We start from the raw sequence: 72,089 nt of genomic DNA, 5'->3' as shown, positions 1-72,089 counted from the left end.
ACTAAACACTTTACAGCCCTTGCTCTATTTTAATGTTTCAGCTTTTATTTTTATTTCGTATAGTAAAAAACTGATCATTAAATAATTGATAATATAATAAAATGTTGAAGTAATCTAAAAATTGGTTGTACTGAAACTAATATTATTTTCTCATTATACTCGTACTAGTAGGTACGAGTAGAAACCATGCGCACATGCTCCACAGAAAGTATAGGTTTGAAAGTAAAAATTTAAAATTACAGTTTCTTTTTTTTGTAATTTTTCACACTTTCGCCTCACAGTATCTAGAAGCTGTACTCCTACTGTGTTTCTGTGGCTTCTTCGATCGCTGCTTGCTGGGTTTTGGGTCGATGCGTTTTACTTTCTGCTTTAATTTAATAATTTGAGTGTTCTCGTTCATTCTCTGCGGAAACACTGGCGGTGGTTTTCATTGAACATTAACATTGTCGCATGTTTTCATTGTGTTGGTGCGCGTGTTGAATTTGGCTATAAAGTATTTGGTGCATTCCATTCCAAAAAGAAGCAGTTATAAGTAATTCTCTGGCAGTTATAAATATACTAGGCTAAGGTGCGCTGAATTCATTTTCTGAAATGGGAAAAGTGAAATGTATCGATACTCACTTAGAGAAAAGTGAATAAAAAATAATTAGTAACTCGCACCAGGAAATTGTAATTAAATTCCCCGGGTAAATGACATTTAAAAAAATGTGTGTTTGCTAAGGTAGTAGGACTGTTCTTAATAACTATGCCAATTATGAGCGCGATCCAAAAACCACTTTGCTTACAGCACCTGCTTAAGGCGGTAGACCTCAGTAGTGTGTTGCAATTTTTACATATCGAATAAATAATTGGTCTCAAATTTTGTATTGCTAACCAAATTTCGTGTGAGAAATCGTTGCCAATGTTGAAAAACGGTGATTCAGTTTTATTAAAAACACAAGCCTACGAAGGTACAGAGCCTTTAAAAATGGTCGAGAAATCGTTGAAGACATGCCTTGTTCTGGGCGACCTTCGACCTCTTCAACTGATGGTGTGAATGATATGGCGCTTGAAAATCGTCAAGAAAGTGTTTGAGTGATGCCAAGAGAGCTCGACATCTCTCGCGAGTCCGTTCAAATAATTTTGATGGTCCCGATAAAGCTGATTTTTTTTCAAAATGAGTACAATAAACAGGTTTCTTTGGACATGTTTGATAGTGCGGATTTTGACCGCACATGCATAGAGAGCATTATAACTGCCAATGATATGGATTTATGAGTTGGACAGGCAAACTAGTCAACAATCATCGGAATGGAGGGGAAAAACGAGCTGAAAACAAAAAAAACACGCTAAATCTGCTTAGAATATCAAGGTGTTGCTCATTGTTTTTTCGATTTTCGTGGTTTAGTGCATCATGAATTTGTTTCGGAGGGACATACGGTCAATAAGTAGTTCTATTTGGTCGTATTGAAACGTTTGCATGAGAACATCCGTCCAGAACAGTCGGAATTCTGGAAAAACAATTCATGGATTTTACACGATGATAATGTATCATCGCATCGAGCCACAATTGTGACCGAATACCATCAATCAACCACCTTAGTCACCAGATTTGGCACCGTATAAATTTCACAGTTCTCGGTCAACTGCTTCATGGGTTATACTATTTTGAGGAACCTTACTTTTGGAAAAAAACTCTATAAAACTTAACTTCGTATATTAATAAAACATTACTATTCATGAAAAAATGCTATGCATATCAAAAATAGACTAATGAATGTTATTCGGGCTCTACGATATTTCTAAATTTCACATAGGTTACGTATACGTATATTTAAAATAGAATGCTAAGGACGAAAATATTGAAATTGCAAGAGGAGGCCCCCATAACTTTTTAGCAGAAACGTATTTTCGACTAAATCCAATCGTATGTCATGAGTAGCACGTTCAATATTGACTTCTATCTTTAATATTGACTTCTAAGGTTTGAAAGGAGTCTGGTTTATTGCCAAAAGCCAATGATTGAAATGGAGTTAAATCACAATTTCTTGGAGGCCATTCAATGTCAAAATTTCTTACAAAAATCGATTCTCCAAACATTTATCGCAATGATTCGGTTGTTGCACGTGCTGTGTGGCACGTAGCGCCATCTTGTTGTAGCCAGATGTCGTCAAGATCAACTTCCTTCAATTGCGGTCATAAAAAGTTGGTTATCTTCAATCTACACTGTTTTCCATTGACAGTGACGGTGTCGCCAGCTTCATATCGAAAAAAGTTCGGACCGATGATGCCAAAAGACCAAAGCCCACACCCAACTGTCAATTAAGGTGAATATAATGGTTGTTCACGAATAACTTGTGGATTTTCCGCACCTCTCAGATGGAACTGGGCCTCATCGGAGATGATGATTTTCTTAAAAAAAAGCGGAATCGTTGTCAAGTTGTTCCAAGGTAAAAATACCAAATACACGTTTACGGTCAATTGCCTCAGTTCTTGAGTGCGAACAATTTTACACGGATGCTTGCCCAAATCCTTTCTCAAAATGCGCTCCTTTGTGGTTTGAGACAGTCACAATTCTTGGAATCGACAAATTGCAGTCTTAAGCAACACTTGCTTGAACGTCTGGAATATTGCCATTACTTCGAGCGGTTCCTTGTCTTATTGGCAGCTGAAAATTATATGAAGAAAATGTACGCTCGAAATTTTCAACAATCCTACGAATATGGAAAACAGAATATTACGAACATAAAATAATAAAAGCGCACTAAAAGTTGAAATTGGAGAACGATTGTTTTGATAACAAAATTGAATAATTTGTAAACGTTGTTCTTGCGTATATCTTAATGAAGAAAAAAATTACAGATCATGACATATTGAAAATTGCTGAAACGACATTCAGAAATCATACGATCGCTATTGGAAAGCCCGGTATGTGGCAGAATGGCATCCAGCACATTCTTCGAATTTAGTCCCCAATGACACTTCTGTTCTACGGCCTAATGAAAATAACCCTGGAAAGAAGTTGATCGACTTTGAAAAAAAAGTCGTCGAGTCGGAAATCAGTCAGATACGTTCTATAAATGCTCAAAACGAAGAGCTGTGTCGATTTAGACACTTCCGAATATCTGTTCTTTTGTCGGCCCCTTCACTTTTTGAGATATCGATATGAAATTGTGCACAGGCCTTTTCTCATCATAGAGCGGCTCATTTGTCTGAACCACTGATATTGGAAAACTATAGCATACTTGCCCTACATTTGTCTGAACCACTGATATTGGAAAACTATAGCATACTTGCCCTACAAACTGGCCGATCAAACTCACGTTCTTGATTGGAAACCCTTTTTATTTGACTTTCTTTGGGAAATTTGCCATTGCATTGCAAAGACAACGATATCTCCAGCTTCCAGTCTGCGAACATATTGCTCAGATCGGACCAATATAGCACATAGCTGCCTTTGAAACTGACCGATTATGCTATAAAAAGCTGCATGCAGCTGCAGCTGTGAAGGGTATACTAGCTATCATGCTGCCGAAGTTAACGTCTTTTCTTGTTTTTTAGTTAAAAGGTTAATTTTATTTCACTCGAGTTCTTTCAAGAAGACTTACATTGGTGTTTTCATGAATGTACAAATATTATTCTTAGAGTAGATATGTATATGTATGTATGTAGATATGCAAATTTCAGCAGTTACATACATACATATGTGTGTAATTATGTGCAACACTCTACGTAATACGGTTTGATTTGAAACTACTCGAGACTCATTGTGACTGAGTGGCGGCGTCGAGTTAAAGAACATGGCGTTAAAAATGTGAAGAAGTGCTAGCGCCGAAAGAGCGGAAAATGAAGCTCCACATTCGTACATAAAAAAGCTTGATAACTTTTAAAAAAAAAAAAAACGCATAAAATTTGCAAAATCTCATCGGTTCTTTATTTGAAACGTTAGATTGGTTCATGACATTTACTTTTTGAAGATAATTTCATTTAAATGTTGACCGCGGCTGCGTCTTAGGTGGTCCATACGGAAAGTCCAATTTTGGGCCATGACAAACTTTTTTCGAGCATTTCGGCCGGAATAGCCCGAATTTCTTCGGAAATGTTGTCTTCAAAGCTGGAATAGTTGCTGGCTTATTTCTGTAGACTTTAGACTTGACGTAGCCCCACAAAAAATAGTCTAAAGGCGTTAAATCGCATGATCTTGGTGGCCCACTTACAGGTCCATTTCTTGAGATGAATTATTCTCCGGTTTTCCCTCAAAATAGCCATAGAATCGCGAGAACTGTGTGGCATGTAGTTCATACAATAGTGGGCATACATGCACGACAGTATGTCTGTAACTATGTATATGTGTATATGTACATATGGGAAATTACAAATCTCAATGTGTTTTGAATGTACCTGCGCGTAATTTGTTGTTGTAGCATGCAATTTTTATTACTTTAAATCTGCGATGCTAAAGATGCAGCGAAAATACATTTCAAACGTGTTTTGCATATTTACCAGCATACATACTTTCTCACATATGCATACGTACACGAGAATATATGTATGTACATGTATGTAAGTATTACTTGTTTATCTTCGCGGCTGCAGATTTCAAAGCTTCTTTCAATATAGTCAAGATCAGCAGCAACAGCAAAACATAGCGGTATGTGGCGAGCTCACAGGCATTCAAATCGACATGCGTACATATGTAAATGATATGCACTTGTTCGTGTGTGTGTGCCACTGTCAAAAGGCAAGCATCTATATTCACGTGTGCACATGCGCTTTGTGCATTTCTGCGTTCGGTTGCACATGCTTGGCAAATTAAGCGAACGCGGAGGCAGCCACCATCGCAACGCTCCGAGCCAACGTAGACGATCAAACTAAGCCAACAGCAAACAGCTAGCAGGTAACAGCCAGCAACTAACCAACGGCCAACGCAGCAGCAGCAGCGTTATCAGCAGCAACAATAGAGAAGTCGACTGCACCAACTATTAACAGCAACACCAACAGCAGAAACATAGCAGCAGCAGCAGCAACTGTTTTCTTGCGATTTGACTTAAAACACTAGCTGTTAGTTTGCTGCTGTTTCCTCATCCTCTGCAACGTTTGCTGATCGATATTCTACTTCCTTCACTACCGCGTTCGGGTCTCACATTAGTATGTGTGCCTGTATATGTGTAGCTGTGTGCGCTGGTATTTCATTGTAACTTCTCCGCTTTTCTTTCTTTCTCTTCACTTTTGACTTACTTTTTTGCGTACGCTTTCAAGTCTTTCTTCGCTTTCTGTGATATCGACTTGTTGCTGCCGCAACTGTGGTCGCTACTACTGCTTTTCTTCGTGCCCAGCATTGCTGCTGCAGTTTGCGCCGCTGTCGACGTCGCTTTGAACTTTAGCTGGGCGCGCGCTCGTGAGTGAGTGCTGAGTGCAGCGTTGACGGCCGCTACGACCATGACTTTGGCTTTGACTCTGAGGCTGACTCTGGCTTTGGTTATGTCTCTGGACTGTGACTGTGAATTTGTATATTTATGTATGTGTGCCGCCACCGTCAACTGTTCGCTGGCTTGCTGTTTCGCTAGGCGGCCTTTACAGTGCTCTGTGCAACTGTTGTTGCCCCATCCATTGTTACTCAGCGCTGGTGTTTCTTTTTTATTTGCTCGATGAATTGTTGACTCTCGCTTTGCTGTTGTTGTTGTTGTCGCTGCCGCTGCTGGCACTGCTCGGTGGACTGCTGATTTGCCGGCGTCTTGGTGTGGCATCTTCTTCAGCCAACTGGCTATCCACCCAGCCAGCCAGCTAGCCGACAGTCTCCAGCTCCGACAAAGCCGTTCTTAAATCCGTTGATGGTTGGCTCTTCTTCAGTTTGCTGCTGACCATCATATCGATCGGACGTGTTAACGCATTGGAACATATTCACATACGTTACCCGTATGTTTGTAACGTGCACGCACATCTAGATGATTTGAAAAAAGAAGATAATTAAATAATTCTATTGAAATTTCGCAACTTTTTCAATTGGAAATATTTTGACTGTAGCGAATCTCAATATTCAATTTTGAGCGAGATCGCGTATACTAAAGTAAAAAATAATTCAAAAATTTATGCGTTTTGTGTTTGAAAGTAAACTTGCTGGAAAAGTGAATTGTGTGCGATTTTTTTCGGTGCGAATTAAAAAAACCACGGTTTTGAAATTTTAAAAGTGATCTTTGCAATAAAAGAAAATTACTCTGAAAACGACGCTTACGAGGTTCGTGTACAGAAAGACCGACAGCAGTTTTGCGTGCCGTAAGTTTCAAAAATTTTTGTGGATCAATGTGTTCTTGAAATGAGTCCACTAGAATTGAAAACTGAACTGTAACAGGAACGACATTTAATACTGCGTGCATTACACTCAGAACGAAGTCCGAATTTTAAACTTTCAGTTTTTTAGTTGTAATAAAACCTTTTCAAAGAACGTGAAGGATAATGACAAATTTGTATGTTAAGCTCGAAAGGTTTTTGGATTATGTTTTGATAGCAGTTTAAAAGGAAAGAGGAAACAATTCATGAATATTGAAATAATAAAATAATGCAAGTTTAAAAATGATTGAAAAGTTTTACAGACTAATATTTTTGGTTGAGTTTTCCATTCTAGTATTTCGCAAAAATAAAATATGTAAAATTATTCTTTGATTGAAATTAATTAATTATTGCAAACTAAAGCTCATATTTTATCAAACGAAGTGTGGAAGAGAGAGTCTAACTAAAACTCTTTATAATCTTGGGTAATAAAATAAAAAATTTTTGGAAAAAGTTATTTAAAAAATATATGCTTGAATTCCACACAGAAATAAAAAAGTAGTAAAGTTATATATGTATTCTTCATGTTGAATAAAAAAAAAAAGCTTTGAACAAAAAATTATTGAAATTACATTTAGAAAAAAAATAACAGAAGAGCAAGATCAAATTGATTATACACATTATAGAAATTAAAACTTGGTTTTTGTATATTTTTTTATTAAAAAATACATACATGTGTAGGTATATGTATATATATTTTTTATTAAATATTTGAACACATCATAATTAAACAAAAAATATGTTATGAATAGTTAATAACAAAAATAATTAATATGTAAAAAGTAATTTGAATATAATTAAAAAAAAAATTAGTCTTTATAAAAAAATATTTTAAAACATTATAGAAACTTGGTCAATTTTTTTTTTAATAAAAATATATACATATGTAGGTGTGAAAAAATCACACATCATTGTTGAACAAAAAATTTTTTTTTATCTTTTACTTATAAAAATAAGTTTTAAGGAAAATAGGTGACATAAGGCTTTCTCTCGCACACTCAGTATATATTTTGTTTTGCATAGACATACACACCAATATAGCGAATAATAATATCAATATATTGATCAATTGGTGTACTCACAACGTATCATAAAAAATCGTAAAATCATAAAATCATTAATTTTTATACTAGTTTAAAAAATTTATTGTTGGATTGCATACTAAAATAAGTTTACGCAAATACAACTCTGAACGCTATGCTCGGATCGTTATAACTATAACTTTATGAGACTATGTGAAACTGCTAAATGATTCGAGTACTTTTATACCCTGAATAGAGTGTATTAAGTTTGCCACAAAAGTTGTAACAACCTGAAGGAAACGTTGGAGACCCTATAAAGTATATACATATATAAATGCTCATCGTGATGTTGTGAGTTGATTTAACCTTATCCGTTTGTCCATCAATATATACACGAACTAGTCCTTCTTGAGATATCGATCTGAAGCTTTGTACGTCTTTTTCTCCCAAAGGGAGCGATCCAATTGTCGGAGCCACCCATACCGAACCCTTATAGTATATCTCTGTCTTACAAACTGACCGTTCAGAAAAAAGTTCTTATATGGAAAAAATGTTATTTGACTAGATGTTTTCATAAAATTTGGCATCAATTATTCATCAATATTTATTTTGTAGCTTTCAAAGTAATCCCCACCCGATGTAATACACTTATGCCAACGATTATTCCAATCCACGAAACACTTTTCTTAAGCAGTTTATGGATGGCCTTCATCCGTCAGCGAATTTTTTTTGTCTCTTCGATTGACTGAAAACGGGTTCCACGGAGCGGCAATTTCAGTTTGGGGAACAAAAAAATCACCCGGAGACAAATCAGGTGAATTTATGTGGTTGACCTATATGGTATTCATTGTATTTTTGGCTTTAAATTTGGTCACAATAGTGGCTCGATTCGACAAAATTCAGCTTTGTCGGGACTAGTCGAGCAAGAACACGTTTCATACCCAAATATTCATAAGCTTTGTACCACTTATGTTTTTGATAAAACTGAATCACCGTAATCTTTTCTAATATTCGCAACGATTGCGTACACGAAATTTGGTTAGAAATTATAAATGCTTTATTTTTATCCCATTGTAAAAATCACAACGCACTACGGAGCTGCACCGATTTAAGCAGCTGCTGCAAACTGGTTGACAGATCGCGCTCATATTTGTCGAAGTAATTAAGGACAGTTCTCCTAACTTAGCACAGTACATTGTAGTCCAGTCATTTAAGCTTAAATTAGGTAAGAATCTCGGAATTCGATATACCCATTTATATGTCTGTAAATACTTGTTTATTGACACCCTAAAGTTGTCTCAAAACCTACATATGGTAGGTATGTAACAACTTTAGGGTGTCAATATACAAGCATTTACAGACATATGTATAAATGAGTATATCGAATTCCGAGGTGAACTTACTATAATGACTGTACTATTGTTTTTAAATATCATATAGCCGGGGAATTAAGTTACAATTTCCGGGTGCTTTTTTATCCCAATATCTTATAGCTTCATTGCGGTTATTTCTTGTTTTTTGCAAACATTGGAATTTTAAGTTAAAAAACCCTAAAGTTTTTTTCATTATTCAACTTGGATGCAATTTTAGTGGTCACGTTGGTTTTTTCTTTAATTAGTTCTTAGTATTGGTGATATATGAAATCTCGAAAATATTTTTATGCTCCGAGGAAAAAGTTGTTGAGAAAATCATGGTGCAATTTTGAGAGTTTTTTTTTTTGACTACTGACAAGAGGGAGTGGTTTTATACAGAGCTTTCGCATACTCGAATAAACATGAACGTCTTGTTAACAGCTATCTCTGAGTAGAGTTCTGGTTAACATTACCAAGACTCTTTCTTTCGGTAAAAACACATTTTGTAACCAGAATTTAACTGATAGATGGCTGCTAATCAGACTTTGCGAAAAGGGCTCTTTGAGTATTACCTAACTTGATCAATTTTATTTTATCAAAATTCAAAATCAGGTTGTGCCTTTTTTGGAGTTTTCCTCTCTCATAAGATCTTCGTACGTCCACGTTCGCTGCCTTTGCTACTGATATGACCTATACGGCATTTAGTAAGCCTCTTTCAGCTTGCATCCCTTAAAATGTTTTGTCCTACAAATAATATCAAAATTATAACCTTGTGGTAGGAGGGCATAGTTTCTAAGTAATTTCTAGCATAATTGCTAGTTTTGTAGCCCAGGTGGTAAGGTTGCAACAACTCACTGCGTCAAATAGCAGAAGTAGATTTAGTAATTAATTAATTTTAATTATTTTTTATTTCCTATGTTATATATAATATTATGTCATATGTATGTATGTATGCATCTTTAACTGCAGGCATATATAATTCAAGAATCGTTCACACTCGTCATTTCACCTTACACGTTTTGACTCCCAACTGCAATGTGCAGATTTTCGTTTTAATTTTCGTCCGTTACCAACTAAATATGCGCATTTCCACAGAATGGCATGCGCACGGAGCGGATGAGTTGCCATTGTGGCGAAGCATAAGGCTTCTTGCCGCCACAGCGCCACTGCAAGGCATGCAAAACTCTATTTAGTAAAAGCGCTATGTATGCAGCTGAAATAAGTATGTAAGAGTGACTGAAAAATCCACAGCTACTTTTGGAAAGTGGTTAGACCAGCTACATATAGACATATATGTATGTATGTGTATGCATGCCAAAGCGACTGCCAGTGCGGCTGTCACTATGTTTGTCAGTTGGTTTTTCGAGTATTGCGGTTCTTTGCCAAGGGTCAGATGCCACAACCACCACTAACGCCAATAAAGCGCTAATATGTGTGTCGCTTGAGGTTTTCGCTGAAAGTGCTGGTGGCTATGCTTGGCCAACTGGTTGACTAGCTGACTGGCTGGCAGGCTGGCGTTTTGACTTGTTGACTGACTGGCTGGTAATTTTATATCTTCACAATTTGTTTTTGTTTTTGGCATAGATATACCGCTAGAATAAGCAGCGTATTTTATTGTTATAGAAATTAGTTAGAAAACTGACAGCCAGATACATTGGATTTACATCAGTAGTGCAATATTTATGGCATTGTATACATACATATATACGCTTCGGAATGCCGCTTCCTGGCAGCAAATTCAGACGCATCAAAAATATATTACATTGCCACCAACAACGATCGAATGCAATAACTAACCGCACTGCAAGCCATTGCCAAGGTAGCCGCTTGGGATGTTGCACATGAGAAGCGTCATTGCCATATTGGCCACCTAACGGTGTTGAAAATCACATACACCACGCCAAAAATACTGGCCGGCAACGCATACATACATGCATAAGTAAGAAAATTCAGCTCTTTGTCGTTGTTGTGCTTTTTACATCGTCAGCCATAAAGTCGGGTCAGTCAGTTAGTCAGCCATACACCAGCTCCTAGAGTGCATGTGTGTGTGTATATGTGTACAGTTGGCTGGCTGGTGAACTTGCTGGCAATTCATTAAATTCAACAAATAGTGAGCTTCCTAAGCAATGAACAATCATGTAAGGAATCGAGTAACCGATCGACTACATAAGCATTGCCCCAACCAGTTACTCGCTCGCTGGCCATCAACTCATGTTAAGATCCACCTTTTCTATCAGCTTATTTGTGCAACACACCTTTTGCACTCGACGATTTGTCTGTCTCTTTGCCATTTTACTTGGGTGACTCGCCACAGCCTAAGCGCCTGCATAGCTGTACAAACATATATACATACATACATACATACAAAGATTGGTGCGAGTATGCCCATTTCGCTGGCTCACCTTTGTCTTCGTCTGCAATTGCCTTACATTCAAAACTTGGTTTAAGTGCTAAACTGTGCGCGTATCCCGCTGGTGAGTCCACAAAACACGGCAGCACTTCATTTGATCTGTCCACCTACCTACTCAGTATGGATATTCGTTTGCTTAGTTGTTCTCTACTACTTGTGGCTTATGCACACCCTTCCCGCCACTGACCACGCATACACCAAGCGCAGAGCGCACTTTCATATAGCCACTCGAGTACTGCGCGCAGCCTCCATTTTAGCACGAGCATTCGAGCGTCTATGTGTGGTTGCAAGCATTGCAATTCATCGATCTGTCAGTTCGTCTGGTCATTACTTTGGTCATAAGACATTCCTCGCATTCTACGCCGTTGATTTGCATTTGTGGTACTTGTGTAGCTGCGCCGCTGTGCCAGCAGTGGTGCTTTTTGACAGCTTCCATTAAAATATTTTCTGCAGTCGTCCGAGGAGCGAGACACGACAACCAGAAAATAACCAAATGATTGTGAGTTGCTGTCTGCGGTTTTCCTGTAGACAAAGACACTTCTTCAAAATTAAAATTAAAAAAAAAATTATATTAAAACTAAATATATATGTATATGTATGTATGTAGACATGCAAATTTGTATATTTTTAAATGCTTATTACATGCTTTGAAAAAAAATCAGGGTTTTCGTACTTTTGATAAGTACTTGTAAAGTAATTGTATGTCAACATTGTTGACTTATACTATATATGATAAATGTTCGAATGACATGCCTTTTATACCCTGAACAAGATATATATATATTATACTCCGCTAAGTGTGTAACACCTAGAAGGAAACGTCGGAGACACTACAAAAAATTTGTATAAATTATCAGCCCGCGAGCTGAGTCCATTTAGCCTTGTCCGTTTGTCTGTATCTCTGTTTCTAAAGATTAGTAATGTGGAAATCAGTTCATACATAGACTTTCAGAAAAAAATGGTTTTCCAGATTATAGCGGTATATATATGGATAGCAAGACGTCACAGTCAATGAGATGTCAGGAACATTTAATTCAAACATTTATTTATCGTTCTAGCTGAAGCAAAAATTGTTGAAGTCTATTGACAAACATGATTAAATGATTGAAAATGGAGTTTAAATCCACCATTCTTCAATTGTATGGAACCTCGAAGTGGTGGCTGCCGTCCTGTAATTGTCCTAATAATAGTTTGGAATTCCCACTTCTCGGCAATTCTCTGCCTCTAGGCACAGTTAGTCCTACGCCGTGACGAGCATGATCGACGATTGCTAAAGTACTGCCGAACGTTCACCACTTGAAACAGAAACCGGTAAAATGCAAAATATTCTTAAAGCGTTGCAAATATTTGGAAAAAGTCTTCATAATTTTCGAGCACTGATGGCATTCAATAAGTTGTATGGAGTAAAAAGGCTTTCAAAATGTTCATCGTAAATGTGTCTGAGGTGTATAGCTTCCGTGGACAATTTATCAGATACATTAACGAAATTATTTGCAAAAATTTTTGCAGCTGCTTTGAGTTCACCTTCTTTTATATCATGAAACTGCCATGAGTACGATTCGTTTATGTCACTCACTCTGACGATTATTTTCTTCATTCTACAGATGAAACTGTCAAGTATGACGTAGAGAGTGTTTCTTTTGAATAACATTTTTTTTACTGCAATTTTCATCTACTTCATCGTTTATGACGTTTCCGAGTTTGGTTTTCTGCTGATGTTAAGCTCGACATGCTGGAAAATGCGAGTATCTTCGAGAACTCCGAATCTGGGACTAATCACACCCAAACCCTTCACCCTCCTTGTTGTCGGGTCTGGTGCTCGGCAATATATTTGTGTGCTTATGACTTTAAGCTGCTCGCTCCAATCTCAAATGTGTCTTCAGTTTGCATCATTCCAAAATATTATGTAAAATTATAATTTATACAATTCTTTTATTAATTTGATAAATTACATTTAAATTATTATAATTTTTAGAACTACTGCTTAATTTAATAAAATTTGTTCTCAAATTGTGTGAAAAAGTTATTTGTGATTTTAAGCTTGATCGACTTTTTTAAGAGGTTACATGGGTTTCCTTGGGTAAAAAGCAGCCTTTATAGCATTCTTTTCATATAAAAAATGAAATATTGTATTAGAATCACTATTAATAAAGAAATTCTGAAATTTTTTGAAAAAAAAATATTTTAAACTCGACCAGTGCGACGCCATTTCCGGTGACCCCTTGGAAAAAAGATGCGCCCGCGTTGGCAGGATAACTCCTTACAGGATCATCTTAAGTGGAAAAATACGTGTTTTAGATAAAATTTTAACATAGAACTTGGACGGAGGAAAAAAGAAACTGAAAATTGGATATTTGGTAAACAAAATGAAAATTTTTGTGAAAATTTCACGACACTCTTCTTTTTTCAAATTGTTGTAATCGAAAAAGTCCTTTTTCCAAGTCATTCATCAGTCAGTAGGTAAGATTTCTCGGGAACTACTCAACCCATCTTCATGAAATTCTACACAGGTCTTTGACTTGCAATTCTTAAAGTAAGTCAAAGACCTGTGTAAAATTTCATGAAGATCGGTTGAGTAGTTCCCGAGAAATCTTACCTACTGACTTCAAAAACACAGTTTCGAGAAAAACGAGAGGTGTTTTAGAATTTAATAAGACAATGAAAAGAATACATTTTTTGAAACCCGTAAACCCTTGTAACCTCTTAATTAGGTATTCTTCACTTCTTCAATCGTAAGGGCAATGCTTCGGTATATTTTATTATTATTTACGCAGACTCCTCTGCTAAAAATTTTATATCCGGATTGGAGTTACATAAAGAATATTAGCTTGAGAAAGCTTGCAATATCATTACAATTTGCGTCGTCTGTTCGAAATCTTTTCAAAATAATTATGATAATCTAAAATTTTCCCGCCTCCAATACATATAATATCTATAACAAAAAAATACAACTGTAAATGCAATACTATTGTAAGCACTTCATATGCTGCTTTTGGCTATCGAAACATAGTACAACTGAAATGCTCAATAATTTATTAATTATGTTTGTTTGTTAAAATTAGCTGCATACACTTTCCAACTACCAACTTCCAACTTTCTACTGTTACTGTTACCACAAACGATCGTTTTTGTCTGCTTTCTTTCGTCCAAAACAAAAGAAAAAAGCACAAATACAATATTTGTGAGTGACTTGCAGCAATTCATTGACTAACTTGCAACATATTTCAAGTAAATAATTAAAATAGTACTTTTTCACTTTTTAACGGAATTTCGTTTTCTTGCTATTTCTGCTGTGGTCTTCAATTAGTTTAGCTTTTGCCAATAGCTGTACATTTATATACTTGTACTTGTACAAAAGAGCAATAAAAAACTACATTTCGTTTATGCAAGTGATCACAATTTGCTATACTACAAGTGCTTTCCAAATATGTCCGATATTATAAGAAAGTCAGAGGATTGTTAGGGTTATGGTAGATTATTGGCTGAGAAAACTTTAAAATTTATTGTTCCAAGAATTTGTGCACATATTATGGTATGTTTTACCTGTATTTTAAGACCTAATATTAGTAAAAATATTTATTCGAAAAAGACGTTTTGCGATGACCAATATATCTCTGAACTGGATCCTCTGAAATTAAAAAACCAAACAGATTTTGTTGAAGTAATGTTAAATCAAGTAATTGATAAAATGAATAAGCAAAATAACTTTTTGATGAAATGGCGAATAATCGATTTTTGACCAAAATTTCGGTCTTAAATTGTTTATAAAAAAAAAAAATATTTATCGGAGAGAAAAAATCTTCGATTAGTTAAAAAAAATTTATTTAAGAAGCTCATGCTAAAATTTCAGATTAGTCGAGAATTTATTTAAGAAGCTCTTGTTAAAATTTAAGACTGGTCGATTCAGCCGTTTTCGAGTAATGTTGGTCACCGACTTTGAAATCACTATTTTGAGAAAACGCGTTGTCGCTCCAGCTTTGTACTTCCGAGCACTCTAACACCTTTTCAAATTCGCGTGTAACTTCGAAAATATTCACCGAAACGATATGAAATTTTCAGTGTGTATTCTTAAGAATTAAGTACATTAAGAAAATAAAGTCAAAAATAAAGAGTTTTTGAGAATTCTAACTGTATATAACCTTATTTTTTTAAATTACCAAAAATCACATTTTGTTAGGCGAACATACTATGGGAGAGATCGTTAATTTCGATGTTGATTTAAAAAAAATCTATAATTTTATCATGTTAGCATATGTTATTCAATGTTTGTCAGTTCCAAGGTGTTCCATTGCACAAAATATTTGGTTTCGGGTTCGTTACTTAAGTCTTTTGTTCAGCAGGAATGCCATGTAGCATATAAATCGATATTCGTTTGAAATTTTTCAAAAATTTTCTTATTGGATTAAATTCTTATTAGTTTTTAGTGTTTTTATAGAAGTAAAAATATATTGTATGAAATATCTTCAGTTTGAATTTATCTGTATGAGCTTTTTCGTCAACCCCAAAAAAACATTATTTTATATATCATAGACAAGTAATGTCGCAGGGTACTACATTGCATCTGATAACAACCATATAGTTTGCTAGTATCAGATATTAAGATTTTCGATAATGAAGCTAATTTGCCATTTTCAGCATTTAGATTTCTATGAAATGTGGTTGGTAGGTTATCCAAAATTTTATGTTATTTCTGATGCCTGAAGCATCGTTGTCATTACTTAAATCAAAGGCATACACATTTTTATATATTAACAAAAAAACATTAATTTCAGCTGCACCAATTCTCCTCACAGATTCAAGTTTTCTTAGTTTTCTTATAGGAACGTGATTTTGATCGGTCGGTTTGCATGGCAGCTATATGCAACAGTTATGTATTCTGAACAAATTCTTCGGAGATTATAATGTTGCATAATACAATGATTCATGCCAAAGTTCGTGAAAATATCTAGTCAATACAAAAATATTCCAAACAAGAACTTAATTTTGAACGATCAGTTTGTTTGACAGCTACATATATGCCATAATCGGCCGATCAGAGCAATTTTCACCTATTGGTGGGTATATGAAATAAAAAGTTTGATCTCTTGTTGACATTCCGTAAAAATTTTAAGACAATTGGATAACTACAATCGATGTTATCGCTCAAAAATTGACAGCAGCTTTTGGTCATCGGTCGTAAAATGCGTTTTGAACAAAGAGAAAATATTAAATTTTGTTTTAAACTTGGGAAAACGTTTACTGAAGCAATTAAAATGATGAAAAAAGTTTATGGCGATCAGTGCCCATACCCTAGGTAATGTGCATGAGTGGTTTAAGCGATTCCACGAAGATCGTGAGAACCTCTGTGAAGATCAGAAGTCAAAAATAAAGACAATGCTGATTTGTTTTTACGATTCCGAGGGTATTGTACACCGAGAGTTCGTTCCACCTGGCCAAACGATTAATGCTGTATTTTACCTTGGTGTTAGGAAGCGTCTTTTGTCACGCATTCGTCGTACTCGACCACTATACCGTGAGGCAGGGTCCTGGTGCCTGTTGCACGATAATGCGCCGTGTCATCGGTCGATGTATTTGTATAAAAACAAAAAATACAAAATAGAAAAAAAAATTTCACAATTTTCTAATTGCTTATGTTTTCGATTAATTAAAATTAGCATACATGTAATTATGTCAAGAAAATTATAAGCTATAAAGCAGTAAAAATCAGAGAATATGTGCCAGAATGTATGAAAATACATACATACATACATAAATATCACATTAAATGTACAAATATATTATTGTAAATCCAACCAGACGGCATTATTTACATACACACTTACATATCACAAATTTATGTTTGTGTTTTCCAATAAATCGCCTAAGAAGTTTAGTACTTCAAAAGAAAACAAATCAAATTAAATTAAAAGGTGTTTTGTTGTACTTTTCTTTCATTTTCACTGCACAAAAGCAATTCAAATCAAACGGCTTGTAACTATAAGACATTATTTAAAAGCTTTAGTACAAACATAACTACGGGCACACGGTTGGACATGTGCTTACATGTTCAGGAATATTGTACAAATTTGTTTACAAAAAAGCCCTTTTTTCCTCCAAAAGTATTTTCACAAAGTTCACAGCAGATGGAAGTGCAAATAAGAGTGCAAGGCGAACGAGCCGGTGGAAAAGTGTGCGGCGAGCGCAATCGCGCAGCCGGAGAGATGCAGCCACCACATTTCACTGCACTTCGATACGGTACGCCTTTCACTTGAAAGTGGAATTTTTCACATGCAGACTATCAGTGTGCCACATTGGCCACAAGGCGCAGGCGCATTCGCCCGGGTGACTATTACAGTTTAACTGCCTAATTGAGTAACTAACAGCCAACTGCAACGCAGCAGCGGCTGATTGGTTTGTGCACTGACTGACCGACTGACTGACTGCATTTCGAGATATGGCACACAATATAAGTATGCACATAAATGCCTCAATTGTGTGTGTGTGTGTGTGTGTGACAGTGGAAATGCCTTGGCAGCTGTACAGCTATGTGATCGGCTTGACCTGGCGTGGGTTAGGCTAATCGAAAGAAATGTGTCAACTAGCTTAGATGATAAGCGCAGTGTAACGCTGTGTAAAATAGAGTAGTGTAAATAAATCGCGGAATATTAGTGGCAAAATGCAATTTCCAGCACATTTACACGAAACTTAATTAAGCCATAAAGATGTTGTCGCGGGCAGTCGCTTTTGGCTGGTACAGGGCATACGGTCAGTTGTCTAATAACTTTCGGTAACGATTATAAATATGTATATACATATATATATATATGTATTTGTATATATCAGCATATATGCTTAGTTGTGTTAGCCTTTGGTTGCTGTTCTCACCTTTGGGCGGGTAATAAAAGTCGCAATTTCAGTTTATTACTCTGACCGAAACTAGTGTGCTCCAAATACCGCGGTAACTATAAAAAGTTATGGTCACAAGACACCATCAAGTCATGGTTGGTGTTGAAGTTTTAACGTCGTAGTTTCTTAAGCGACATAAACAATGAGTCTACTAACAAAAGTAAAAAGTAAAATGATTTTTTAAATAGAAAACAAAACCGTAATTCATAAAAAAAAATTTGAACAAATGAGAAAGGAGTTGAGAAAGTCAAGCGAGAATGATAATAACAACATAAAATAGCAGCGAGACGAGTTGTCAGGTGAGCTGTTGCTTAAGTTTCTATAAACACATGCTCAAATATATGTGGATATGCAGGTGCTGGCTTTAAGCTCATCACTACTGTTCAAAGAGTTCGAAAACATAAACGGCTATGTCTATGAAAATACTTTGGCGGGAAAATTTTAAGTCAGCACCACGGCCTTAAATATGTACTTAAACATAAGCAGCTACGTTTATGTATATAGTGTAAAGGAAAACCAAGTAAACTAATTGAGACTGTCCCGTAGAGTATAAAACACAGTAACGTTCCTTGAAGATCAAACTGAATTTGAATATATTTAATGTAGAAAGAAATAAAAGAAATGGGATTTAGAAAATATGCTTCTTCTTATATTCGAAATTGCCTCTTCTTATGTTATAATATAGTTCCCAATATCTTACTACTTATAGAGTATGTGAATAGACTTTTTTTGATTTTATTAAAATTTCTGTAAATATTAGCATTTTATTTATGCATTTTTGTCCTCTGAACAAGGTATATTATGTTTACTATGAAGTTTGTGATATCATTCATGATGTATATGCATTGGGTCCTTTACACGTAATTTCGTTTGATGACAACAGCTGATCTTTTTGAATTTTTTAGTTGCCAACTTCACACTCAATCGTTTTACGGCTATATATTTGAACAGCTGTGTAGTAAGATTTCTTTGTAAATTAAGTTTTTTAGCATAGTTTTTGTTTACTGCCTTATATGTATAAGATGAATGCAGGAACACCATCAGAAAGCTGCTCATTTGTCGAAACCGTCAATCAAAATTAAGTTCTTGTATAAAAAACTTTTTTAATTCAAAAGATATCTTCACGAAATTTGGCATAGAGTAATTTATGCAGCAAAGCTACAATATCGGAAGAAATTTTTAAGATCGGACTACTGTATCATATAGCTGCCATAGTAACTGAACGACCAAAATGAAGCTCTTGTATGAAAAACTTTTTTAGTTGAAGAGATATCTTCACGAAATTTGGCATATACTATTTTATAAAGCAAAGCTACAATATCGGAAGAAATTTTCAAGATCGGACTACTATATCATATAGCTGGCATAGTAACTGAACGATCAAAATGAAGTTCTTGTATGGAAAACTTTTTTAGTTGAAGAGATATCTTCACGAAATTTGGCATGTACTATTTTATAAAGCAAAGCTACAATATCGGAAGAAATTTTCTAGATCGGACTACTATATTATATAGCTGCCATAGTAACTGAACGATCAAAATGAAGTTCTTGTATGGAAAACTTTTTTAGTTGAAGAGATATCTTCACGAAATTTGGCATAGAGTGTTTTATGCAGCAAAGCTACAATATCGAAAGAAATTTTCAAGATCGGACTACTGTATCATATAGCTGCCATAGTAACTGAACGATCAACATGAAGCTCTTGTATGAAAAACTTTTTTAGTTGAAGAGATATCTTCACGAAATTTGGCATAGAGTGTTTTATGCAGCAAAGCTACAATATCGAAAGAAATTTTCAAGATCGGACTACTGTATCATATAGCTGCCATAGTAACTGAACGATCAAAATGAAGATCTTGTATGGAAAACTTTTTTAGTTGAAGAGATATTTTCACGAAATTTGGCAAAAATTATTAAACAAAGTAACACTACAATATCTGTAGAAAGTGTTCAAATCGGACGACTATAGCTTATAGCTGTAATGCAAACTGAACAATCAAATTCAGGTTGTATAGAAATTTCTTCCTGTATTTGCTTTGCTATAAAGTGTTATTTGTTTTGTGGAACATATGTATATTTTTCCGTATTCCTTCTGCAATTTTATATTTTGCTTTACTTTTCGACAAATATTTATCATTTTATCCATCCGTTTTTGTATATGTTAAGAAAGAACATTTTTAGAATTTACTAAGTTTCTCATTTATCAATAAAAGTATTTAAAAAAATGTTTTGGAATTAAATTAATTATTTGGATTAAATGGTGGTTATTGTAGCAATTTCTTTTTAAGTTAGCACTTAACATTTGAGTTTATCAAAAAATTTCATAACTTGAAGTCAAGTTCGTTGCTTAAGTCTTTTGTTTAAATTTGAAAATAGTTGAGTTCACTTAAAAGAAACAAGAAACAGACATGCTGTGTGGAGTAATTAAAAGAATAATATACAAAAATTAATTTAACGGTTTTCATTATTAATAATAGACCAGGTCATATGAATGAATTGATATTGCGAAATTTAAAGGAACTATAAATGCTGTCCAAATTGCCTCTGAAAAAAATTTTCTTCTTCATCTTCTTTATTGGATTGGATATTTCAACTTTAGGTTAATTGAAAAGACTTGTATGAACTTTAGTTTTAAAATAATTCTTTCAGCAACAAGAAGCCTGGCAATTTTTTCTTGATGTAAATATACTTACATAGATACATACATATATACATAGAAGAATAAGTCGCGTGTGTAACCTTTTGAGAGTTTCTTCTATAGCGCACAGCTGGAAAAAAATTTCTAGTCTTAACCATACAATGTCGACAGTTAATTAACTTGTTTGACTTATAGATCTTTATAGATGATTCATTGTCTTCAGCGAAGGCTGCAAATAATTGGCAATACAAAAGGTGTGCCATTTGACATTACACTAGTTTCATTCATCATTTCATTTTAATGGTTTTTCGGTTTTCATGCTTCAACAACTAAAAAAGTTCATTTACATTTTCAATTTGGCATTTTTTGCATTGCGCTTCAACCTGCGCTTGCTCCTTTTGTCCCAAATACAAAACTAATTTCTTTGCGCGGATAGCACACCGCCGCGGCACTTTTGTAGTTTTAAGTTTTTCTCAGCCTTTTCATTGCATTTAACAACGTTTTCTTCTTGTAAATTATTTTATTTACTTGCTAAAAAAATAAACCAACAACAACAACAATGGCAAGATGAACTTTTTAAACGTACCGCTACGGTTCAGCTGAGTTCACTTCAGGTGAAGTTCATGTGAAAGCACTCAGCTGCATGTATGAGCGACTCTTTAATTTGGATACATACATATGTAGACACGAACACACAAATACAAAGACACTTGCATACAGCGTTAACACATGTGCATTCATTCACTAAAGTGTGCAAACGTTTGACTAAAATGTTAATATATTTATGAAGACATATGTACATATATATGTATTAAATAGCTAAACACATATTTGTTCATACTCGAAAATTTCACATTTTTTATTTTCATTCTTTTCACACTCGCACAGATACCGAGACACATACACAACGACGCGCCCCTATGTTTGCTGTCATCGCCGCCGTAACGCATACGGATCGCAATATAACGTGCTAAAGTGAAGTTAACGTGCGCGTCCGAACGCCCCTACGTCCCTGCGCCCTTTCGCTCATCACCCAAAACAGTTGTTCTGCGAGTGAGTGGCTGTGTGTGTGAAGTGATAGCTCATACAGCAACGTAAACACAAAGAACAACCAAACAAACTGCCTTAAAGACATAAAATCCTACAAGCAACACCGAAATAGTCAAAGTAGCATTACCGCTAGCTGCAAACATTTGTAAAACAATAAAAAAAAACAACACACGAGGAAATATTACTTTGGTGCAGTAGAGGCAGCAACCGTGGCCGTAGCGGCAGTGTGCGCATCTCGATATGGCGTACACTCGACGACAACCTGCTCGAAATGCTTTTACGGTTAAGCGAGCCTTAGTGGTAAGTGAATTCTACCAGCTTTATTGCTAGCTATTAAACTTTTTTGTGTGTATGCAGTTTGTTTACAGGCCAATATTGTGTGCGCAGCCAGCATGCGCCTGTGTGTGTATGTTCTTAACTGTTTGTTTGTAAAGTTAATTTAAGTTGTTTTCTAAATTTATTTTGGGAAAATGGTTTTTCCAAGAATAAATGAAGACATAATTAAAATGACCAGAAATTTAAAGAAATTAATTTTTTATCTTCCAAAAGTATTTTCACAAAGAGAATATATAAAAAATATTTAAAATTGCCAGAAATTTAAACATTGACTATATACTATATTTTCTTGAGGCTGCACAATTTTATTGCTGGTGCAATCACAATCTCAAATCAATATTCAGTATAAGGTAATTTGTTAAAGGGTTATGTACAGTTAGTTGGCAAAAAAACGCATTATCCAGAACTTTTACTGAGAAAACTTTTAAATTTATTGATCCAAAAGTTTGTATACATTTTGCGGTATATTTAACTGTTTTCTAAGACTTAGTCTTATTTGTTTGTAAAGGAACTACAGCTGATCTTCGCGAGCTCCTGTCAAAAAAAACGTTTTGCGGTGATAATTATATCTCTGAAATGAGTCTTCTTAATTAAATTAAAAAAATAAAAAAAACAATCAGATTTCGATAAAATAATGTTAAATCGAGTAATTAGTTATAGGAATAAGCAAAGCAAAATTCTTTTCCGCTAACGATGTCTTCGACGTCAACGGCGAGATTACTTACGGGAACCACAAAATATGTTTTTTATTGTCTAAACATTGCCCTAAATTTACGAGATGTTTTAAGAAAATATCAGGAATTTTGAAATTAAAAGTTCGCGAGTTTGTAGTGTTCAATTTTCAAAAATTTTTATAATGTTAACACACGTGCCCTGAATAACGACAAAATTTTCAGCTATATTCATTAATTACTTTGTTTGCAGCTAAGTATATGTTTATACCCTGAACAGGGTATATTATGTTTGTAACACCCAGAAGGAAGCGTCGGAGACCCTATGTTGAGCTGAGTTGATTTAGCCATGTCCGTCTGTCCGTCTGTGTGTATATATACGAACTAGTCCCTCAGGTTTTAAGATATCGTTTTGAAATTTTGCAAACGTCATTTTCTCTTCAAGAAGCTGCTCATTGATCGGAATCAAGTTCTTGTATGGGCAACTTTCACATATGACAAGATATATTCACGAAATTTGGTATATATTACTTTCTAAAGCAACAATGTAATCTCCGAAGAAATTGACCAGATCGGTTTACTATAGCATATAGCTGCCATACGAACTGAACGATCGGATTCAAGTTCTTGTATGGAAAACTTTCGCATTTGACGTGGTATCTTCACAAAATTTGGTACAGATTATTTTCCAAGGCAACAATATAGTCTCCAAAGAAGTTGTTCAGATCGGTTAACTGTAGCATATAGCTGCCATACAAACTGAATGATCGGAATCAAATGCTTTCATGGGAAACTTCCTCATTTGGCGATATACTTATCTTCACGAAATTTGGTATGAGTTATTGTTCATAGAAATAATCTAACCTCTAAAGAAATTGTTCACATCGGATTACTATAGCATATAGCTTCCATAGATTTACTTAAACAAATAGTTACTAAAAGAAATGCACCTGTGAAGGGTGCTTAGCTTCGGTGCAGCCGAAGTTAACGTTTTTTCTTGTTTTATTTTCGCTTGTTAAAAGAAATAAAATGAAGGATTTATTCGTGAATGTTAGGATAAAACAATCCTACTCGCCACACAATACTCCAAGTGACTTTTTTCTATTTCCAAAGAAATAGAGAATCTTAAAGGGCCACCGTTCCACAAGCATAGATGATATTAAAAGCGCATCACTGAAAGAATTAAAGGTTAGCCCAAAAATCGAGTTTGAGAAGTGTTTCAACGATTGGAAGAAGCGCTGGCACCAGTGCATAATATCAAATAGCGATTATTTTGAAGGCAATAACCTTAATGTAAACAAATGAATAAATATTTTTTGTACGAAAATTCCTGCCCCTTGCATTTATTTTTATCAAAGTTCGGAGTGTTCCAAATAGTTTCATTTTCTCAAAACTAAATCTTAAAAAAGTACCCCTCCACGGGTACAAAATTCTAAACAAGAAAATATCTAAGAAAAGTTTTATTTGACTTAATTCATGGTAATAATCACATATTTCGCGCTTTTACGTAAAGAAAAACTCGACATACATATACATGTAGATATATGTAGTATTTATACTTATGCATATATATAATGCGTATTTGCAATTTGTGGCACTTCTGCGTAGCATTGTACCAGATATGTGTATATTTAATAAGTTTAACCTACTGCCAAAATTTCGTGTTGTCATTATGGCTCTTGTCACTTGTTTGATCTCAAAATTTAATTGTGTTTTTATTGCATTTTAATGCCAAGTTGGCTCATTAGTCGGTTTTAATTTACCGATTCTTCGCCTATTTTTGCGCATCTTTCTCGTCGCAAACTTCTCTTAATCTATCTCACACGCATTCAAACCCTGGTTTTGTTTTGTTTTGTTTGGCTTGGTTTTCTAACGCGCTTTTAAATCCACTAAAGCGTAGCAAATGGATTTGCACAAAGTTCACTGCATGAGCACAGCTCTTAGCCGCAATTTGGCTTCAGTCATTCATCTGCCGGCCGGCAAAACTCAATTCATTCATTCAACATGCCGACATCATTTCTATTCAAGCAAATGTTCTCAATACGCAGAATTCTTTGTACTCGCTACTCACTGCGCAACATTAGCAGTTCATGTGTACTTCTCTCCTTCTGATTGCGCGTAAAGATATTTTTATAAATGTGTGTAAGTACAGCAACTATTATTTTCTTTCTTTCACAGCTATTTTTTGTATAAAAATCCGTTTAAGCATTAAAGTGGAATCTAAATAGTTGACCTCAAAAATTATTACAACGAAATAATTTGGCATGAAAGCAAATGTATGTATGTGAGGAGAATTTGGCAAAACTACCCAGCAAACGGTTGTGGGAGTAGTCTGTAAACAGAGTACACCTGCTATCGGTTACAATTGGGAGGAACTATTATTTTAAGGTTTTATTTAGTTTAAAAGGAATATTTTTAGGGAACAATTGAGAAATGTAATTGCTGATTTAATTTTAATTAAGGGGTTACATGGGTTTCCTCGGCTAAAAAAAGCCTTTATTCAAAAATTTTATTCTCATGTAAAAAATGAAATATTTTATTATAATTTTTATTTTTTTTTATTTTCTATATTTATATTTTTATTATATACCTACTATTAACAAAAAATTCTGAAATTTTTGGAAAAAAATATTTTAAACTCGGCCAATGCGATTCCATTTTGCGTTTTAGTTAAAACCTTAACATAGAACTTGGACGAAGGAAAAAAACTGAAATTTGAATTTTTGGCAGAGATTTTTGCAAAAACCTGAAAATTTCAGTGAATATTTCGCGACATTTTTTTTTCAAATAGTTGTTATTAAAAAAAATCCTTCTTCCAAGTCATTTTGAATTTTATCTCAAAGACCTGTGTTAGATTTCATGAAGATCGCTGAATAATTTTCGAGAAATCTTGCCAACCGACTTCAAAAACACAGTTTCGATAAAAACGTGTTTAGAGACCAATTAGCCGAGCTAGCCTCGAACCCACAAGTCCTCAAGGCTATATCTCCGAAACTATTACTCGGATCAACTTGAAAATTTAGGACAATATTCTAGAGGTGTCGATTGTTTGAAACCCGTAAACCCATGTTACCCCCCTTAAAAGAATACATTAAAATATTAGGAAAGTTGGAAAACGTTTGCGTTATTTCGGGTGTAAATGGGTACAACTAAATTATTTGGAGAAATTTTGTTTCATATAAAGAGGTCAAAAATCAGCACCGACTTGCGGAATGCGTTCTGATATTCTTTCCAAATATTTGGGAGAAAATATCAATTATTTTTTCCATAAAAAAACTAAACAAACAAGACTCCACGAATATTCCATATTTCATTTTAATGCTCATTTTCGCAAGAAAAGGAATATAAAGTTAGTCGCAAAAAAATGTTTGCTTTTTTGAAATAGTTCTTAATGTGGCAGAACTAATCATTTTGTACTGTGACGAACACTTTTTCAATTGAAGTAAAATTAATGAAAATTTTTGGGGCAAATATAAATTAAAAATTCATTTACCGATTAATTTGGCGTATCAATTCGATTTAACCCAAATGTAAAGAGTTTGTATGTTGCAAATTCGAATGCGATGGTGATCGACAATTGGTTACTTTATGGGTAAAGCTATTAAGAACGCAATTTTTCATGGACAGTTAAAGTAATTTTTCGCTTTAAGTCTGTTGCTAATATTTAAGTGTACTTTTTATTAACTAGAATTATTGTTGGTGATATTTAATTAAATATCAGAAATAACAGAAAGGGAATCAGAACGAACATGTTGCTGGTATTTTTTTGGTGCAAAGGGTAAGATAATAGAGCCAAATTGTCTACATTATAAAATAAAAAGGTGTTACGACAAAAGTTTTTCAATCAAAATTTTTTGCATATCAACTTACGGTAGACTAATTTATAATTTAGTTATTTAAAATTGTTTCTTCTTGCGTGTGATAATTTAAAAGCGATCATCAGCCGATGATTCTGAGCTACTTCAACGTTTCTAACATCAGAACATAAGATATAGTTAAAAAATATAAAATCTTGTTGATTACTTTTTTATTAAATGAAAAACAATCGAAGTGTTTCGTTGTCAGCCTTAATTTATCAGTTCCCAAATATGATATGCTTTACTATAGTGGCTTTGTTGTCCTCGATATACGATTGATTTTGGATATATTTGTGCTTCCAATTCATGACACTATCAATGATATTGTAAAAGTTGCTCCCATTTATTTTTATTGTCATTTTTCATTACAAAAATCAGAAAACATGAAACAAAATAACAGATATACTTATAAAACCAGTTTTTGTCTTCAAAAATAAGGTTACATTGAAGTAAACAGAGAGACAAATATCAAAAACACATTAAGTAAAGGTCATTTAAGAGCTTTTCCTTTATAATTTTCCAATTGACAATGTCTTTTTAAGGATCAGCAGTATTCTACCATCATATGCCGATCTTAACTACCTTGATACCTTTCTTTCATCACTTTTAGATCCTGGCTGAACCATTCTTTTTGTTACCTCGGAAAATTTTCAGATCAAAAAACAGGTCATCTTTCAACTTACGAATAATCAATGCAGTATGCGACGGTGTATTATCGTGGTGCAAAAAACAAGAGTTGTCGGCCCATAATTCCGGTTTCTTTTTGTGAAAAGCTTCGCGCAAACGACGCATAACATTCAAATAGTATTTCTTGTTGACAGTTTCGCCGGTCGGAAGGAATTTGGAATACACCTCACCGCGATAATCGAAGAAAACCCTCCACATAACCTTGACTTTTGACCTACTTTGACGTAGTTTCTTCGGTTTCGGCTCACCTTTGCGACGATATTTGTCCGACCCATCGTCTGTTTCCGGGTCGTAAGGTCGTAGGTCGAACAATCAGCGCCAGTAATAAATAATACGTTTCATGACATCCTGGTAGTCGGAAAGCATTGCTTCAGAGACGTTAACGAGACGCTGTTTATCGATAAAAATTGAGTGATTTTGGCGCCAATCGAACTTTCACTTTTCTGAGTCCCAATTGATCTTACAAAATGGTTTTCACGATCTTTCCAATATTCCAACGATGCCAGTAAAATCTCTGTCTGTTAATCGTTGCTCCTCAAGCACCAATTTCTTTATTTTGACGTGTTGATTATCAGTTGATGTTGACGCCCGTCCTAAACGTGGTTTGCCGCCAACGCGTTCTCAACCCTTTTTGAATTACTTGTGTCAATCGAAAACACTTCCTCGCTACAAACAATTATCACCGAAGTCCTTCTCCAACTTTCTGAACGTTCCGCAACAGAAGTTTGATTCCGCACGCAAAATTTGATGGAACTTTTTGTTGAATAATTTCACTAATAGTAAAAATTGCCGAATGCACTTTGCGTGCTTCAGAAAGACAAGCCTATACTAAACATTAATAATTGTTTTGATGTGACATTTGGCACAGCTGTCACTGACAGTCTTATCAACCCAGAGAAAAATATTTCGACGAACGTGTCTATGCGCGAAATTTAAGTTAGAGAGTTTTATTATTTTTTGCCCACAGTATTAAATGTATAGTGAACTGGAAATCGCAAAGAAAATACAGCTTTGCTATGACTGGTGAACGATATATCGTCGAACACACACACAAAATCCATGTAACAAATTTTATACCCAAATTAGACGCATAATATTTTTAGACCATAAATAGAAATTCTTCAGGATCAATTAAATCAGATTACATTAAGGATCAAAAATTGCAGTAGAACGTGAATTTGTCAAACATATACTATGTACATTTAAGATGATATTAAAAAAACCCCTTAAAAAACATAATTGAATATTATATAAAGCACTAAGACGAATATACATAAAACGATCACTTCACGGCTGGCTTGCCCTAACATCACCTCAGCGAAATTTAGGGTTTTATGTATATTAGGGTGATCCTTAAAAATCACAATTCACTTTCAGTGAGGATGAAGATAAAAGGAGACAAAAAATATTATAAGTTTCCAAACGGCAAAAAAACATATTAGTGACTTGGACTAAATAAAATTGTTTGATTACGTCCAAAAGTTTGATATTTAAGAAAACTGGTTTAAAAACGATTTTATTTTTCACGTATAAGGACTAGACTAAAATGTATTCATGTACATATGTATGTATTTGGCAAAAGATTTCAATAATGAGCATAGTAAGTTTAGAATGAGAGTGGCACCGCATAATAGCAGCAACGGCAGCAACATCAGCAAGAGCAATCGCAACGGCGCGTAATCAGCAATAAGGACAGGCAATCGGATATGGCGAGCAGATTGCTAAAATCCCGACAAATTGCGATAGCATGCATGCACCAAATGCATTAGAAGGCCAGGCCTGCACGGAGGATGATTGTGATGGCGTTGATGTTGTTGCAGCAATACATTGAGCTGCTGGTGATATTGCCACAACCTGCAACTGGCATGCGAGCAAGAGTCGTTATAAGTCATTTAGAACGCAGACATGCAAGACGAAGTCTCTGTTTTGAACCGCTGCCATTTATGTGTTTCAATCGCTCTATACTACGTGTGTGTTTGTGTGTGTGTGGCTTTTGTTTTCAATTTGCGTTTCTGCAATTCTGCTGCATGCAACAATTTAGTGGCCGCTTTTTTGGGATGATAAGCAAACATAAACCCAAACACACACATACAAATAACAAGCGATGTTGTTAAGATCAAAAATGCCATAGGAAGCTGCAGATAGCAGGGGCAAGAGCGCCATAAAACACGAAAGTAATTTAAAAATGTTTTATGTGCCTTAATTATGTCTGACTGCATGGCTATATGTATGTGAGTGAGTGTGTGTGTGTATGTGTGCTGCATACATGCATATGTGGCACAATAGCTAACTAGCTGACAGCGCGCCAGCTTCCAAATAGCCACCTAAAGCGGTTGCGTCTGCAGCGCTACCCTATCATGGCTGTCAAGCTGGCAGGCTGGCGGGGCTGGCTCTGCCTGTCTAACCAACTAACTAACTAAGTAAGGAACTTAAGTGAGTTAGCTGCGCCTTGTTGGATGGCTTTTATTGTTCTACTGCCGATCGTGAGACTCACTTTTGCATTTCCTGCTTATGCACATTCCCAGCAATGGCGCACACGTACATTAAATACACTTTTTTATTAGAATCCTGCGCTTTTCTAGCATGCGAATGCAGTCCCACACACACACGCAATATAATGCATGCCGCTTGTTAGTGCGCTGCTGAGTGGTTTTATTGAATGTTTGTTGCAATTTGCATTAACTCCTTTAGCTGCGTTGTTCACCACTCGCGCCGTCTAGTTGATTTTTTATTGCTGCCTATAAAAAGAATTGCAACACCTTAGAAGACAGCTTCAACAATGGCATCAAATGCCTGATCTGCATATTCGTATCTCGTACTCGCATTTGCCTCGACTGCAATCTGCGTGCCACAAAAACTCCGTTCGTTGAGTGATGTCTGTGCGTTGATTTGTTGTTGTTCTTGTTGTGTGCAGTTTGAAAAGCTGTCACAGCCGCCTGTTAGGAGTTGGCTAGAGGCCGCACTTGACGAAACGAAACGAGACTTTTTCTCCAGTCAAATGCATGCAATGGGGGCGGACAGCTCGCAGAAAGCGCCGACTAATGGGCGACTAGACAGACAGATTGCTTTACGTTGTTGTTGAATGCTTAGTTACGACTTATGAGTACTCATGATTACTTTATGTTTTGCTGTATTAAACAAAAAAACTGCAGCTACTTTCCTTTTGCTTTGCTGTGTGCGCCTGCGGGGCTTGAGAGTAAATTGAATTATATTTGTATTCGCCTCGTTTGGGTGGTATGCACATTTTATTTCTAATCTTTATGGCCATTCTAATGTGAATCTGAATTTTTGCACATGTCCTATTTTCACCAAAGAAGCTGCTCATGAAGAAGCTTGCATAACCGCTGATATTGGATCAGTATAGCATAAAACGGACATACAAACTGAACGATCGGAGTCAATTCCTCAGTGTATTTTTGGGATATTTTCCTCTTCCGTAAAATGTATGTTCTTTACTGTCTTCAGCCCTGGGCTCTGTTTGAAAACATAAATTCTGGGTGTCAATCAGTTGTTGTTTCCTTTTCTTTTCATTGGGAGTAATTTCTACGTGGTGGGTCCAAAATCCATCGCACAACCTCGCTAGGTGAGCGGTACAAAGTTTTATACACATTTATATAGCGAACCGCTTGTTTCAAAACCGACGACCGCTCGCAGTCGCACCAATTAGACTTCGCTTACACCGAATAGTCGGAGTGGCTCCGCTGAGCTTCCTCTCTTTTAGCCATGACCTCAGGCTCCACACGGCTTGGCTCAGACATCTTACACAAATATTACTCACCTTTCCAGGTTCCGCGGGGAGGACGCAAGAGTATGAATTTGGTACAGCCAAATTTGTAACTGCTTACCCACAAGAATGACTATACAGACCTAACTACCAGGTTACTGGACACAGTTACGGTCCTACAGATAAACATTCCGAAGTCTTTTCCCACTTTGACGGCATTCCTGATAACTTGGATCACTGCGTCGCGGTAACTACTCACAGCGGCAACTTTTTCGTACATACATAAAAGAGTTATAAAGATGGAGCGGGGTCGCAGTAGAGAAGCAGTGAGCTTTTTCACGGCTGAAAGGGGAGGCTGGAGTAGGAGACCTCAATCAACTCTTATTTCAGATTGCCATATTACTGTAGTGTGTTTCAAGCAAAAGTGGCAGCTATTATGGTAACATACAGAGTATATTTCCAATAAGCTTGTCAAGAAAAGGCATACATACATACATACATACACCAATTACATCAGGTTGGCGACGAGTACGGGTTCCCTTAGGCTTCACAAGAGCTCAGCAAACTAGCACTTACAGAGTTGCGAAAACCTTCTGGTCCCGAGTTGAACGTATAAGTTCCATTGACCCGTTTGTCATATTTTCTACAAACACTGGAATTGATATTAGTCATCTCAATAAATTTGTGGCAAGCTCTAGGCGTTTTGGCAAGCTTCTATAGGGAAGAAGCATGGAAACAACATCACACAGCTGAGTCCAATCGGCAGGATGCCGAATGGTTGTTGCCCTGTGAAGGTTATCAAATGCCGACCGGCCGACAAGATTTTATTCTGTATTCTTTGGGAATCACATTTTTATCGAACTCAAATATCAAAGGACATTGTTGATTCGATGTTAATGTTAGGCCAGATAATTTAGCTATCCAAATGCGGTTTAACTTTTTTGTTGTGTAATTTTTAGCACTCTAACCTTTTGTCTTAAATTAAAGAATTTTCAGTTACTCTATTTTCAAATATTAATAATAATAGTCATCATTCATCATTCAATATTATCATATTCTATTTTATAACATCAAATATATGAAAGAAAAAAGTAGGTGGATGTCTTACGACGCATCTAGGTCTTTGTAAAAACAAAAAAATAATAATATCAAGAACGATAGATCTCCACCTCTTTTCGGCCGAAATAACATCTTTCTTCCTTATCCTAAGTAATTCAACTTGCTAATAATAAAATATATAAATGTTTAAACAACGATTAATATAACTAACCATGTAGATATATATATATATATATACATATATATTTATAAGCACATTTGCGAGAGTATATTTAGATGCATATCATCAATCAATCACAATTCACAATCTATTTAATAGGCTTTTTTATTACCTTTTTTGGCATAAAACGCCTACCTTCTCATCTCACCGCTATTTAACTACCCAAACACTTAACGTCTTTTCCCACAAACTTCGCTGCTCCAAGTGACTCGCACGAGAGAGTGAAAAGCAAAGCAATTTGATCGCGTCAAAAGTGCCATCAAGATTGGCGCCAGCGACGCTGACGCAGCCGACTACGCACGTAGAGCGCGTAAAGAGCGACTTTGAAGGAAGTAAATTATGTTAACAGTTAAGTGTCTAAATAGAACCACGCGTCGATTGGTTAGCGAAATTTCCAAGTGCAATAAAATTGAAATGAGAAGAAATAAAAAAGGAAAACACAAGAAAGCCAACACTGAGAGCCAACGCGTCGACTGCAGAAAACTTCATCAGCACCGACTTTATTGGGTCAAACTGTTCACAGTGTACAGCTTTCAACTGTGTTCGAATAAATGAATAACAATGACAAGAATTTGGTAGGTGCAAGTGGATTTGGTAACCACACATACATATGTACATATGTCGTATCATATGTATGTAATCTCAAATGTACTATATGTAGGAAAGAATAATGTTGCAATTAGCATGGCCGACACGTACAAGCTACTTCAAAATATCTCCGAAATTTCATCGACTCAAGATTACGTTGTCTTCAGTTACTTTCTTCAATTGTTGCAGAAAGTTGTTTGTTGTTACAAAATTGGTGCATGCATACATATCTACATACGCACATACACACATACACAAATAAATATAAAGAGAGTTTGTGTTGCCTATTTCAAATTTGTTTGTTTCATGAAAAAGCCCATAAAATAAATTAGAAACCAATTTCTATATCGTTTATAGTCTAATTAAAAACGAATGATTCATATAAACAAGAAACACACTCCTACATATGTTTGCATACATACCTACATATGCGCCGGCTTCTGTCTAAACACGTATAAAGAGGAAAGGTGATTAAGCGATTTAGACAACAAAAAAGCGCTACAAAATGTGCTGAAAAGTAGACTAATTAGAAGCAACACAGCTATTCAAAACTGTCCAATCATTGGTTTTGAATTTATTACAAACTTTGATAGATAAGTCACCGGTGCAAAGCTTTGGCTACCGTTGAAATCGATAGTAGGTGCTTAAAACAGATAATATCGTAGTGAAGTAGCATTAAAGAAGAATAAATAAAGCTTAGAATTTCGTAGAATGATGCTACTGAGGCCATTTACCGAGTTTGATGAAAAAAAGTCAGTGGAAAAGAATTCAAAATTTAATGAAGAAAAGCAGCAATATATTGGCTTTTAGGAGAAGTTAATTTGAAATATATGGAAACGATCCGAGACAATAGCTGTTTCTTCATTAGATATTCGGAGAGATCATACAGGGCTATGCTAAAAAAGAGATGTATAGCCGTGTTGATAATAACGGGTGATCCAAGTAGAGGTACTGCTTTCAATAGCTTTTCTGACAGATCACGCGTGAGTCGCTTTCATGTTATTTTTGTTCAGTATTGTTTGGCATTTCATCATTGAAAACTTACGCCTGAACGACATTTTCAAATCGTTCAACTTTATTACGGCAATTCACGTTCTGCAAAGAATGTGTTTCACGCGCTTCGCTCAACTTGTGGTCAATATAATCGGTCTACTGAACGTACCATTCGAAACACCATCATTCATCTTGAGACCCATCATTCATTATAGGATAATATTCGAGCGAATATACAATGCCTACCATGCAGTGAAGAAAATATAGCAGCCGTAGCTGAGACTGTACAAAAGAATGTGAAGAGTCGATTTGGCTCCGTTTGTAGCAACTCGGACTGACATATGGAACGATGGAATTGAAAGCTGGCAAAATACAGCTTGTGCAAGAACTAAAGCCGCTCGACCTTCCCAAGCGACATCGCTTCGCTTTGTGGACTCTTGAGGCCCATTCATGGCTCAATGGGTATATAAAAAAGCAAAGATCAGCCATTTAATCCCGAAAATCAATGGTTTGGTGTGGTTTGTGGGTAGGTGGAATCAAAACTGATCTTGGTGACCAATCCCGCTTCGATTGAGGTCTTGGAACAAAAATCACTCTTGTCAATCGACCGATAGTTACCTGTCGAAAGGCTCGAACGAGTCATCGAAAATTTGACTAAAGGGATATACCAGCTGAGACATAGCCGCGTCCAACATTTGAAAGAGATAATCTTCAAAAAAATTTTTTAAATTTTCCTTTAAAAAGGTAGAGAATCTCGAAATTGATCACCCTTTATAGTTATAATCCTAAATCTTACTCGATTAGATTTAGGTGATACAACCATTAGTGAATAAAAGCATTATCGTGTTGCAAGGGTATAAATACAATGTTATGTTAATCTGATATACTTACTAGACGGATCCACTTATATATAAAATTTGGAAACAATGTTTTGAGAGGTAATATACTCTCAGACTATAACATGCTCAGTTTTATTCACTAACAAAGGGGGCTGAAAAATAGCTTTGTACTAGTATGATATGTAGTCCTGAACTACAATATACCCGGGTTTTATTGATGTGTTTCTGGTAAGTTTTCGTTTGTTTTTGAAAAAAATATTTGTCCACTGGCTTAAAAACTTTTGTACAGTTACATATTGTATATGTGAGCAAGTGGTTCCTTGCAGATATTACCTGTCAAGCTCAGGATTTCTTTTTGATATTTTTTTTTAAACCTGAACAGAGTATATTAAGTTTTCCACGATATTTGTAACACCCAAAAGGATAATCGACTTAGGCATGTTTATCAGCCTATACGTCTGCTTTTTCGTCTGTCTGTCCGTCTGTATATATATTCCTTGACCTTTCGTCTGTCCATCCATCTGTATGTATATCAACTAGTGACTCAGTTTTTGAAATAGCGACCAGAAATTTTGTATCCGCCCTTTTCTCATCAAGAAACTTACACTATATGCCCTCCACATGTTCGCAAGTATATACGGAAAGCTCTAGATTAGATTCATGCAAGAAATTTCTTATACATAACTTTAAAAAAAGTTAATTGTTTTATTGTTGTATCTATATCAAATCTATTGCACTTGTTGTTGTGATCCAAAAATAGCCACCTGATCGTATTACGCCCAATACTCACCGGACACTATTTCAATAAAATTTAATTGCTGGGCATACATTTTAAGCTGACTTTAATTAGATTATCAGGTTTCTAATATCAAACGAACGGTAAAATGTTACGCAACTTGAACACAGCCCGAACAGGTTGACTGACTGCGTCGGCTGTTGGTCAAGAAACCAAAACGTGGTGGCTGCGTATGGCGTGAGAATTTATGGGGCGAACTGATTTTTGCCGCTGGGAAGCCGAACAGACAAGCAATACGTGTGTACATACACACAAAACTAGATGAAGATTTACATATTAACTATGCTCACAACTCACATATGTATGTACATACATATATGTATATATTACGTCGGACAGCTGCCGAGCGATTTAAGGTGTTGCACATGCGCAGCACGTACATACTTACATACACAGGTATGAAAGAGGCTTGTGGGGCTAGTTGGCTGCCGGTTAGCTGCCGGTTAGCTGCCGGTTAGCTGCCACTTCGTAATAGTTTGGTATGGTAATTTGAATGGAGCGAACAAACGACTTAGAATTAGTAAATTAAAATTCCCGTACATGCATAGAGTACCCACAACCACAAGCATAGAGTCGTACTTACATATGAGAATGTAGGTATGTAAATACGCACAAATAGACCGGCAAGTGCATAAGTACTCGTAATGCTCCGAGGAGTTCATTGGCCGATGGCGTTTTTTCGCAAGCTTTGAGATTTTCGTTTCATTATGGCCGCATTTAAAGATTTCATGCTGCCGTGCAAATTATGTATTTGTCTGACTAACTGAATGGTCGGTGGGTTGATTGAATTTACGTAATTATAGCGTAAACGAAGCGAGGTGAACACAGCTTGCATACATATACATATACATATGTATGCTTATATGTGTATATAGAACAGCAACTAAAAGAGGTAGTGATCGTGACACACGAGATGCTACAAACTTCCAGCCACACACATGTTTATACATACACACATGTAGGAATCGAGCTACAGCGGAAGAGAACAGCGGCGTGACTGTTATTTTCGTCACAGTTGTTGCCGGCAATCTCACAGCGCTGCCAAGTTTATTCTAGACTTTATTCTTCAAATTTATTGTTATTGTTGAGGCCATTGCCGCTTTTGGGCGTGTCCAATTACCGTTAATTTGCGCTGTTATTGTGTTTCATACACATGTACTCGGTATGCACATGGCAATTTGCTTTTTAAAACACAGAAAGGCAAAAAAAGATCGTTTCATTCATAAAATCGAAAGCCAATGCATATATAATGAGCGACACAAACAAGCTTCTGGCTGCGCGTGATGCTGGGAATATGGCAGTAGTAGCTCAGCGCGAGAAATAACAAGTAAATTTATATTGGCCGTAGGCCAAACATATTTGTTTGTGTTTAAATAAAATTTAAATCACGTAGACGCGTTCAGGGTTTCTTCCGATTTCTATTTTTGTGAGATTGCCGACATATGGAACAGTTTTGTTTAAATCGGTTGTACTAACGTTCACTGGCTTAAAGACTTTTGTCCCGTTACATATTATGTACATATGTGAGTAAGTTTTTCTTCGGGGCTATTAGTTGTCAAGCACGGAATTTCTTGTGATTCGGTCACAGCCACTTTCAAATTGATTTATCTCGAGATCTTCTCATTGAAAATATTTCATCTTAAGCACCGTTTAGTATTAAGAACGTGTGTTTCATCACATTAGATAGAGGCAATTATTTTCTATTAAATCGCGTATGTGGGAAATTTTCTACGGATCATTCTGAGCAACTTTGCCTAAAAGACTAAGAGTCTAAAATCGGTTTCGAACCGGCGGGTTTTAAGGCAAATAAAAATTTTGATTCCTGTGAAAGAACACACATTCGATGCCATTAAACATAGAACTCGATTTATTTTGCATGGGCACGCTGTAGAAATCCAGACGTTGAACACAATTTTCAACGGTTTTCAAGCATAAATCGGCCGATACTGCTGCAACTTCACGCTCGATAGTCGTACGAAATTCATCAATCGTCGTTGACTTGTTGGCCAATTGAATGGGCCATTTCGTGAGATAAAACGTTTACCAAACTTAATTTTCAATAAATTGATTGTGACATTCGCTATTGTCCAAGTGAATATCATCCAATTCGGGCCAAAAATATTCGGTTATCTTTGAGCAATAACGGCCCAATGACGTCGCCGGCCCATAAACCGCAGCAACCCGTAATTTTTTCGGAATACTATGGTGACGCATGGAATACGTGTGGATTGCTGTCACATCAATAACGCCTATTTTGCTTATTGACGAAGCTATTAAGTCAAAAATAAGCCTCATCGCTGAAGATGATTTTTCGATGAAAATTCGGATCATTTTCAAGTGTTTGCTCAGCGCAATTCACGAAGATACGACGATTCTGGTAGTCAAGCGGCTTCAGTTCTTGCGTCAATTTGATCTTGTATGGATATAGGCCAAGATCTTTTCCCAAATTCGCCACAACGACGTCACATAGATGCTCAAGGATTAAGAACAACGTATGAAAGAGTTGGATCTTCCTCATTTAATGCGCTAGCGGCAGCAATATTCTCGACACTACGCTCACTTCTTTGTCTCACCAACTCGTGAACAATTTTTACGTTGTCTGTGGATTCAAACTTTTCCATTAGACGCTCAATTGTTCATCTAACAGGACGATTATGACGACCATAAATTGGTCGTAGCGATCTTAAAGTTGAGGCCACTGACTCCGAATTTCGGTAGCAAATTTTAATAATTTCGACTCATTGTTGGATCGTATATCTCTTCATGTTGAAATGGCAAGTCTTAGTGAAGAGAAATATCGAAAGAGTGGGGAAAAATATGTTGTCGTTTGCTGTCTCTATCGGTCTCCTTTTATAGCGTCTCTTATGAAAAACCCGACATATTCCTTCATTTATTGCATCGAGTCATAACTTAGTATTGATTTAATTAATCTTAACAAATCTAGAAAAATACTTGCAAACCTTGAATATGTATTTCTGTATAAGTATGTGCATATGAATACAGTTTTGACTCAGTTCTCTTAACCGTATGGCAACTAGATGTTAGTGAACTTTGCAGTTCTCGATCATTATAGTCATTCTAGCATGAAATAACTGGCAAAGTACACACATACATAAATACATACATGTGTGTGATAAAGTGGTATATGTTCGAAGTACATAATTAACTAAAATACTGTTAGTTGTAACGCCCAAAAATTAATTACGGTATATTTTAATTATACAGTGATAAAACCATTTGGTGAGAAAACATAGTTGAGGAAAGAGCATTGAAATCTTTAGTTGTATATGTGCTTACGGACATAAGAAGACATGTGAGTGGATAGTGTGAGTGTGTGGGGAAATGACAGGAACGTATTTAATAGAAAGTTTAAACATTTATAATTACATATGTATGTATGTTACTTTCATATGCAATTATAAAATATATATTGTATATTAACAAATTATTAGATCGGTTCTTCACCTTTTTGCGCCTTTTTAAGCTATAGTCCCCTTCACAGGTGCATATTTTATAAAAGTGTATATATTAGACATTTATTTAATTTTTTACCGGTCTGTTTGGTTGGCAGCTATACGTTCTAGTTGTCCGATATCGGCGGTTCCGACAGATGAGCAACTTCTTAGGGTAGAAAACTTATACCAGTTGAATAAAGTATATTTGTTATGGATTTATGTCACCTAGAAATCTTAAGTTCGTTATATATTTTTTAATATGCTATATTTCGGGACTTGGCAACCCTAGTATTGCATTATAACTCACAATTTTTAGCGTAAAGTTCGGACTTTTTAAGTCATCATACATAATCATTTACATACACGAGCGCTATTCGTCTTGTTTACAGTAACTTAAAATATTCATGTTGGTCAAAAAATTGAATTAAATCACAAATATTTCCGCACGATTATTTTTTACCACTTTCGACGAGGATTAACCATGCAACAGAACTTAATTAAATTTTGGCGATGAAGTTCCATGAATGGCCAGTGAAGGATCGTCATGTGATCTAACGTGAGTTTGAGACAACTAAAGGCATAAGTGGGAGCAGCATACATTCAGTATTGCCTAAAAATTAGACTGTAAAAAAACAATTGCACACATTACTCAAAAATGATCGTAATGACTGCTGAAATGTGGAAATCTACGATATCGGTGCTTCGAAACACGTCTATGACATCTTAACAAGGGATGAATAGTGAATTTACGCGTATGAGCCCGAAGTAAACAGCAGTCGATTGTAAAGATATTTTAAGGTTAACGAAATCCAGCAAAAGTTGTTTGCCCACGAAGCACTTTCAAGAAAATGATTGCATAGTTTTTAAAAAAAAACTTGACATTTTGCAACAATACCACTAGAAAAACGCAGAACACTAAATTCTTAGTGGTACACAGTCATTTGTTTGCCGTTGTCTTTCGAAAAATCAGGAAAACCAACCACCGAAGACGGATCACTCTTCGCCATCACAATGAGAGCTCTCACACTTCGACTGAACCAACTAAGTTTATAATTGTTTTTGATAATACCGCTAAATCTGAAAAGTTGCTAAAGATATTTACCATTTCCCTGACTTTGACTCAGATACTTTATTGCCTTTCTATTATAACTAAGATAAGGGAGGTTAGGTTAGGTTAATCTGGTAGGCCAATAAGCCACGCGTAGCCCACTTGTGGTCTTTTTCAATACTGGATGGAGTCCAGTTGCTAAGTACAAGAGAAGTAGTCATCCTGCTTTTGACACGAATGTTAACAGACTTTGCGGCCTCACTATCGAGACCTTCTCTAGTGTATCGTACGTTGGGGACCCCAGATGCTTACAGCGTCGTCTTGCCAATGCTGAACAGGTGCACAAAAAATCCTCCATTTTCTCCCTGGTGCTCTGCTCTACCAACACCAGACAGTGACCAGTTAGAACTCCCATTATGTTAATACAGTACCTTCTATCGAGTTAGACATATGTATGTATGTATATTAGGGTGTTTCAAAAAAAAATTTTGATTTTTTTTTTCAACTCTTACCCCTCAAATGTTAGTGATTGACAAACAAAAAATCTTCCCTCAAGCCAGGCTCTGTAGCTTAACTCTAAGGGGTCGCTATTTTTTTTGTAGGTTCCCATACATTTTATGTAGGAATTTTCGTTTTTTCATTCAATCTAAAATTTCACCAACTAATTTTTGTTTCTCAAAAATAACCATCGCATAGTCAGAAAGTTCATTTTTCAAACTTTGGAAATTCCCGCGAAAAATTATTATTCTCAGAACCCTTTTTAATTTTTATTGAAAACATTCCAAATTTCAAATCACTATGTATAGGGATATGAGGGAGGATTTTTTGTTTGTCGATCACTAACATTTGAGGGGGTAAGAGTTGAAAAAAAAATCAAAATTTTTTTTGAAGCACCCTAATGTATATTATTCTATAAATTCTATTTTATTCATTCATATTAATCAATTTTCTATACAATGAATGCACACTGGAAATAAATTATTAAGCCAGTATTGAAAACATGTTTACTATTCATTTTTTTTATTATTTAGATATTTTCTAATTATATTCTGCTTATGTTATTGATGATACTATTTTCGTTCCTTATTTACAGATATTCCTGTGTGTGGCGCTAAATGGCGCGCTGTTCACTCAAGCACAACCGCATCGTGAACCCCGTTTGGGCTCCAAGTGTCAACATGATATGGATTGCACGGACTTCATCAAGGGTAGCGCCTGCTCGGCGACCGGCTATTGTGAGTGTGCACCATATTATGTGCAATACAATGCCACCAGCTGTCTGTCATGTAAGTATTGCAATAACAGGTTCGCTATTCAAACAATTACGGTATTCGAATACATACATTACATACTTGTAGGTGCGAGTGCTTTAAGTGCCCGACAATAGTTGACCTCTAATGCCAACTAGAAAATCAGTCAAACAGTCAATCATAGTCAAATACAGATACACAAATAACCAAACTACCAAAATCAAATGAGTTCATGTGATATCATATGTCTTCCCCCTGCAAATCCACACTCAGCCTTGTACTTTATGCGAGTTTTGCATCTAATGCACTTACAGCTGACAGCAGCAAGCCAATCAGCCAGCTAATGCACACTCTCCTAAATGCAAACACATATATTCATATGGAAGCTATATATATACATATGAATGACTACTTGTAATGCTATCCTTTTATGCCTAGGCGTTGTTATATGCACCACTGTTGCCGGGTCTAATGCAGCACATTTATTTCTCATATCATTGAGAAGTCGTCGTAAATCATATAGTGGTGTACATATATTTAAAAGTAGCTATAGATATATACTTAAGAGCTCGTTCGGCACTTTTCTCCATTCATAGAATACAATGTATAGGTATGTAAATACGAACGTGTACCTTAAACAAACAAACAAACTTAGCTGATATCTGAACAAGCAAAGAGCGAATAATGTACACATGGCGTGTGTCCCCGATTTTCATGCAACAATGTTGATATGCTGCAGCAACATCGTTTACATTAACATTGCTATGCATTTGCTGTGGTCGATCGTTGCAATTGTCAGTGCGCTGCGATTATTGTGTTGCAGCACTCACTCAGTTGTTTGTTGTATTTTATTGCAGCTCTTTAGCAGCCAGTACATACCTGATCTGCTGACATACGAGTGGCTTTGCTTATCTGCTGTTGTACGGTTTGTTTTGTTGCCGGAATGCCAGAAAAGGCGTAGTTTGTTTACTTGAACATGGATATTTGACCCGCTTTTTTGCACGGGCAGCTGCGATGAATGATGATTGTCAGCGAACCTAACGATCGCTGGATTCATTATCTATTCGATATATTAATAATGCTACCATGTAGGAAACTAAGAGGTGACAGCAGCAATACGTTTTTCTGTGTGGAATATATGAGCTATTGAAAGGGATTGGCTAATATTTTTATGGAAAATTTTAGAAAGAAAATGTGAAATTGATGAAAATAAAAACATCAGATGAAATTTAAAATGGAGTTATAGGAGTGATAGTAACCCGATTTTACACATTTATTCACTGTAGGTATATCAGGACAATATGATGTCCGAAGATATGTGGTTTCTCGTAAAGGTAGGCGGTGCCATGCCCATCGTTCAATTTTAAAACCGACTCCTATCTATCCCAATTTCGTTATAAAAAAAAGTGGAGTGGGTGGAATTATTTTCCGATTTCATCTATTTTCACCTAGCTTCTATTCCTATCATCAATTTTTACCTACCTTTTGAAAAAATTTGTAACCACATATTCCCCTAATGTGATTGCACTTCCTTTGTGAACCCATAGAAAAGAAGAACACCTGTGTTCGAACTAATAAATTAGCAAAACGCCAATACAAATTTCCACAGGCGTTTAATTTCCATTCCCGGCAGTTCCGTGGGATGTCTGATTGTATGCACTCCCAAGTGCTTGTGGCTTGATCTTCCAAACGCTGAGCAGTCAAGAAAGAACTGTTGAGTTTTTTCCACCTCGTCTTCTTCAATACAGCTTCTGCAGATTTCGTGTGACAAGATTCCTAGCCTTACGGCATAGACGATAATAGGGCAATGAATGGCCAGTTAAAAGCCCCACAACTAGGGAGAGGCTAGCCTTTCTGGGGGCAAAAAGATCACTAGATCTCTTGTGATGGATCTTGGACCAAAAGGATTTTGTGAGATCGCATGTACCAAAGGTGACCCAAGGTGCTAGATAGCAGCAGCATACAAGAAGATACAGTAGCATCGACTAGGTCCCATTATACTGATTGCGTTTCTAGGCTATCTTTCCTTGCCAGCTCATCATTTTTATAATTTCTTGCGATTCCGCTCTGGTCTGGCACCCATATCACTCTTATTACAAAGTTACTCAATGCTATTGATAGCGGGGTCAAGGAGTGTCCAACCCTGAACGCAATGTTAATGGGTTCAAGGCTAGTATCGCCTTGTAGTATCGTAGTAGTGGATGGTCACTTCTTTGAAGGAGGCCATCCGTAAAGAAGCTTACTGCCCAGCTTCTTCCGGCCTAAAACTCCCTCGCCGGTATATAGGCAGAGGAGGAGATGCCAGAGCAGGGTTTCGCGACTCCTTGATCCAAGTGATCCGGTATGAAGTCAAAGTGTGTGAGGATTTCTGTGTGTTTAGACACATGTTCTTAGTTTGACTTTCGCTGCCATACACCTTCTCATGATGCCTACGGGCACTATGTGCAAGATGGCGTTAAGTACCATGGTTAGAATGGAACTAAGGTTTTTTGCCCTTCACCACAGAAAGAGTCCATAGAACATAGTTATGGGACTTTATAAATTTTCATTAATTGTGTTTTGGGGACGTGCCAATGGCGCGATTTTGCTCATCTACAATATCAAACCCCATGAGTGCCATGGAATAAGTTTACAAAGTTCGATCAAGATATCTGAATCTCGGATGTCAAATTTATTAACAGTTATCGTACCAATTTCTTTCAATATAATATACTATATAAATGTTCAATAGGAATCTCAGGAGTGGAAGCGGTAATACAATGTATTACACAGCATATAGAATGCGCAAATATTTGTTTTTGTATTGTTGGTATAGCTGTAGTTGGATTGCGGGTTATTTGCTCGGTTATTCCAATAGTGCTTCGCGCGGAATGCTGCATTCCTTCCCTATTTGTCAGCAGTACACATATGACTTTCTCACTGACCGCGAACTTCTCTCAGCGCGCTGCAGCCCAGCCGCTGCCGTTTTCTTTACACTCCAACAGTGCGCATTCTTGTGTTGCGTGCAACATGCCTCAACACATGCCACACATGCGAGCATTAGTGAGCGGCCGTTTAGCAGAAAGCTTTGCTAACACACCTCAGCATGCACTACCAAATTTTCTATTTGCATTCGAAATGTCTTCGAACACACTTAACTCAACGATTACATAGCGACAATTGCACATACTTGGGCGTAGAAGAGTATATAGATATATTTACATATTGTATGTATGTATGTATGTTTCACACCAAATATTTATTTATGCGAATGCGTTTGGGTTTTTGTGTGCTTCTCCTTAATTGCCTCACCTGTCAAGTCGGCCTGCATCTCTGCACTCTCTTCATACAGTCGATTTTATTTAACTTTTCTTTGCTATTTGCTCTTCTAAGTAACACACACCATTATTATTATTATTTCTTTTTAACTTGTATAAGCACATGTATGCAATTTATTGTTCTTCTTCTTGTTTGCAGCGCAACTTCTGGGTGGTGACTGCGTTCTGAACGATCAGTGCACAATGAAGGTGGCCAACAGCAGCTGTTTGGATGGCGCCTGTCGTTGCGTCGAGGGTTTCCTGCAGTTCCGCAAACATACCTGCCTTGGACGTAAGTACGCTGAAATTGCTAAGCACCATACCAAATCCAACTAGCCACACTAGAATATACTCATATAGTACTTGTAATCGTGCAGTCTACACTTATACAGATTGATTATTATATTTAATTACTAAAACAATCAGTTTGGTTTTGCCTTGAAGAAAATTTAACGTTATGTTGCTTTCAAATATCAAAAATTTATCTGTTCATGTTAGAAATTTGATTTCCAATAAATAACGTATTGAAAACTGAGAAGATATCGTTATTTATGTTTCTGTGTTAATGTGGATATGAACTAGGTAACTAGCCCTCGGAACCACCTATGTGTTACTTCGTGGGAGGGACAGGACATTGAAGTCCCCTCTATTGTGCGGACGCCCAATCTGTTGAAAAAGTCTCAGACTTGTCATTATGAATGCTGAGGCTTCGCTAACAGGCTTTCCATTTATAGTGTCATTAAAGTATCGACTGTAATACTACAACCGAGTGTGGTTTTTAGTTTTTCCCTTGTATTTGAAAAGTGAGGGCAATAAAATAATACATGCTTAGTGTCTTTTATATACTCTGTACACGTCAGACAGTTCGGACTAATGTCATTGTGGAATCTGTAAAGGTAACTTCTAAAGCACCCATGTCCTCTAAGTATTTAGGCCAGATGAAAAACCAGGCCCCAATGTCGTCTGTCTATCCACGAGTGAATATCCGGTATAAGTCTGTGGATCCGGCGCCCTTCGGATGAAGAGTTTCACCGCTCCTGTCCCATTTTGGTGCTCTTATTCCTCTCCTCTGTCTTTGCCGATACTGTTTTAGGCGCTGATAGCTGATATAATCGTTTGAGTTCGTCTGCCTGGATGTCAAAGGTTGATATAGTCCGGAAAGCACTTATTACTCGAATTGCAGAAAGCCTATACACTGCAATTATTTGTTTAGTATACGCTTTTATATCCATATCCTATCCATAATAGAGCTGCATATAATATTACGGAACTCATTGCTTTTCACAGGAGAGAACCATGGCGTAGGCCATTTAAGCACTTATTACAGGACATTTAAGCACTTATTACTTAGGTCGATTAATTGTTTGGCCATTGCTACGATCAGCGTGCCTAATACTGAGACTTGGGGTACTCCACCCGACAATATACATTTTTTTTTTTTATAGTAGGGGAAAGCATCGAAAGCCGAAGTGCGGAACTTTAATCCGCTAAACCTAACCTACTCCCAACTCAGGACTCTCCACGGAACCACCGGCTAGGTATTATTTCGTGGGAGGGACAAGACATTTAAGTCTTCTCTATTGCGCGGACTGACGGACGCCTAGTCTGTTGAAAAGATCTCAGTTTGGTCATTATGAACGCTGACAGCTTTCCATTTATCAGTCGACTGACACATGAGTGTCGTCAAGTTATCGACTGTAAAACTACCACCGAGTGTGGTTTTTAGCTGTTCCCTTGTATTCGAAAATCGACGGCAATGAAATAATACATGTTCAGAGTCTTCTACATAGTCTGTACACGTCGGACAGTTCGGACTAATGTCATTGTGGAATCTGAAAAGGTAGCTTCTAAAGCATCCATGTCCACTAAGTATTTGGGTCAGATAGAAATCTAAGTCCTAATGTCGTCTGTCTATCCACGAGTGGATGTCCGGTATAAGTCGGTGGGTCCAGCGCCCTTTGGATGAGGAATTCCACCGCTCCTGCCACATTTTAGTACTCTTATTTCTCTCCTCTGTCCTTACCGATACTGTTTTAGGCGTTGATAATTGATATAAATGCTCGAGTTCATCTCCCTGGATGTCAATGGGCGGCATGCTGGCTAATACTTCAGCAGCGTCGGTTGATATAGTCCGGAAAGCACTTATTACCCGAATTGCAGAAAGCCTATGCACTGCAATTATTTGTTTTGCATAATCATGTTATGGCTTCCATGGACAGACGGACAGGCAGTCATCCGAAAATCAAATTTAAGAAAATATAAGAACTTATATCTATCTCGATTCGGTTTTGGTTTTATAAATAACGTTTGCTCAAAAAGGTAGTTCTGGCTTGAAATTGTGGATAGACCTGTCCATAGATGAAAGACTGTGCAGGCGGCACAAGAAATCGGTAGCAACCAAAATATAAGTACCAATCGTGTGAACAAATATGATGAGGCAAAACAATATTAGTTTGAAACATACGTAAGGGGTCAGTAGGATAATCCGGCCTGTTTTATTAACATTTTTTTCATGGAAATTTTTATTCTACAATAGAACTTTTTTCATGTGGAGTGTATAAACAAATTTTTTCGGAATTTTTTGATAACATCTGTCGGAGAAATAGCTGGGTGAATGAGATGCGTTTTTTTACTGGCGGACACGATTTCTCATGTGTGGATCATCTGAAACACAAAAACCCAATTTATTCTTAAAAAGTACACAAATGGTTATCGTCCCTACTAGAATCATGAAAATATGTTGATAGCTAAAAAAGTAATAAAATTTTTTTTAATTTTTCCTCATGTTTTTTTTACAAAATATTTATCATAATATTGTCAATAAATTATAAAAAATATAGGGACGATAGCCAGGCGTTTTGTGAATATTTAAAAAAAAAATAAGCAAATCGGTTGAGTAATTCGACCGGAATCATGTCCGCCAGTTTAAAAAGGTGAGTTTTGAGAAAAACGCGTTTAAAGTTTGAGGTGTGTATTCCGAGCGCTCCGAACGTCGAGCGGTGTTATTATTTGTGAGCCTTTTTCGAAACCTTCCAATGATAAAGTGGGTTTCTACATTAACCTTCATCGAGACCCTCGGGTCTGGCCAGGCATATTTTGTTTTTAAATGTTATTTAAATATATTTAGAGTGTAGCAAACGACTTGCGCTTCCAGGCAGCTTCCTAGAATTTTATTGTCTATAGAATTCAGAAAAAACAAGTAAGGAAGGGCTAAGTTCGGGTGTCACCGAACATTTTATACTCTCGCATGGTAAAGTGATAATCGAGATTTCATAATACGTCATTTACATATTTTTCAAACACCGAATTTTTGTAAAGTTTTATTCCGCTATCATCATTGGTTCCTAATGTTTATACTCGTATTATACAGAGAAGGCATCAGATGGAATTCAAAATAGCTTTATATTGGAAGAGGGCGTGGTTGTGAACCGATTACACCCATATTTCGTACATATCATCAGGGTGTTAAGAAAATATTATATACCGAATTTCATTGAAATCGGTCCAGTAGTTCCTGAGATATGGTTTGTGGTCTATAAGTGGGCGGCGCCACGCCCATTTTCAATTTTTAAAAAAAGCCTGAGTGCAGCTTCCTTCTGGCACTTCTTCCGTAAAATTTAGTGTTTCTGACGTTTTTCGTTAGTCGGTTAACGCACTTTTAGTGATTTTGAACATAACCTTTGTATGGGAGGTGGGCGTGGTTATTATCCGATTTCTTCCATTTTTGAACTGTATATGGAAATGCCTGAAGAAAACGACTCTGTAGACTTTGGTTGACATAGCTACAGTAGTTTCCGAGATATGTACAAAAAACTTAGTAGGGGGCGGGGCCACGCCCACTTTTCCAAAACAATTGCGTCCAAATATGCCCCTCCCTAATGCAATCCTTTGTGCCAAATTTCACTTTAATATCTTTATTTATGGCTTAGTTATGACACTTTATAGGTTTTCGGTTTCCGCCATTTTGTGGGCGTGGCAGTGAGCCGACTTTGCCCATCTTCGAACTTAACCTTCTTATGGAGCCAAGGAATACGTGTACCAAGTTTCATCATGATATCTCAATTTTTACTCAAGTTACAGCTTGCACGGACGGACGGACAGACGGACGGACGGACGGACAGACAGACATCCGGATTTCGATTCTACTCGTCACCCTGATCACTTTGGTATATATAACCCTATATCTGACTCTTTTAGTTTTAGGACTTACAAACAACCGTTATGTGAACAAAACTATAATACTCTCGTTAGCAACATTGTTGCGAGAGTATAAAAATTCAAGGATATCGTATCGAAAAGGACGAAAAAAGGATATTATAATATTACACCTTAGTGCAACAATGGTGCTTGGCTAGACCACATATATTTTGTATGAAAATATATGAACTTTGGTATGCTTCTATCACTTCGCACGGTTGATTCATCTGTTTTAATGTTCGTTACATGTCCAAATTGGTTAGTTTGTTTATCTAGGTCAAATACTTTAGCCGCTAGAGCGTTTAAAGGTTAAGAAAAATGTAACTTTTCTCAAAATGTTACATCTTTTGTGAACGTTATTGCTACGCCAAGCGTGAACAAGGCAGTCAATTTGATTTCAACCAAATCGAGAGGTAAGAAATTTCAAAAATGTATCTATGTTGTAGATATATGAGCGTAAATACAACACGTATTTCCATACAAATGTATGTAAACTAGCCTAGGCCAAGCCAAGCACCAATGGTCTCGACTAAGTGTATCAGACCGTTGGTCTCGACCAGGGTTAATGCTAAGGGTATGAGGGAACAGAAAATACAAAAAAAAAAATATTTTTTTGTAAAAAGATTACCCTACTGACCTCTAAAATAAGATATACATAAGTAAGAACATCCTAAAATTGCATGCATTGAATGACTCTTATGTACGAACCTACGAACCTCTTAATGGGAAAGTTTGCTTATCGCATAGCAAACGCTTAAAACTATTTCCGACATTTCTGTAACTGCTAGTATTACACTTATGTACATACATGCATATTATCTCGCCGGTGGTACGAGTGCGATCAAAAGGGGAGCTAGGAAACAAGTTGCGTGTCACACGCATGCGCCCCTCAAGAGCTAATAAAGCACGTTCACAAACGTACCGAAAAAACATGAATGCATGGTATGTATGTATGTATGTCTCGCATTAAATTTTATTTACAATAATTATTTAAATAATAGGTTAATTAGTTACCAGCTAAATTCACTGGAAATTACAAGAATTTCTGTGAAGTAAACATACACACATAAAGTGCCATTGAGTTTTAATATTGCAGTCACGATCGTTACGGCAAATATAGATAGATGAGCTAAAGTACTCTTTCTCGGCTTATATGTATATGTAACTATGTACGTTATGAATGTCTTAAGTCAACAAGTGTATGCCCTGCAACCCATCCATGACGCAGAAGTAGGTGTTAACTTTTCTATTGATGTAGATCGCGACTCAAACTGGCAATAGTACAAACATACAGAGATACTCATCTGCATAAATATGTACATACATACATACACTGACTTCCGACAGCACTTACTTGTTTACTTCGTAATGAAATATGTTATAAGTGTCACCAGAGACCTCATCACATCACTATCATTCTAATGCGATTTAATTATAAAGCAAATGGTAACTGGACTGAAAGGTGTTTGACTTGCTACATATGCATATTCATCCTACGTTGAGAAGAAGCTCTCAGCGCACGAACAGTTCCAAATAATAAATTAAAAATCCCTCTAGGAAATCTCTCTTATTTCATTTGCAACAAAAAATCCTCATTGGTATCTTCAGCGTTTTAAGGTTTATTTAGTATTGAGCTAAAAATAAAAGTACTCTTAAAAATCGTTTATTCGTGGTATTATTTGGTTTTTTTTTAAGTTTGACATGAAAATAATATTATATTCTCTCGATGCTAGCATAAAAAACCGCTAACAAAATTTGCTTGTTTACTGAATTTTGTGGCACAATTTTAACAGTTTACTAATGCTGCGCAGGTCTAATTTATTATGCTAAAAAGTGGATTGCTTATCATATAAAGGGATAATGCCTGCTGTTATACCAAAATAATTTGTTAAAAAATATTAGTCAGTTTATACCTAAAGATATATCTGTTAATAGAATATTTTTCCTACATGGTCAGTGAGCGCCTACGTGTTAGTGTACTTTCGTATCACCGCAAAAGTGTTCGTTGTAGTAGCATGTAGACTGCGGCGCCAACCAATTGCCTCAACAATCTAATCGGATTACAAATCATGAAAATTACGGTTTCTTGAATGTCAGGCGAAGGCAATATCTTGCACGTAAATCAGCAAATCTTACACCTTTATTTCAATGTTTTCGTTTCCCATTGGAAGCATCTCGGCGGAAGACGATAGTGACTACCAGGCACAATTAGAACACATTAAGGTTGTTGTGCTAAGCTTGCTCCCCAGCTGAAGTCGAGTTAGAGTTAGAGAGCAGAGAAAATAAGATAGCGAATTAACTAGTCTGCAAAAATAGTTTAACTTTTCGTTGTTATATGTAAAAATAACAAATATTTCCTGCTTGAGCTTTTGATGATAAGATGATTCCTAAATAATAACACTTTATTTACGAGTTGTAAAATTTTTTTTTCTTTGTGCCCTTATTATAATGCTACAAATATATAAATAAAATATAATTACATAATTCAAACATCTAATCCAACTCAATTTCTGAAAAGCAAAATTCATTAGTACAATCTTCTTGAGTGTCTGTTTCACTGCAAACTAGACGACGTTCTGGTGTAGCCAATATAATCCAGTCAGTCAAATCAACTAGTATGAAACACAAGCCCAATTAGTCAGCAGAATAAAATTTTTTCGTACAAGCGATTGATATTTTTTTGAGTTCATGTAATATGAGATGTTGTCATTATATAACTCTCAGACAAAATATTCAGAAAAGAAGTAAGGAAGAGCTAAGTGCAACCGAACATTTTATACTCATGCAACTTGCAGGAATCAAAGCCAGGGCAACACCTTAAGATGTAAAAAATGAACCAGAGAATCGAAATTCTGCAATTTTATATATACAAATATTATATATCGACATATTTGGCATAAGATTTTTTAGAAAAAACGAAAATCATTATACATAGTATATGGGAGTTGGAGTAGTATCGACCTGATTTTATAAAAGTATAATATTAACTTATATCATGTCACATACTTAAAAAATTTTCTGTGTTTCATTACGGTCCCTCACTTAAAATCATCAGTCATGTGGGGCAAAGTCAGCCAAATGTTCGATAATCCAGGAAATAGTTACATATATCGGGGCTAGGGCAAGTTTTCGCCCAATTGCATCTATTTTAAGCACAAAAATACCGTGTTATAAGTAAAATACTCCCTGTAATTTTTATTGAGCTAACTCAAATGTTGGACCAAGTAACCAGCATAAAATCACCTGGAAGTTCGAAAATTTTATTTAAAGGTATATGGGGGCTCAGAGAAGTATTGGCCTGATTTAAGCGATTTTTAACATACAGACATACCATTGTCAGGGAAGTACTATCCTTGAATTTCAATTATATATGTCACACATTTACCGATATTTTCGATCCAAAGTCAACTATAGGTACTGGGATCCCAATATTCGGTACCTAGCTTTTGGCTTGAACAGTTTTTGATTAATTTTTGATCATAAGATGGCATACACTAAAGGCACTATTCGTGCAAAGTTTAATCCCGTTTTATTAATTGCTTCTTGGTTTGTGTACTGGGGAGTAAAAGAATCAAGTGGATTTTAAAACTGTGCTATATGGGAAGTAGGCGTGGTAGTCTGATTTCGTTCAGTTTTACAACGTGACATAGAAATGTGAAAACAATACCACATACCAAAATTTGGCGAACTCGGTTAGTCGGCTCCCGAGATATGAGATTTCACTAAAAAGTGGGCGCTGCCACGCTTATTGTCCAATTTTCACACCGGCTCTCATAAAGCTCTTCCATATCATTCTCTTGAAAACTCGTAGCGCCTACTCATCAGATTTTGTCATCGTCCAGCAGGTTAAAACCAGAAGTGAACAATTCCATGAAAATAGTTGCAGCAACCTTTTCTCATCACTATGCCAAGGCTTAGTAGGCAGAACAGACATACCTTTCAGCTACCCTGCTTAATTATTAAGTTTTTATGCGATTGCACATAGTAAAAGACAATTGACCGTCATTTGACAACAAAAGAGACTGACCGTAAGCGCCACTATGCCATATACATACATATGGTACAAATGCTAACGTAGCACTTCTGCACCATAGAGCCCAGGTGCGGCTGCTGATTTAGCTGCAGTGCTGTCACTTGCAAAATGGAGAAAGTTTTTATCAAATTAAAAAAGAGAAATGCATAACGCCAAGAAGCTAAGTTAAATACAACTGTAGCTGTCATGTGCAGCAGCAGCAGCATGTAGTAGCTTTGAGAATAGCACATGCTCATTGTAAGGCTCAACTATCGGTAATGAAAAAATCAGCAAGCATGTGCTGGCTCATTTCCAGGAAGCGCATGTACCTTAAATAACAGTGTATAGACTGTAAGTTTCGGCGGAAGCTAAATTATCGAACCTCGAACCTGGTTCCAGTTGGCGCCAGCTGTGGTTATCACTTAGAAGCAATCGCACTTACATTTGTATATACATATATATGCACATACATTCTAATATTGGTCATTTGGCCACTGCTTGGACATGCAAACAGTCTGCAACGATTGCCTTTTCTGTGAATGTCCACATACCTTTCCACATACAAATGGAAGTATGCATGTGCTTGGAGCCCCTCCTAAAAATATATGTGTGCGCTTCCACAAAAAAAATATGTTTCCCCGTTAAGTGCGATTTCAACACCATTAACGCGCTGTCTGCGAATGCGAATCTTATAGTATTTATTTATATAAAATATTTATCAACACATACTTAAGTATGTATGTATGTGCTTCTCATGTCTGCTTGCCGTGTACCTGCTTTTCCAATCTCAATTTAGCGTGTAATTTCTTCTACGCCAATTGTTGCTGTAATCCGATGACAGTCAACGGCTCAAATGGTACCAACTTCCACTTTCTATTTGTGGCAATTACAGTTTTTGCATTTTCTCTTTATTTTCTACCGTTGTTGCGCTGCTGTCGCTGATGCTGCTGTTGCTACACTCGTGGTAACAATCGCTGTTGCCGCGTTTGAGCTTTTAATTCCCACTAATTAACTTTGTGAATGATGTGACTACTGACTGATTCATTCATTTGATTTGTTTTCGAATGAAATAGAAATTACAATTGATTGCATTTCTCGTTTTGCGGTGGATTACTTGGGAAGAAAATCTGAAATACTAAAATGTTAGAATTAGTTTCTTAAAAATATTCAAACTGTGTATGTTTTAGATGATGGTATATATACATATGTTATAGTGCTCAGATCTGAAAAATTTGTTAGGAGATTAAAGGGATATAAAAGCTAGTATACCCTTCACAAATAAAAACTTTCTATACAGGGACTTAATATTGTTCGGTTGGGTTTTACAACAGCTATACGCTATAGTCGTCCGATCTATAAAAATTTAACATATTGTATCATTGGCATGGATATTAGCTCATGTACAATTTTATGCAGATATCTTGTCAAATAAAAAAGTTTTCTATACAAGAACTAGATCCTGATCTTTTAGTTTGCATGGCATATAGTGCTATATGGCTACAGTGGTCCGATCTAAATACTTGTAATGTTAATTGGGATGTGGTATCTCAGTAATTTATTGCTGCTTTTGGCAATAAGCCATGCCAAATTAAGTGTTGCTACGTGGTCAAATAAAAAAGTTTTCCAAACAAGCATTTGATTCCTATTGTTCAGTTGGTATGACAGCTAGATGCTATATGTAGTCGTCCGATATCGGCGATTCTTACAAATGAGCAGCTTTATGAAGATAAAAATATGTGAGCCAAGAACCAAGAACCAAGGGACTGTTCAGGGGCAGATACACGGGCATAGCTAAATCGACTCAGCTCGTAAGGCTGATAGGCTGATCTCCTATATATGTATATAAAACGTTTCATCTTGTGATGGTATCTAAGAATCAGGTCCTTTGCGGTGTCGACTTGTGAGTGGAACTGCTTCTGAGCCAGATCATGTGCCATCGAACAGAACAAATAATAAGCGGACGGTGCAATAACTGCTTAATATTGCGGGTGGGATGGGACTTTCTATATAAGCGTTGTCAGGTAGGTTCTAACAGGTTTGACAACGTGATGCCGAGTGTTGTCATGCAACAGAATCCCTTTTCAAGCATCTTTTGGTATTGAGGTCATAAGGAACCTAAGTTCGTTGTTTATAAATCATTCTCAGCGTTATTAGTCTCTTTTATATATCGAGATCAATTCATCAAATATTTTATATGGTTTCCGACGCTTTCTTCTGGGTCTTACTTTTTTTTTTGCAATGGACGAAGCTTCCATAGATACTGTTACTTTGTAGTATGCAGTATGCACAATTCGCACTGCTCGTTAAAGGTACACCCCATTCGGGACCACACCTAGTCGGTATTATTTTATTATATTGGACTTGCGAAACAGTACGCGACCAACACTTCGGAAGAGTAAGCTCACATCACTCCTTCCACACCATCAGTGGGAAAACGCTGGTGGTGTTTCGTGGGAGTCCATGTGATCCCCGGTATGGACCGATCATGTTCACAGCTGCACCTAACATGGTCAGTAGACGCTGACCAGGAAGCCGCTCTTCGTGAGTTCGTCGTAGATTTTGTATTAGCCAGCACGCCCAACATACATGATGGGGGGGGAGGGGGGCGGGGGGGGTAAATCTATTTTAGATCGACTGGTCCCTGTCGCAAGTTTCATTGGTTCGGCTGGCTTTTATACCGCATCCTCCACTCCCGCCGCTTCTAGTCGGATATTGCTTAATCGCTATAACTTATTTCGCAACTAACCTTCTACTACAGGTCGTCCGGTTATGCGCGACCTGCCGACCCCAGCGATAGAGCTTAGCTGAAAAGCCTAGTCCCAAGACCAAAGAGAAATCAAGACCAACCGGTGTTATCTCTGTGTGCACATAATTGTGTAGTAGATCCTAAACTAAAGAATACATACATATGTACATATATACTTGTATGTGCACAGTACGCATAGGTACTTATATTCACTCTAGGTTTAACTACAAGAATGCAACAAATAGGTAGCAAAGTGAACTTGAACCAGTTCACCTGGATTTTTTCCAAGCTTGTCATATCGTATGAGTGTACGTACATATGTATACCGCGTGACATATTTGCACATGGAATGACTTCCAACTGTAAAGTGTGTAAATTGCTCAACGAAGCCGCAAAGAAATGGCAACGCTCAACTAAAGGTGTAGCGACACACACACACACACATCCATATGAACACGTGCAGCTGTATTTAATGGCAAACTTGACGGCAAACCCAATTGTATCGAACTAATACCCGGCAATTGAGTGCCATTGAGTGTCATTGCTGCCGGTAAATGCAGCATTGAAAATCCATGCGCGAACATGCAACACATTGTCGCTCCAAAGACCACATTGCTGCACGCACGCATGTGGCAACAAGTTGTTGCATTTATTGCCATGCTCTTGTGCATGCAATGCCCGACGACGCCACACCAACTTAGGAAATGTATGCTATGCCACTTGCCACTGCCACAGCTAGCCGCCACAAATGCATAGATACTGTTTGTGAATTGTCGTCGATCTGCAATAACAGCCAGCCATATTACTGCTACTGCCATGCATGTTGTTGTTGTGGTTTTTGTTGCTTTGACAGTTGATGCTGTCGGCTTTTACAGTTGTTATCACCACTGTCCTCATTCGGCCGCATCTGCGTTTGCCGATCAGCTGTGTGCCGTCGCTCAGCGGCATTGCGTGTGAATTACTTACTGCCGGTCTTTTCCGGCCGCCTAATGTGGCGGTGCCACTCATACCCACGAAAATTGTGAGCAATAAATAATTTGTGAATGCCAGTTGTTGTCTTTCAATTTAGCTCGTTTTGCTTTGTTGTAGTTATTATGCTGTTTCTTTGATCTCTCGCCTTTTTTTAAGAATTCTCACATTTCGGTTAACAGTGATCTCGCATGCGCACGCGACCGGAAAACGAAATTGAATCTGTGTCAAAAGTAGCGCGTGCGTGAGTGCGTGCAACGGCGCAGTTATGTTCAAATGCATGCGTTCATTGCGGTACGTGTGAGCTTTTAAGCGGTTCTGTACCTAAGCACCCTCTAGGTGCAAAGCTGATGTGATGCTTGTGCGTTTGGAACGATACCAATGCCAAGTGTATTATTACATGATATTGATCTACGGACACAATCAATTGAAGAATGCATTTGCTAGCTCAGAGCAGGTTTTCTGTGTTGTCGGACTACTATAAAACCGTGTTGTGGGAAGAGTTAGATTAATTTTTCATCGAAGTCATATAGAAGTATGGGTCTAAAAATAGGTAAAGGGAAGCTAGCTGACTAGGGTTCTGTAGGTATGTTAGGAGGTGGTTAGTAGCAAGCCGAAATTTTTTGGAAGCGAAGCTTGTGTTGGGTATGGCGATATCTAGTCCGGTTACCTGAAGAAAAGAAACAACATCAATATATTAACGCATAAATATGCGTTGGTAGTTAGGATGCTCTTAAGTCTATCGAATTGAATTTTGCTGCAGGATGGACGAGAAATTCTTATTCTTTGTTGGCGTAGACACCGCTTACGCGGTTATAGCCGAGTTTACAGCAGGGCGAGGATGGATTCTTGTGTAAAAGTTCACGCAAGTGAGGCAAGTTCTCTGAGCGACATTCACTTGGGAGTGGCCAGAAACGATTCTTTAACATATTAGACCAACTTCCTCTGGATAGCAAAAAAACATCCGTTTGTAGGCGAGCTAAAGTGAGATGGCGAAACATTCCTTCCCAGGATTATGTGCAGTTCTTGTGACCAGCTATGTAAAAAAACACCCTCAATGAAAAAAGATAACAGCCTCGGATGATGGACTTGAAAATAGTAGCATTCAAAAAGAGTGACTTAAACCGAGATTATGCAACAATCACTCTATCTTAGCCATCATAACTCTGTTTCCAACATTCATCTCAACTTTTTCCTACAGGTATATTTAATGTGCCCCTGGACAAATGCTCACCTCCATATTCGACGGTCACTTGCTTGACTGCTGCACAGTGCACTCGTGCAGTTGGACAAATGTAGCAATGAAAATTGTTGCAACATACTTTCGTGCATTTCCCGCAATCACAATCATAATCGCGAACGCAATAAAAGCGGTAATGGCAATGGTAATCAGTATTGCATTTGCTGAGTGTGTACATATAATTAGAGCCAGGTTTGTGAGTGCGCAAATGGATGTGCCAACATATGTGTGAGTAACTTATCCATAACTTGTAAGATTAACTGGCAAAGCAGTGGCCGAGAGGAGAACATTTGTGTTCCATTATTTGACACAAGAAAATGGCGAATAACTCTGCTGACAGTTGATTACAGTGCTATCATTTCTGGTACTAACCACATTCCGAAGATAAAGAGTTGTAAACACGACCGCTATTGATGGAAGCAATTTTGAATGTGTTCACTTAAAGATAGATGTCTTCCATTCGCTATTTCTCTGTTCCTAAACTTTCAGTGGTGTTCCCTTGGTAAAAATTTTGTTTGTGGCAGCAACAACAAAGTTAGCGAATTGATTTCGGTAAAGAGAGTTTGTGGATACTAAGTTTTCTTCAATGCCATAAGGTTTTGATTTGTAAAGCTTGGACTTGGGGATTAATAATTTTTTTTTTAATTAAAAAAAACAAAAACAATAATTCTTCTGCCAAAGAGAGAAGCGCAACGGCGGGACATGTTAGCGCTAAGTTATCCTGGAAGTGCTGACAGTTGGTTTGAACAACTAGTAATGTTTTTCCGATTCATGTTATACTATACTTCCATATAGATATATCTTCTTGGCGGTTGACTGGGCTTCTACTTGCATTTAAAACAATTACGGCGCCTTGTGAAGACTATTACTTCGGTTAGGTTATGTTAGATGGTTGATCCTTCTGCATGACTATTATATACACTCCATTGTAAACCCAGAAGAAAAACTACTGTAGTTAGATATCAGCAGTCGGCAAAAACGCCTTGAACCTTTCAAAAACCTGCGTAGGTGTTTTATTTCAATTTCAGCTATTTCACCTGGATATCGACAGATTCGATTAGGAAGTGTTGAGTTGATTCTATCTCATCCTCTTCCAAACAGCAAATGTAGTTGACACCCGGTAAGATATTTAATCTTCCTGCATGAATCCCGATCAGACAGTGTCCAGTTAAACTCCTATAACCATTGAAAGGTTGCCCTTACTGAGAGCGAAGAGACTTTTTGCGATTTACCTTTGGCCAGAAGGTCTTTGCGACTGCACAGCTGCTGGTAGTTAACCAACTCTTGCAGATTTGGTTTGAGGGCCAACAGTATAGCGGTGAACCACAAAATGCTAACAGAGCTCATAACCGTTTCCATTCCATAGTTATTGAGACTGAAGTGCATGTGTTAGCAAGTTCATCACTTTTATAGTTTTCTGTAATAACGCTGTGATCAGGCACTCCAACCAGTCTAATCATAAAATAACTCTATGCTAGAATTTAGTTTGGAATAAAATAATCTTAACAGATAGAGCAGGGACAGTTGACAAGAACTACGCCTAGAGCTCACTTCTAAACACTTGTGGATAGTGCTTATGTACATGCATAAATCCATTTATAGGTTCCCTCCTTTTTTTTTAAAGAAAATTAAAATTTAATGGTATGTTTATTATCTTTCGAATGTTAGTCATTGCTACATCTCAGATGGTCCCTCTGTTGAGTCCAGTTTTTGATAACTCGTTCGAGTATTCCGAATCTGAATCGAAGCGGGATTGTCCGCTAAAGCTTTAAGTTTTCCATACCCTCCCAGGAAAAAGTCTAACGGTGTGATAGTATACGATCAGGGCTAATGGACCCAAACCGTGCAATTATCTGCTCATCGAAGTGTTCTCACTATAAATCCATTGATTGATTTGATGTGTGGGATGTGGAACCGTCTTGTTGAAACCAAATATCGTCGAGATCCCGAGCTTCAATTTCAAGGTCGCCATTGACGGTTACGTTCTCATCGGAATCTTTTTTGTAGAAATATATACCAGCCCACAAACCATACCAAACCATTTCTGGATAAAATGGCAACTCCTGAATTTGTTAAGGTTGCTCTTTATCCCAAATGCGGCAATTTTGCTTGTTTACATACCCATTGAGCCCGAAATTGCTCTCATAGCTGAATAAAATTTGGCTCGAAAACCTCGAGTTTATTTGGAACTTTTCAAGAGCCCATAGAGCGAAGTTTGGGAAGGTCGAGGGGGTGCTGTCATTTAAGTATTATTTACTCTGAACTATTTCATTTGACGAGAAATCTTCACGAAATTTGGCATGAATTATTGCCCAAGCGCTAGAGCATTTGAAGACAAATTTGAGATCGGACCACTATATCACATATGTAGCTGTCATACAAACTGAACGATCAAAATCAAGCTCTTGTAAGGAAACTTATTTTTTTGTAAAGAGTTTTTAGCTTCTGTAACAAAGTTAATGTTTTTTTTTGTTTAATCTCTTGAAAAATAAAGAAAAAAGCAACCACTTTTCTCCTCAATCCCCATTAAGTCATAGTTCATGTTGAATAGTTTGCCAATAAGAAATGGCGCTAAAGACATCGATAATCTGCCGTACACCATTCGATGCCTCATACGAGCAACAAGTGATCAGACACGCAGCCAACGGCTGGGACGTGCCAATGATGCACGTCTGCGTCGTGGCTTCGTTTAGTTGCCGACGCGTCGTTGACGCTGTAAGGTTCGTTGACGTAAACAGCCACAGATTGGCAGCAGGCGACTAAGCAACAGTACAGTCGCAAAAACAACAAAAGCAAAATAAAGCCACTGAAATAAAAGTGTGACGGGCGCTTCAACATTTCCCATTCGCCATTCGCCACTCAACCGCGAACTGTCAGCCGAACAGTCAGTTTGCCCTAGTACCCGGCTTTGCTCTTGAAACGCTTTTGTCGCCGCGTCTCAGCTATGTGATTGTAGCTGTTGTTGCAGCTGCCAGCGGTTGTCGTCGTCTCGCCACAATTGAACTTGCCACAATGAACCAATAACATTAACCACAACAATAATAATATTAATAAAAATCAGCAATGAAACTTAAAAAACCGATTGAAGCATAGAATACAGCAACAAGAGGAAATTTATTGAACGCTGCACTTGAGCTGCCGGTGAAAACAGGTTGTTTCGGTTGACTGTCGGAGCTGTTGGAGCGGTTAGCTGTACGGGCGCAAAGTGGGTCACCACAATGACGTACATATTCCATATACATACATATAAATGTAAAAGAATATATGCTTGTACTGGTATATATGGCGACTTGCCACATATGGCGCGCTGTATGTTTTTTCTTCGCTTTTTGTATTGCTGTTACGGTGTGCTGCAATGCAGCATTCCGAGATGCCTCATTGTTGCATTCACGCAACATCCATAAGCAACCACATTTCCAACCACAAATACCAACAATATCTATGTATGTGTAATGCAATTTTGTGTTAGTAAACACATTGGAGCAATTGCTGTGCAGGTGCAACCCGCTTTTGTAGGTTTCAAATTCTTTTGCAACAAAAAAGAGAAAAAAACTTACAAGCTAATTTTTGATTTCCCTAATCTTTATGTACTCAGCATCGATACGAGTTTACTCTCTGGCCATATTGGCTAATACCAGGTATTATTTTATAAAGTACCTGGCATTTGGAAATAAATTAGAGACTATGTTGGCGGAAATCTATCTATCATCATTTGGGTATGCTCATGAGGCGTTCTTATCTATTTCCAATGTTATATAGTTAAGTTTGTTGGCCCTAATTCGCAAGGTGGAGACATTTTCTGACTCATTTTGTAAAGGATGATCTATTTCGCGATGACTCGTTCGAGCATTTCGACTGGTAACTGCGAATGTGACGCTTACTGTTTTGCTCCAAGATCTGGTTCGAAAAGGGATTATCCGCCGGCCCATATACCACACCAAATCGTTCTTTTACTGGATAAAATGGCAGCTCACTCTCTTCACTTTACGTTGCTCTTCGTCTCAAATGCAGCAATTTTGCTCAATCCATTGAGCGGGAAATGGGTCTCAACGCTTAACAAAATTTTTTTCGAAATCGTCGGATCTTCTTTGGACTTTTCAAGAGCCCATAGAGCGAACCGATGTTACTAGGGAAGAGTAAGCGGCTTCAGTTCCTGCACTAGCTTTATATTCTATGCTTTCAATTTAAGATCTCGACGTAAAATGCGCCATGTCATTCTGTTTTACCACTTTCGTTATGAAATGCCAAAGAACCTCCGCACTGGGATCGCTTGTTAGTACAAAGGAAAAAGAAGAAATTTGTTTGATTGTTTGTTTTCTTGTTTCTTTGAACAGCACGCTCTTCCGCTACGTTACCTCATTCTTTCGAAAGTATTCTAGCCCTCTGCTTACAGTATAGAAAAGTTAGAGGAACACCTTAGAACCTGCATAGATCGTACAACAAAATTTCTCTGAGGTAGAGTGAATAATACCTAAAGGAACAGAGTTTTAGGAAAGTGGATATAAAATAATAGCGTAGGCAATATTTACCCCTACGCGCGGGTGATGATGAAGAAATCATAACCTTTTTGAATATCCAGCTCCCAGATCGCTAAACCTTATACGACTTTCAATTCCAACAGGCCGTACTTTACTTCAGGGCATTTTCCACAGTGAATTTTATCAAATCACGCACTATTTATACTCACAACCACATTCACCTTAACCAGAACCATTTTCAGATAATATGGATTTTTACATTACTTTACTTCCAGCGGCTCTGCCTGGTTCCGTATGCTACAGTCATGCCCATTGTCAGATGTTTGACTCACGTTCCCATTGTGATTTCCTCATACCAAATCTTTTCGGTCGTTGCCAGTGCACTTCGCCTGCCAAACTTGTAGGTGGATTTTGTGTGGAGGGAAATGTTTTAGTGCCCACCGAAGCTGTAGCACCTGTGCCAGCACCAACTAGCACCACGACTACCACAACAACAACTTCCACAACGACAACCACAGCTGCACCAGTAACCACAACAACGGCGGCCCTTGCGGCAGAACCAGTGCGCTATGATAGTGTTGAGGAACAATCGACTTTCGATGACATAGCCGAATCTCCAGCTAATTCTGATGCCGATATGGATTCGCCAACAACTACAGCACAACAGTTATTAACACCTGCTGCAGCTGATGAACAATCACATGCAGTAGCAGCTGATGAAATATTACCACAAGAAACTACACCAGTCGCAGATGATTATCCCTACAAGATCGATGATGAGTATGATGGGGACGATGTAGAAAATCAGCAACAAGTTGATGTCAACGGACAACAGCAACAACTGGAGGGAGAGCAGGTGGAGCAACTACCAGTGAATGACGTGCATACAGTAGAAGAAGAACATAAGGAAGAAAACTTAGAGCAGCCAGATCACGTGGCCGAGGATCATAAGCAAGCTGTTGAAGAGCCAGTTAAGGAAACTGCGCAAGCCGTACAACAAGAGCAACTGGATCGTGTAACGGAATCGCATATAGAAGCAGATTTTGTGGAAACAGAGCCAATAGATGAAGCTGAACACATAGCGGAGCAAGAACTGCTGGATCATGTAGCAGAGGACCATAAAGAGTTTGAAGCAGCATCGCCAGTTAAAGTAGAGCAGTCTGTTGAAGAACAAGATCAGCTAGAAAATGAAGATCATAAGAAATCCAATCATATGGAAATTGAGCCAATAAAAGAAGTTTCAACCTTGGAAAAAGATGAACAGCTGAACCACGCACTAGAAGATCACAAACAATCAGATTTGGCAGAAGAAGAGAAAAGTAAAGAAGATTCAAATGTAGAACAACAATCAATGCCAGCAGCAGATGATGCTAATGTTGCTGAAGAACCATCTGTTGCCGAAACATCCCTTGACAATGTGGATATAGTTGCTCACCCTTCAAACGAACATGAATTGGAAAAGGAACTTGTGCGAGACGAGCAACCTATAAAAGCAGAGCAGATTGTTGAAGAGCAAACCGAAAGTGGAGCTGAGCAAATTGTAGAAGACAAAATACCGAATAACGAAGCACCACAATTGTTCGACGAATATGAATATGGTGCAGAGCAGCATACAACTCCAGCACAAGAAGAAATCAATAGCGATTCGGAACAGAATATAAAGAAGGAGCAACCAAGCTTCGATACAATACCTGTAGCGCAAGACTATGAAATGGAACACGTTACTGTAGGAGCAACACAATTCGATGCAACGGAACACGTTGCCGAAGAGGAAGTGGTTGACAATATTCCACAGGACCCTCAAATCATTGAAGCACCTAATGTTGCTGAAGTGGAATCTTTACCAGACGATGGAAAAGAAAATCTTCGTCAGGAACTTGAAAATAATGACTCATCTAATGCTGCTCAAGCGGAACACCTTGTTGAGAAAGTGCCAGAAAACATACCACAAGATCAACACAATATTGAAGCGGCTAATTTAATGGAAACGGAACATGTTGCTGAGGAACAATCGCAAAACCTTCCAGAAGAACTTCAACATAATAAAGCAACTAATGACGCAGAAAATCAATATGAACAAACCGCTAACGAAAATGAACAAAATATCGAACCAAACCCAGTACCACAAGTCCAAGAGGAAAGTTCATCTTCCGCTGGAACACAACCACAGCACAGTGAGCAAAATCAATATTATGCTGATGAGTTGTCAGCGGCCACAATTTTGCCTCATGACGCCACCGATGCGCCAAATTCAATGTCATCGGAACAACAATATGTTGACTTTCACCCCGAAATGGAGATGTACGAAGATGTGGAGCACGAAGAAGAGAATGCAGCAGACATTGCCGATGATACGATGAAATTTGATTATGAAACAGCACAAGATGAATTCAATAGCGAAAATACTGAAGCAAGCAATGCAGATGAAGCATTCGCCGTAACTGATTCTCCTAATTGGGCTCAAGAATCCGAGAATGCGCCAGTTGTTTCTGCCATGACATCGGAATTCGAAGTGCAGCCTCAAGCACCATCGTTTGCTGAGCATGAAAACCAGAAAGAAGCGCAGTCGGAATTCAGCCAACAGCATTTGGAAGAAAACAAAGTTGGCGAAGCACATGAAACTGAAAGTGAAGCGCAACTTGCACAGCCACAGCCGCCACGGGCAGATGACAGTACTTCAGCGATAGAAGCAGAGCAAACCGAAAATGTGGAAAATGAAAGTTTTACTGCTGTTAATGACTTAAACGCAAGCAATGTAGACTTCGAGCCGGCACTTACAGAACAAGAGCACAACAACAATGCGCAGATTACCACCAATGTTGATGAGCCGGAGGAGGTATCAGCCGCAATAACGGAGCGAATCGCACCAGAAATGCAGGCGGAGAACATTCTTCAACCTGAGGATCAACAAGCTGAACCAAGCAACGATGAGGAAATTGTAAACGAACCACAAATGCCAGCACTCGATTTTGTTGTAGAAGAAAATTTAGATGAGCAAACTAACAAGAACCAGGAAGATAATTTACCAGCACACCACGAACAGCATAATGAAGATGCTTTCGGAACAACTGGAGCTGTAACTGAGGAAGTTAATTTAGTAGACAATGATGGAGCTGCTAGTGAGTTAGTTCAACAAGTTGCGGGACTTACACATGATCATAATGATAACAAGCTTACCCCTGACACTGTAGAAATAACGAGTGCACCGAATGCCGCTGAAGAGACAATTGTACAAAAAGAAAATGAGGCTAGTACTGATAATCAAACTGATAAGCATATTGTAGAAGAAGCTGCAATTGTTGACGAATCTCTAGCAACGACCCAATCGCCGCTGGTCCAAGAAAATGACGTTGAAGCTGAAGAACATAATGAGATTATCCCGTCCGCTGAAATCAACAAAGATAACATAGAGGCTGAAAGCGAAACTCACACGGTGAGGAACGTTTTGGAAGATGGAAATGAGTTAGGAATAAATAAGGGTGATGATATGAAGCCAGCTGAGCAGGATTTCAAGAATACAGCAGCAGAAATGGGACCGATCCCTGAGGCAATCTTAGAAACTGATAATGAACACGATCATTTAAGAGTTGTGGAAAGTGGAGACGTGGTTGAACAAACACAAGAAGCAGAACAAACCACGTCAGAGAGTACAGTAACGGCAGTGCATGAAAACGCCATTGACGACAACAAGGCTGTTGAAAATCCAGGCAAGCTTGAGCAAATTCCAAATGTTGAAGAAACTATTCCACTGGAACCACTCAGCCAAACTTCCTTTGAACATATCAATCCTATAGAAGCAGACAATTCTATTGGTTCGAATGAAGAAACCGCAAATCTATCAGAAACATCTTTAGAATTAGCGCTTAATGAAAATTCTGAAAAGGACGCCGCCACTTTGTTACCCGAGTTAGACTATGCGCCGGTTGAAAGCTACGAAATGCTTAATAACGCACAAAACGAGCATACCGGCGAAATGCTGGGCCATATTGATGACCAGACAGAGACGAATTTCATTGACTTTAATGATCATGACGCGTCGCTTCCACAATCGTTGACACACACCGACGTTTATAATGAATCATTTGAGGAACACGAATCGATTGCCGATATACTTAGCGATCTTATGTCTGAGGACGTAACTACAGCGACTCCATTAGAAGCCGTCACAGAGGTAGAAGGCGTCATATCACAGGAAGATTCTCACGGTAATGAAAAAGAAGGTATCAACGCACAGCCAGACGAGACTGTGGTACCTGCATCGGACGTAATTTCAGCTGACACCAATATTGTTGAAGAAAACCTAGCAATGCCACCACAGATCGAAACCACAGAGACGCATGAGACCCATGGCGACAAATTAACCTTCTACCCCGACACCCAAGACTTGAGTGTACAGGCAAGCAATGATATAGAAGCGTCACAACAATCACAATCCGCTACACATTTCACTGAGCTGAATGCTGACAGCAACACCAAAGCAGAAAATCTTGAGGAAACTGACCACACATTATCACCTGAAGAGATGCCCTTTGATTTAACATCCATTGACGATATACATCCGCAAGAATTAGAATCGGACAGTTTAATATTGGAGACTACTACTGCCGCAAATGCAGTTTACAACGTGGAAGAAGAAGCCTCAGGCGACGGCGCACAAGAAATCCCCAATGAGGAAGCGACCGCAACACCTGGTGATATCGTCGAAATTACCACACAGACTATGTTGGGCTTGGCTAGTCGTGTAACGCTAATGGAACCAGCGGCACCGATAGTTACAACACTTAAACCACTGATGACCGAAGTAACGCCAGAGAGCGAGGCAACACCCGAGCCAGTAAAAGAACTACCAGGCACAGAGAGCATCTTGAGCGTCAAACCAAATACAGGTGAGTGAGGTTAAGTGATATTTAGATTGGGGCTTCAAAACGAATAGTTTCTTTTTCTACACAGAAATTCGTAAACGTGTTGAATTGGGTACGGAAGCCGTTTCACTAGGTCTGACTTGCATGAATGACAGGCAATGTCAACTGGCTGACCCTAATACAGTTTGTAACACGCGTGGCGTATGTGACTGCGCATTGTCCGACACAGCAGCGGAATCGCAATGCGGTGCTCAGCGTACAGGTTGTGCCCCTGGAACATTCCAGGTAACTAATTAAAAAGGAAACCTTTTAGAGTAACAAATCTAATAATGTCTTTATTCTTTTCAATTGCGCAGTGCCGTTCCAGCGGCGTGTGTATCTCCTGGTTCTTTGTGTGCGACGGCCGTCCAGACTGCAATGACGACTCGGATGAGGAGTGCACATTTAACGCGCGTTTAAATCAAACCTGTCCACAGGAGGCGTTCCAATGTGAGCGTAGTGGCCGTTGTATTTCGCGTGCCGCGAGATGCGATGGACGGAAGCAGTGCCCGCATGGTGAGGACGAGTTGGGTTGTAATGCTGTGAAAGCGGGCACATGTCCGCCACATACCTTCCGTTGCAAGAGTGGCGAATGTCTGCCTGAATATGAGTACTGTAATGCGATTATCTCCTGCCGGGATGGCAGCGATGAGCCGCCACACTTATGTGGCTCCCGTTCGATGCCGACTTTCTTCCTGCGTCTGCTGAATGCCGGTGGCCTGCTCGAGAACGAGGATGCCTATTGTCCGCATCGTTGTAGCAATGGTCGCTGTCGCTCGACGGCAATCGTTTGCTCGGGTCGTGACGGTTGTGGTGATGGCACCGATGAACAGACCTGTTCCGTTTGTAGTAAGTTTGTTTTTAGTTTAATAATTTCATTGAAAATACTAAAATATTTGTGTACACTTTTCAGGATGTCCGGCGCCAAATAGCAACAGTTTACCTAACTATCTCGCCAGACATCGTCCAATGCCATTGTGGTAGGTGAGCGCCACCTAAGACATGCCCACGCCTGCTACTCCAGCTCGTTTGTGGGCAATGTGACAAAGTTTTGAGCGACAGTTCTTTCCACTTACCGTGCTGAGCAGCATGGAGCTTTGGCACAAACTTTACCGTCGCTGTAACCACTCGCGCGTACATCCATTTGAAACGCGTTTTCGATTCTCCATGCGCCTAAAAGTAGTTAATAAGTTTATTTATTCTATGCATAAAACTATGTCTTATCATTACAACTAAATACTTCGAAGCAATTGCCGCCTTGCTGGCGAGGGACAACGATTATGAAGTGGCAAGCCATAGATTTGCTTGTGAAAGTGCAAAATTTTGTTTTCATAAATGAAATGCAAATGTTCATGCGCATGCGTGCAAATTCTTTGACCCAGTGATGTTGGCAATTGCTCTCACACCCAAATACTACCACAAAAATTAACCATTCACGACACTTTTATTTATTTACAACTATTTATTCTCATTTTTAATTTAATTTTTTCATTTCCTGCATAAATTTTAGTTAGTAGCATTAAGTTAAATGATGACAAAGCAGTTCGAAAGTAATAAAAAAATTTTAAATAATTTCCTTAATGTTAATAACAAGAAAAGAAAAGGAATTTATAGAAAAACATCTTTAAAAACAGACGAACTATTATTAAGGTAGCTCTTTTCACCGACATGACTTGTTTTTAGATACTAGCGATTGCCATTGTCTAAAATTAGCACAAACCAATTAACGGTTAATGAAATATTTTTTAATCACAGCACTATCGTTTCTTTTCTAACATGCTTAATGCGTTCTCCCATTCAAAGTACGCCAGATTCTGTAGAATTGCGAATCTCTTATCAAAATATAAATCTTAATTTGTAAATACACATGTAAGTAAAAAATATAAAATCACTAAAAACTGTGAATGCCGCAAAGGCAAAGTGCTCTCAATATTAGTACATATGCAGGCACAAGCACACATACATATATACATATGTGCATGCATATGTGTATGTAAAACATATACATACATGTAATAGGTACGTCTAAGAATGAAAAACACACAGTATATGTATTAAAATTTTGATAACGTGCATTTAGTAAGCTGAGTAATCTTCCCGGCCAGACGCCGAACAGCGGCAAAAACTGGTGAAATAAATTTATGTAGGTATGTTTTTAAATTGAAAGTGTTTTACATGGAAAGTTAGATAATAAATACGAATTGCATTTATTAATAATTAAATCTAAATAAATAAAGGTGAAAACTATAAAAAGTTTAAATATTTCTTTTAATTTGATTTACATATAAACTTTCACGTCAAAGATATGAAAAGCCGTGCTCTACAAAACATTATTATAAGTGCGTTCAAAAAAATTTGGGTTACTCACAAGCATCATGATAAAGCATCGTAAAATTATAAATATACTAGCTGACCCCGCAGCCGTTGTCCTACGTGAAATTATGTGTTTTGAAGTGAAGTTGTATATTGTGTTGAAAATCTTTTATTTGCGATTTTTCTACATTTTTTTCAATGTACCGCAGCTTGATAAACAACTTTTTTTGGTTTCTGTTCCGGTGCGTAAATGTACTGAGCAGATGGTTTTCCAACTCGTGAGCACGTCACGTATATCTGGCCGTGTGAAAAACATAGCATTTCCAAATTTGTGCCACACACTATGATGATGTAAATGATGCGGCCGCATAGTAGGCCTCTCCAAAGAATTTAGAAATTCCACTGGATAATTCACGGCGTCGTCTTCATTGTCAAGACGATCGATCGATTTGTATGAGCGCAAGTCTCCGGAATTTGACTTTGAATCTTCCAGTTTAACATCTGTATTTTTGGCAGCTAAAATTGCAAGTGCACTCAAGGAGTCGTAGTTATGATAATTTGGACAATGTTCGGTTAAACATTCGTGATGAGTTCATCTTTCGTTGAAGTGAATTGACAAAAGACAGGTGAAATTGATATCAAGCCACTTGAAGTATCAACCGGAATTTGCCCATTTCCAATACTTAGCGAATACGATGTAAAATGTCTTCGGCAATATAATTTTTGTTTGTATCCCAAAATTGACGTTCATGAATTGCAAAAGTAAATATCCTACAAAGCGCTTTATTGCAGTTCACGTATCGACCGTATCGTTCAAGACCAATAACCGCCATGCTGCTTCCTTTGATGACGTACTTACAAACGTATTTTATCGATTTCATCAAACTCAAGCAATACTCAACATTGATATGAGTTCTTAATGTGAATTAGACAATAGTGGTGAATATAGTATGATCCATGTGTTGTCAATTTCGATATTAACTCCTCTAAATTGAATGCTATATGCTCTGCCATTGTCGTCTGGTGAGCGACGCCGATAGAGTGGATATCCATCATTTCCAGTTTGCGTTTCCGAAAAAAAGCTCGTGTATAGTGTTTCGTGCATGTTTATGGTCCATGAACCATATTTATTTTCATCACTTCGTATAATCCTGGATCTTTCTTTGGATCAGGAATTTCCGCACAAATGATTTCATCAATTTTATCTGGTGTAACCACCATCCATCGTCCAAAGAAGAATGGGTACGGGCGGCAAACCTCTCTTTTGCCACTCAACAGAATACATCTAGCATCTAACAGCTCCACATACATATGTATATGTACGTTGCTTCAAGATAAAGTCTATCAAACATCGTAATTGTTGTTTGAAAAGTCGTGCTGTGACATCGTGATGATCGCTTGCTGATTGACCGCGATTCATAAATCCGCACATATGTCATCGCATCCTGAGAGTACTCGATCTTAAGCCTTAGGCTGCCAATGTATGTTGGCCGACCGATATTAGCGCGACCTCTTCGTGGCATCGTAACAGTTTTCAATCTGTAATTGATCACTTTGTGTGAAACACGCATAACGTTTTCACTGAATAATTTTCAATAATTTTTCTTTTGAAAGCAAACCACAAATTTTAACGATTCAAATAATTGAAAAACAAAACAAAAAAAAATTAAGAAAACAAATTTTGTATGGAAAAAGTTACGTTTTGGAATTGTCCAATTTTCCGACTTTTCCCCACGAAAAGCATACGGCTTTTTTTTTATTTCTAAATCTTCCCCGATCCGCAGTGAACAACTTCTGAAAATTTCATCAAGATTGGTTTAGCCGTTCTCGAGACTTAGCATTACTAACAAACAAACATTAATTTCTTTGAATGGGAAAAAGAAAAGGGCTGTTTTTAGGGGTTTTCCGGCAATTATTCGAATTTTTCTCGCCGTAGAAACCATTTTTGAACTTCAACGAACATTAAGAGAAGCAAGTAAGGAAGGGCTAAGTTCGGGTGTCACCGAACATTTTATACTCTCGCATGATAAAGTGATAATCCAGATTTCATGACGTATTCATTTACATATTTTTCAAATACCGTATTTTTGTAAAGTTTTATTCCGCTATCATCATTGGTTTCTAATGTATGTACTCGTATTATACAGAAAAGGCATCAGATGGAATTCAAAATATTGTTATATTGGAAGAAGGCGTGGTTGTGAACCGATTTCACCTATATTTTGTACATGTCATCAGGGTGTTAAGAAAATATTATATACCGAATTTCATTGAAATCGGTCGAGGAGTTCCTGAGATATGGTTTTAGGTCCATAAATGGGCGACGCCACGCCCATTTTCAATTTTTAAAAAAAGCTTGGGTGCAGCTTCTTTCTGCCATTTTTTCCGTAAAATTTAGTGTTTCTGACGTTTTTTGTTAGTCGGTTAACGCACTTTTAGTGATTTTCAACATAACCTTTGTATGGGAAGTGGGCGTGGTTATTATCCGATTTCTTCCATTTTTGAACTGTTTATGGAAATGCCTGAAGGAAACGCCTCTGTAGAGTTTGGTTGACATAGCTGTAGTAGTTTCTGAGATATATACAAAAAACTTAGTAGGGGGCGGGGCCACGCCCACTTTTCCAAAAAAATTGCGTCCAATATGCCCCTCCCTAATGCAATCATCTGTGCCAAATTTCACTTTAATATCTTTATTTATGGCTTAGTTATGACACTTTATAGGTTTTCGGTTTTCGCCATTTTGTGGGCGTG

At 37.3% G+C, this 72,089-nt stretch overlaps 1 protein-coding gene across 1 annotated transcript; it reads left to right on the top strand.

Annotated features, from left to right (window-relative positions):
• Window positions 1–21,903: 21,903 nt before the first annotated feature.
• On the top strand, window positions 21,904–68,563 carry LOC120776505 (silent chromatin protein ESC1). Its single transcript, XM_040107199.1, has 7 exons — window positions 21,904–21,963; window positions 41,030–41,222; window positions 44,643–44,774; window positions 62,400–67,010; window positions 67,075–67,271; window positions 67,343–67,874; window positions 67,939–68,563. Exons 1-7 carry the CDS (start codon window positions 21,904–21,906, stop codon window positions 68,007–68,009), a joined length of 5,796 nt encoding a protein of 1,931 aa, XP_039963133.1. The 3' UTR covers window positions 68,010–68,563.
• The last annotated feature ends 3,526 nt before the right edge of the window (window positions 68,564–72,089 follow it).

The sequence above is a fragment of the Bactrocera tryoni genome, chromosome 5, assembly GCF_016617805.1.
Source record: "Bactrocera tryoni isolate S06 chromosome 5, CSIRO_BtryS06_freeze2, whole genome shotgun sequence".
Lineage (NCBI taxonomy): Eukaryota > Metazoa > Arthropoda > Insecta > Diptera > Tephritidae > Bactrocera > Bactrocera tryoni.
This window is presented reverse-complemented; position numbering and strand designations above follow the sequence as displayed.

Excerpts from the sequence above, each read along its gene's own strand:
- LOC120776505 (XM_040107199.1), top strand. The coding sequence starts at position 21,904 with ATGGCGTACACTCGACGACAACCTGCTCGAAATGCTTTTACGGTTAAG. Across the intron at positions 67,272-67,342 it reads GTGCCCCTGGAACATTCCAG|TGCCGTTCCAGCGGCGTGTG; the intron begins GTAACTAATTAA and ends TCAATTGCGCAG. Across the intron at positions 67,875-67,938 it reads ACAGACCTGTTCCGTTTGTA|GATGTCCGGCGCCAAATAGC; the intron begins GTAAGTTTGTTT and ends TACACTTTTCAG.